The following is a 72089-nucleotide window of genomic DNA, read 5'->3' as shown; positions in this document are numbered from 1 at the left end:
TGTTATATCAATATATTTATGAGACATTGTTCTCATTTGATAGACAATACCATCGATCGGATAACAAATGATTAAGTTTGATATAATGTGGTCTCGGGAAAAATTGTCCGGGAATTGCCGGAAATTTCATGAATTTTTTTATAATTTTTTTTTTAAAGTCAAACATAAAATTCAGTAAATTGTTTTGATACTATCAACAAAAAATCTGTTGACATAGAAGAATTACGATTTTGTCTCACTCCAACTATTTTCTCTATGTGGACAAGATATGTATAAGCAGTAGGGTGGGTTGATTTTTTTCATAAAAAATCGTATAGCAGAAACGCATTCTACTAAATCTTATCTTGCCCATAAAAGTCGAATTATCCAATAAAAAAACTATTAAAAAAATACATATGTATATATACTGAAATATCATTGGATAAAAGTTGAAATGCGCAAGATAGGATTTCATTTTAGACCAATGGTTTCTTGAGGAAACTTTCTTAGAATTTTCCGTAGATTGCGTTTCTGCTATACAATTTTTCACTTTTTTATCGTCCATACAATTCGACCGGCCTAATAAGCAGTGTTTTTGGTTCTATTTTGGTTCTAAATCGGATTTTCGGTAGTAGTCCACATGTATGAGCTATGGAAAATTGTGAACCTATACTCAGAAAATGTTATAAAATTTCTATTCATATTTTTGTTATATGTTATATGCTGTATTTTATTAGAGACTAGTTGACCGCCCGGCTTCGCTCGGTAGCTATTTACTAATGTTAGTTCTTAAAAAAAAAAATTATCATATTAAGAAAAATGAGAATTAAAAAGGAGGCAATATAATAAGAACTTAAAATTTCCGAATTTTTATTTTTGTTTTTCTTTACAAACCATCTCCAGAAAATTTCGAATCGAATAAAAAAATCATACAACTCGCACCAGATGTTCTTACGTGATGCCATTACAAACATGGACCATTTCACTTTTATATATATATGGGGAATTTCATGTCAAGTGAACCAACTTTTGAAATCGATGTCTTCCGATCGGGATGAAATTTGCACCAAGGTTAGCTCTATTGGATAGTAACTCAGACACAATTTTTCAACAACATCGGTCGAGAACTCTCTGAGTTATAGGGGGTAAAATTTTGACAATTTGGTCAAACAGCGGTTTTTTCTTATCCATGTAACTTATTACCTATTGTTCTTAGCAAAATGTGTCCCAAATAGTATAGATAGCTATTTCTTCGATCTTTCGAAAAAAAATATTTAAAAAAAAAAAAAAAAAATTTTTAATATTTTTTTTCCGAAATCAAAAACTTTTTTGACTTTTTTTTAAAATTTTTTCTCTTTTTTTTTTTTTTTTTTTTTCTTAAAATAAAGTTTAGATATTTTCCTTGAACACGTACTTGGTCGCTTAGTGGGATGCGAGTGGGATATCTATCAAAATAAATATTTTGTAACTCAAAACATAAAATTTTTGACTTTTTTTGCAAAATCAAAAACTTTGTTGACTTTTTTTTTTCAAAATGGACCCTTTTTTAATCTTTTTTTTTAGGTCAAACAAAAGCTTAGATATTATCCTTGAAGACCCTTTTAGTCGCTTAGTGGGATGCGAGTGGGATATCTATCAAAATAAATATTTTTTAACTCAAGACATTTATTTTGATAGATATCCCACTCGCATCCCACTAAGGGACTAAAAATATCTTAAAGGAATGGACCTAGGCTTTCTTTTGAGCAAAAAAAAAATTAAAAAAGGGCCCATATTGGAAAAAAATTTTGATTTTGCAAAAAAAAATTAAAAAATTGTATGTCTTGCGTTACAAAATATTTATTTTGATAGATATCCCACTCGCATCCCACTAAGGGACTAAAAATATCTTAAAGGAATGGACCTAAGCTTTCTTTTGACTACAAAAAAATTTTTAAAAAAAGGGCCCATTTGGAAAAAAAATCGTATTTGCAAAAAAAAAAGTCAAAAATTGTAAGTCTTGAGTTAAAAAATATTTATTTTGATAGATATCCCACTCGCATCCCACTAAGCGACCAAAAGGGTCTTCAAGGATAATATCTAAGCTTTTGTTTGACCTAAAAAAAAAGATTAAAAAAGGGTCCATTTTGAAAAAAAAAGTCAACAAAGTTTTTGATTTTGCAAAAAAAGTCAAAAATTTTATGTTTTGAGTTACAAAATATTTATTTTGATAGATATCCCACTCGCATCCCACTAAGCGACCAAGTACGTGTTCAAGGAAAATATCTAAACTTTATTTTAAGAAAAAAAAAAAAAAAAAAGAGAAAAAATTTAAAAAAAAAAAAAAAAAGTTTTTGATTTCGGAAAAAAAATATTAAAAATTTTTTATTTTTTTTTTTTTAAATATTTTTTTTCGAAAGATCGAAGAAATAGCTATCTATACTATTTGGGACACATTTTGCTAAGAACAATAGGTAATAAGTTACATGGATAAGAAAAAACCCCTGTTTGACCAAATTGTCAAAATTTTACCCCCAATAACTCAGAGAGTTCTCGACCGATGTTGTTGAAAAATTGTGTCTGAGTTACTATCCAATAGAGCTAACCTTGGTTAGCTCATCGGAAGACATCGATTTCAAAAGTTGGTTCACTTGACATGAAATCCCCCATATATGTAATTGAAATAGAAATTGATTTGTAATTCTGTTAAATTTACTTGTTGCACCTTAAATTAATTTTACTCTTTACAAAAATACTTTTACCTATAAAACATTCAAAGTATTCATTCCATTTATAATTCAGAATCGTAGATCGAACAACCATTTTAAAAAAAGGGCCCATTTGGAAAAAAAATCGTATTTGCAAAAAAAAAAGTCAAAAATTGTAAGTCTTGAGTTAAAAAATATTTATTTTGATAGATATCCCACTCGCATCCCACTAAGCGACCAAAAGGGTCTTCAAGGATAATATCTAAGCTTTTGTTTGACCTAAAAAAAAAGATTAAAAAAGGGTCCATTTTGAAAAAAAAAAGTCAACAAAGTTTTTGATTTTGCAAAAAAAGTCAAAAATTTTTTGTTTTGAGTTACAAAATATTTATTTTGATAGATATCCCACTCGCATCCCACTAAGCGACCAAGTAGGTGTTCAAGGAAAATATCTAAACTTTATTTTAAGAAAAAAAAAAAAAAATAGCGTATTTTAAAAAAAAGTCAAAAAAGTTTTTGATTTCGGAAAAAAAATATTAAAAATTTTTTATTTTTTTTTTTAAATATTTTTTTTCGAAAGATCGAAGAAATAGCTATCTATACTATTTGGAACACATTTTGCTAAGAACAATAGGTAATAAGTTACATGGATAAGAAAAAACCCCTGTTTGACCAAATTGTCAAAATTTTACCCCCTATAACTCAGAGAGTTCTCGACCGATGTTGTTGAAAAATTGTGTCTGAGTTACTATCCAATAGAGCTAACCTTGGTGCAAATTTCATCCCGATCGGAAGACATCGATTTCAAAAGTTGGTTCACTTGACATGAAATGAACCATATATATGTCCGTTAAAAAGATTATCGTTAAGTGGCCTTTTATGGGTACTTTGTGCAAATTTCATCCATCTATGTCTTTTGTTCTAGGCCATATGGTGCTATTAACAAACAGACGACGGTCATAGCTAAATTGTCTTATAATTTAATACGACCGGTGTATAACAAACGAAAATACATTATACATACCCCCTCATATTTTTGTTAGCGGGTACAAAAATGAATAGTGATAAGATGAAAATCTATTAAGTATTGAATGTTTAGCTAATATACTCAACAAATGTTTTTAATAAAAAAATTATATTAAGATGATAAGATTATTTTAAAAAACTGTTACTATAATTGCGTACATGATTTTATATTTTCCAGAAAACGTTTTCCATACTATGACATCATTGGCGATCCCGAACGTAACACAGTTATTTTCAAAAAGAGTGAAACTGAACAGTTCACCGTTGAAGAATTGATTGCACAAATTCTGGTCAAGGCCAAGGAATTTGCCCAGGAGGCAACCAATCAGGTCATTACAGAAGCTGTGCTTACTGTACCTGGTTACTTTGGACAAGCGGAACGTGAAGCTTTACTCACTGCAGCCCAATTGGCCAACTTGAAAGTATTGCAATTGATTAACGATTATGCTGCCGTGGCTCTCAATTATGGTGTTTTCCATCCTTCTGGTATTAATGAGACTAGCCAGTATTATGTCTTCTATGATATGGGTGCCAGTCATACTTCCAGCGCTGTGGTCAGCTATCAAATGGTTAAGGATAAACATACCAAGGAAACAAACCCCGTTGTACAAGTGTTGGGTGTTGGCTACGATCGCACCTTGGGTGGTTTGGAGATTCAATTGAGATTGAGAGATTATTTGGCTGCCGAATTTAATGCCATGAAAAAGACCACCACCGATGTTACAAAGTCGCCTAAAGCTTTGGCCAAGCTTTTTAAGGAAGCAGGTCGCTTGAAGAATGTTTTGTCGGCCAACAATGATCATTATGCACAAATTGAAAACCTTTTGGAGGATCATGATTTCAAATTGCAAGTGACTCGTGAGAAATTGGAAGAAATCTGCTCGGATTTGTGGCCTCGTGTGATTAAACCTTTGGAACAAGCTTTGGCCAATTCTGGCTTAACATTAGATGTTATTTCCCAGGTGATTATGTTTGGAGGCGGCACTCGCGTTCCCAAAGTGCAGGAGACTATTAAACAATATATTAAACAAGACTTGGCTAAGAATATTAATGCCGATGAAGCTGCTGCCATTGGTGCTGTATACAAAGCAGCCGATTTGGCCACCGGTTTTAAGGTTAAGAAATTCATTATTAAAGACGCCGTTGTATTGCCCATTCAGGTGACCTTTAACCGTGACCCAGGTGAGGGTGCTGAAGTCAGACAAGTCAAACGTGTATTATTCGGCCTAATGAATGCATATCCTCAAAAGAAAGTGATTACATTTAATAAACATACCGAAGACTTTGATTTCTATGTCCACTACGGAGATTTAAATCATTTGACTGCCGAGGAACAGTCCTACATTGGTGGCTTGAACATTTCCCGTGTGGAATTGCAAAATATTAAGGAGCTTTTGGAGACCACTAAAAATGAATCTGTCGATTCAAAGGGTATCAAAGCTTTCTTTGCCCTCGACGATTCTGGCGTTTTCCGTTGTACTTCCGTTGAGTATGTGTTTGACAAGCAAAAGATTGAAACTGAGGAAGAGGATGAAGGCACCTTAGCTAAGTTGGGTAGTACCATTAGCAAACTTTTCTCCAAGGAGAAAGAAGATAAGAAGGATGATGAACAAGAAGGCAGTGGTTCCACCCATGAAGGAGAAGAAGCCAATGGCGAGGAAAAATCCAAAGAAACAGCTAAGGACTCTGAAAAGAAAGAAAGCGATAGTGCTAAAACCGAAGAACAGAAAGAATCCGCCAAGAAGAATGAAACCATTAAAATTGTTGCCGTAAAGGAACCCGTAGATCATACAATTACTTTGCAATTCTCACCCCCCATATCGGGCAAATCGTATGAAAAGTCTATGAAGAAATTAGATGCCATCAACAAGGCCGAACAGAAAAGAAACCGCTTGGAATCATCCTTCAATGCCCTAGAAACTCATATAATTGATATGCAACAAAAGTTGCAAGAAGACGAATACGCCAACTGCTTGACTGAGGTTGAAAAGGAAAAGATTTTGGCTCAATGCTCGGAAATTTCCGAATGGCTGTACGAAGACATTGAAAATCCAACCGCCGATATTTACGAAAAGAAATTGGACGATTTGAAGAAATTGACAAATGTATTAATGTCGCGTCATTGGGAGCACGAGGAGAGACCAGATGCCTTGAAAGCTTTGGATGGCATGATTGATGGCGCCCAAAAGTTCTTTGAAACTGCCAAAAATCTAACTAAAGACACAAATCCTGAGAGGGACGTTTTCACCCAGGTGGAAATTGATAGTCTTTCAAAGGTGATCTCAGAAACCGTGGAATGGAAAAAAGTAGAGTCTCAAGCCCAAAATAAACTCAAACGCTACGAAGAGGTGAGATTGACCGTCAAGCATATTACCGACAAAATGGGTCTACTCGATCGCGAAGTGAAATATTTGGTTAACAAGATTAAAATGTGGAAGCCAAAAACAAAACCAGCCAAAAAAGGCAAAAAGAAGGAAAAAGTAGAAGGAGCCGAAGAGGAGGCAAAGAACAAAGAAGAAGAGACACAGGAATCCGGTTCAGGAAGTGAAAATGCCAACAACGAAGAGGAACAAGTCGAAATTCCTTCAACCGAAAAAACAGCCGAAGACGAGCAAGTGTCGGAAGAAACCCCAACTCCCACAGAAGAACATACACCACGTACAGATCTTTAAATAGAATTTAAAACAAGCAAAACCAACAATTATAATTATTCAAGACTGTGGTATTTAAAACTTAAACAAAATTAACTGTGGAGCATGTCAAATGCATATAAAAGCACATACAGCCAACAAAAACAACTCACAAACATCGATCAGTGAATTGCAAAACAAAAAAGTTTTATAAACCATCAACTCACTAAATGCCAATTTAACTACAAGCTTGTTTTGTAATACGTGGTTCTTTTGAAAGTGTTATAGCCTTCAATTAGTTGTTTTAAAATTTGCTTAAAAATCGCATACTACTCATTATTACTTACTACATATTAGCTAACTAATATATGTATTGTATGTATTTGTTTGGTGTCTCTAATTTAATTGATTTAGGTTTTTTATTATATTTAAATTGTAATTTCTTCGTTTAACCAAAAGACACTAACTAAAGAAGTCTTTAAAAGTTTGTGAAACAGCCAACAACAAAACCATTCCGTCGTTTCCTTTAATTTTTTCAAACATTTGAAGGCCTTTACTTAATTATTTAATTTATTTTTCTATAACTAGCTAGAAGTTCACTTCTCTTGTACATTTTAGTGTTTTTCTTTTTTTTCTGTTTCTCTAAAAATGTATTTTGAATTTAAAGGCCTTATAAAAAAATGTTTCATAATTTTTCATGAAAAAGATTATTTTAATTTAGCAAGATTTCTTCTATTTATAATAAGCTTACAAATTAGTAAAACAAATAAAGAAAAGAAAAAACACAAATATCAAATTAACAAAAATAAAATTCATTTAATAAAAATACATTTAAAATTAAATAGTATCTATGTATGTCGTGTTTAATTTATTTTACAGTGAAGCGTTTTCAGGCAGACTTTTCAAAAGGTTTGGCATCGCTTAAAAATACTGTCAGACATTCTAATGAATGAGTTCATTGTATTCAAGTTTACCAGCCTTACTATGATGAATTAGGGAATAGTTATGTCTCTCTGGACAGCTGCTTTTACATCTCTATGTATTTAATGAACTCATATACATCTCTAACTCATTAAAATCTAAAATATCTTCTAAAAAAACGAGTTTATGATGTGAAACATAATAAATCCACGACGTAGAACTTTGGAAATCTTTATTACGTAAATACTAAAAAGTGCCCTCACGGCACTCCGAATGATGTTGCAAAATCCTTGATAATTCAGTTCAAATCCGGCACAATTAGCCGATCGGAAAAAAGGTAATAAATCTGTTATGTTGTTGTAAAAGCTTAAACTACAATTTTCTAATCTCCAGGTTCTGCATCTAGGTCAAGAAAATTGTGCTAATTGATTCAGAAATCCATTGGACTAAGTAAAGCAGTATTGGCTGGGTAGTTGAACATTTGAGGGTATAATGGGGACCCTGACCGCATGCCGGGTATTCATTTGGGATGGCACGGTCTATGCGGGAACTAGTAGCCTGTTCATCCATGTCATTCAAGCCACCCTTATACGAATTGCGATCCAATCCTACACATGCCTATGCATGTTTTCCTCGTATACACGAAGATCCTTCCTGACATGCCTCGGGCGAGGCTTCAGCTGTGTGATGTTAAATTTAGGATGACTTCTCCGATGACATCCCAGGAGAAACTATTTCGACAACATGATGTTGTGTTTTGGCAGCTTTGAATATTTCTCCACTGGGTACCATTCCCCATGTGCTGCCGGCTAGCTCTTTGAGAGCCTTTTTTCTACTTCACAATTTGTTGTTGTTGTAACAGTTCGACTGTATCCGATTGTTCTTTCCTGTAATTATAAGAGTGAATATTTTAATTATTTGTGTTGATGTCAGTAGGTGGAAGTGGGAGCTGGAGAAACTGCGCCACCTCAGTTGGTCTTAACCACAGGTCTATGGGGCGCAAATTTGTAGACCTGGTGGGACAATTAAATAAATGTATTGTATCGTGAGGACTTTGATGACAGGCGGGGCAACGGTTTAAAGTGCCAGGAACGATACGTTCTCGGTAGCAGTTGAGGAAACTGCACCAACCGGCTCTTAATTGTGCTAATATAGTTCTTGTATGCCTTGGTAATTGTCTCTCACAATCCGATATCGCAGGGGGGTGTTCATTTAGGACTCTGTTGCATGTGTAGCCATTAATGGCTTCAGTAACCGCCGTTTGATGCAACAATTTCCGAGCACTTGCAATAGACAATCTGTCGACGTCCGATGGTATGACGTCTTGGATGTCGCTGCGAAAGTGTCGAAAGTCCATCCGGATGTGTCGGGGAAGAGGATCCTGCATCAGAATCTGATGGTTGGGGTGACTCGGCAGATGGCATGCCAACAGGAACTGTCTAGTCAACAACACATTATGTTGTCTGACCGACAGTAACCTGGTCTCCTCATGTAGATGATCCACATTCGTCATCTTGACACAACCGGTTGCGATCCGGAGAGCATTATTTTGGGCCGTTTGTAAACCTCGCCATTGGGTGTCACTGAGGAAAGAGGTCCATACTGGGGCAGCATAGTTGAGAAGAGAGCGACCAATTGCCTTGTATGTCGCTACAATCGTCTCTTTGTTCATGCCCCAAGAGGTGCCAGCTAGAGCTTTAAGGACCTTGTTCCTATTTTTAACCTTTTGGTTGATGTAGGTTGCGTGCCTTGAAAAGTGAAGGAGGCTGTCGAAGACTACCCCTAAAATTTTCGGGTTTTGAACCGTGGGGATAGTTCGACCTTCGACTGAGATGTTGAGCGCCGTCCTTACTTCTTTAGTCCAAGAGGTGAAAAGGGACACCGAGGATTTCGGAGCAGATAACCTGAGTTTGCGTTCCTGAAAAAAGTCTGTTATGGTGGCCAGGTATCGGGTAATTTTGGCACTTATGTCGTCGATGTTGACACCTGATGAAATTATAGTGCAATCATCTGCATACGACACCATAGAGACATTTGGGGGGGGTTCAGGTAGCTTGGCAAGATATATGTTGAAGAGCATCGGTGATAGTACTCCTCCTTGTGGCACGCCCATCTTTATCTTGCGGTATTTTGATTTCTGGCCTCTGAACTCGACAAACGCATGTCTTCCACATAGATAGTTGGCTATCCAGCGTTTGACATCATTTGGGAGTGTGGAGTTCACGATGTCATTAATCAGTATCGAGTGATCGACCGTATCGAATGCCTTGGATAAATCCAGTGCGGCGACGATGGTACGTTGACACGGTCGTTGCTGATTGAGGCCATTGGCGATCTGGGAGGTTATCTGAGTTAGAGCCGTTGTTGTGCTATGCGCTTCCCTGAATCCATGTTGATGTGTGGCGAGCGGGAAATGCTCTTTCAGGGTGGGTAATAGTAGGGATTCTAAAATCTTTGCTATTGGTGACAATAAGGAGATGGGGCGGTATGATTCTCCTAGGGTAGCTGATTTTTCCGGTTTTAGAATTGGGATAACTCGAGCCACTTTCCAGATATCTGGAATCACCAAATGGTGAATCGAGAGATTCAGAAGGTGGGTGAGATATTCCAGACCTACTTTACCGAGCTTCTTTAGCATTATCATTGAGATACCATCCGGACCTAGAGCTTTAGAAGGTTTCGATTTGGAGATAATGAACTCGACTTCACGGGAGGTGAAGGAGCGTGGCTGAGGATCTCGAGTAAGATTCTTAGTTCTCCGAACTATAGTCCTTTTGGTCCGGCTCTGCGTGGCGGGGTGTTCTATAAATTGCCTGCAGAATTGTGTTGCGCATTTCTTGGCATCTGTATGTTGCAAGTTATTAAACGCAATAGCAGCGAGGTTTTGATTTCTATTATTGTTTCCAGATAGACTTTTGATAGTAGACCATAGCGATTTAGAGTCTGTTGAGCAATGATTCAGGTGGTCCAACCATTTGTTGCGGCGATGTTCGTCGACGATAAAGTCAATTTCAGCCGTCAACTGCTCAATTTGCTCATTAGCTGGATTGCTAGCACGCAGGAGATCGCGTTCCTGAGCCAATCGTGCTGCCTGTGATGGAAAATTTGGTCTAATATTCGGTATTCTTCCTGCGGGGATAAAGCGCCTTACCGCCTGAAGGACTATCTTTCTAAAGATTGCTTCACCCCTTCTGGCACATGTGGGGGGCGGCAAGTGACGTAGTGTATCGTCTATGTAGTTCGTGAAGCTGTGCCAGTCAGGTTTGTTGTAGTTAACGAACGTGCGCTTATCTGGCTCCACAAAGTCGCTAGACTTCTCTACTGTGATCAAGATAGGGATGTGATCGGAGTTTAATGCCGTTTGGGCTTGCCAGGTGGTATGGGCAAGAAGCGACATGCAGACGATGGAAATGTCTGGGGAGCTTGAACATCGAGCAGTTATTCTCGTAGAGAGGTCTTCGTTAATTGCAGCGAAGTCCGAGTCGTCTATCTGGTCTGATAATGAAATACCGCGTGGATCGTTTGGTAGCTGGGAGTACCAACTCTCGTGGTGAGCATTGAAATCACCAAGTATTATTCTGTTATCTCCTTGCAAAAGGTTGGCTATGCTGGGATGATAACTAGTCCCAATGCTGTTTATGGGTGGAATATATACATTGACAATTTCTAACTCAATATCTCCAGTTTTTATTGAGATGCTCATTACTTCCAGGTAGGGGTCAGGAGAGGGGGAGGGGGGTGGTACTGTCAACGTATAATTGACGCTTCGCTTTATGATAAAAGCAAGGCCACCACCATGATCACGTTCCCTGTCTTTCCGAATGATGTTGTAATCACTGGAAGCCGAGAGTCTACAATCCCTGGTTAGCTTCGTTTCTTGAATGGCGGCAATGAGGATGTTATTAACATGCATAAAATTGGTGATTTCCACGACCTTATTTCTAAGACCATTACAGTTTAACTGCATGATCTTAAACGATACTTGGGAATCCCCGATATGCAAAGGCCGCCGGGTATGGTGCTGATGGGGTGGTATATTTAATATACTTGGCAGTTGAGGTGGAGTTCTCGCCGGGGTTTGTTGTTGTAGTAGAGGCAGATGTTGGGGTGTCTGCACAACACTGTGCGGGGTGAATTGCACAGGTGTGGCTGGGGTGGCAACTGTCGCCGGGGGTATGTTTATGCAACAGGGGGCTAAAAAGCTATTACTCCAGTCCTTGTGCGAGCGTAATCCAGAGCATCTTCTCATATGGCACCAATTTTTACAGCCATTGCACTGAATTGATGTTATATTCCTTCTAATTACGTCCTGACAGACAGAACATGTCCATTGATTTGAACAGGGTCTGCTGTGTCCGGGGGTTGGGGATTGGACAAAATTTTGTCCGGGGGGTGGAGTTTGGACACGGGATTGTGGGATCGTAATTATGGGGGTAGTGCTGGGGTTTTGAGGCTGCGTACTACAACAAGATCCTACGAAGCTGGGGTTCCAGTCGCGGTGACTGGTGAGTCCTGAGCACCTTTTCAGGTGACACCAGTTATTACAAACGGTGCATTGTACTGAGGTGGTGTTACGCATTATGCGTTGTTGACATATTGAACAGAGCCAAATACTGGGACCTGGATTCTGTTCAACGCCGGCTATAATTAAAAGGATTTTGAGCAAAATTGCCGACATGTTTTGCTCACCTGGGGAAAAAACTTTCGGTTTGTACAGCTGTCGCTGAGTTGACAATCTTTGGCCGAATATGATTCGGGTCGTTCCGGAACGGAGATCCAATTGTCGTGGGAACGTTCACAATTTGTGCGTTATTGCAGTGGCATTAGTTGAGGTTCGTAGAGTCCCAAAATTTAGGGTTCATTTACTACATAACCCATCAGTAAAAACTGCATCACCTTCAAACAGATGTCCAGATCCAATACGCTGTACCCCTGATAACTTGTCTCCTAATCCTATCATCCCCTGCTACCAAGCATTGAAACTATCTAACTTACCAGGAAGTCCTGAACCCCGAGTGCAAGTAACGAATTTCTTAATGCCTCTTTTTTAATGTTATTAAAGGCTCCCACTATATCCAAAAACGCAGGTAAAGTATATTCCCTACACTGAGGGAAAAACGACGTTGCAAAATCGACAACGGTTGATGTCATTTTGACACCATACGGTGTCACTTTTTTTTTTTTACACCGTACGTTTTATTTCATTTAAAACCAGGAGCAATCATAAGGATTGGTGTGGGCCAGAAAATATAAAAAAGTGGGAAAATGTGTTGTGGACGGACGAAACGACCATTAATTTAATTGGTAGTGATGATAAGACATGAGTTAGAAGTCCAAAAAATGGCAAAAACCAAAAAAACGTTTAAACATGGTTGGGGAAATATTATTATATGGGGATGCTTTTCTTGGTATTGCGTTGGTCCAATTTATTGGAATAAAGAAAATATGGATAAGCACTTGTATGTAAATATTTTGGAGAATGTTATAAAGCCACATGCATAATGGAATATGCCCTTAAAATGGCTCTTCCAAGATAATGACCCAAAGCACACGTCAGGTCTTGCCAAAAAATGGTTTTTATATAACAAAATTCATGTTATGGAATGGCCGCCTCAATAACCAGACTTAAATCCTATGGAAAATAGTAAAAGACAAACTCGGACCTGAAAAATTTAAAAACAAGGAAGAACTTTGGCAGAAAATTCAGGAAATATGGTATGCAATTTCCCGATCTACATGCGAAAGTTTGTTAAATTCAATCCCCAAAAGATTTGATGCTGTTATTAGAAATAATTGATATGCAACAAAATATTAAGAAAACAACGAATTCTTGTGATGATTTTTTATTTTTAATCATTTTAACGGCCATTTTCACAATGTACGATTATTTCATTTTAACCGGAAAATTAACTAACTGTCGGTTTGTTTAACGGGGACCATTTAACCAACGGTTACCGATTTACGTTTCACCATCATTTGATTACTTAACCAAATCATTCAGTAGAAACTATGGCAATAATGCATACATTTGTTTACGAAAAATAGTGTAATGAAAGATTGAAGTATAAAAAATTATCTAAAAGACGGCATAAAAATTAATAGTTTGTGTTTTCTTAGTGGTATAATAAAAAAAACGTATAGAACTCAAAAATATTAAGGTACTTAACTGTAACATTTACAGAACAAACTGAACAACAATTACTGAAAACCAACAAGCCAAAGTGCAAATTTGTTGTTTGGTTTGTAAGTGCAATATCCGGGTGGTATATGGATCACCCCGTGCAAAATTTACTTTTCTTCGCTTTACACTTTTAAAAATTATAAATATTACAAAAATATAAATGTTTTTCCATGTTCTTTTATTATATTTCTTACAATTAAGATGCTAACCGGCGAAATTTGTTCGGTTATATTTAACAGCAACTTTGTTGTTAAATAGTGTCAATTAAGAATTAATCGTACATTGTGAAATTCAAATTAGCCTAACTTGCGGTTAAAGTTCACGTTAACTTTTAATCGTACATTGTGAGAATGGCCGTAAGACTGATTCTATTTGAATGTCGCATATTTTATTTAGTCTTTTAGATTTGACATCGTTTTTAACATAAGAATGTTTTATTTTTTTATTTTATTTTTTTCTATTTATTGTTTACGTTATGAGCATTAATACATAATGAACAAATTTTAAATTTTGAAATCAAATTTTGTAGTTTTACCGCTTTAATCGAATTCATATGTAGTGATTCTATTGTATTGTCCGTCACTGTATAAGTTTGTCATTCCGTGCGTAACATTGAGAAATATTCATCTGAGACCCAACAAAGTATATATATTATTGATCCTTATGAAATTCTAAGTCGATTGAGCCATGCCCGTCTGTCTGTGTAAAACACGCTCACGTCCAAAATACGCAAACAAACTTAGTAGAGTTGCAAGAAAAATGTTTATTATTGTCCTAAGCAGTTTGGTATTGAAAATCAGCGAAATCGGTACAGTGGAACCAAAGTTATGAATTAAAATGTGGGACAACCTCAAAAAAAATTGATAATTTTCACATATTTTTCGACATTTTTTGTAAATATATTGCAGCTAATATCATAAAATTTTGCACTCGTTACTTTTATGATAAAAGGAGTAACTCTGGTGAAAATTATAAGAATCGGTCCATGATTTTTCCTAGCCCCCATACAAATTTCTTCCCGAAATATATTTCTATGGTCTATAAATGCCTACAGAATAGGAATATCCATATAAAATTCAGAAAAAATAAGTTTCATGGTAAAAAAACTTATATTACAAAATTTTTCGTGGATCGGCCCATATTTGACCATAGCCCCATATGAAGTACACTTCCGAAAATCTCTTAAATAAGCATAAATGTCTTATAAATGTCGCTATCAAGTTGAAATTCGACATAAATAATCCCCATCTATGCCAAAATCGCTGTACCTAATTCTATGAAGATCGGCCGATAATTGGTTATAGCTCCCATATAAGGACCACTTCCGAAAAACACAATAACCTACATAAATATCTAAAAAATATCAATATCAAAACAAAATTTCACACACATCCGTAGTTTATATTGTTACGTTTTAACCTTTTTAAAACGCTGGATTATTTCCTTTAAATAAACCGGATACTTTTGATTGCAAATAAAAGCCGTTTAGTAGTTTGAAAATTATAACAACTCTTTATTTATTTAAAATGTACAACAACAGAATTAAATAGTCAATGTTTTTTTTATACACGTTTATAAATTCTCAGAAATACAGACACTTTATAATGTATACGAATTCACTTGAATAATACAGCACACTGAGTGCCTTAACTCAGCTGATGTTTATTCACATAGCGTCTCTGATAAACTCAATAACGACTGCAACCTCTGCCACTATTTATAACACTGCCATCTGCACTCTAGATTGCTCTTTAACTGTCAAAGTTCGAATATTCTAGATCATACGCCATCTGTGGTGTACTTTCCACAATGTTCTTTAACTGAATATTCGAATTCAAACAGCGTTGCCAACTTACGATCAATGGTCAACTGAAAGCTTTTATTTAATAATGCCCACAGATATATTACAGTTTGCTATTACAGCAATGTTATTTGAAAGCATTATGCTACTTTTAAATCAGCCCTTAAAATCGTTATATTTGAATTCAAGTACAATTTCGTAACAATAATATTGGTAATTAAAGCAGAACTCCTTGTAAATTAGCGAACGGATCGCAAACTTCGTTTGGAATTCGCCCAAAAGCACTTTGAAAAGGACATGGAATTCTGGAAGCGAGTTTTGTTCACTGATGAGTTGAAGAATAATATTTGGAAGTGATGGGAGAGATAAAGTATGGCGCAAAATAAATACAGCAATGGATCCGAAAAACTTACTCGCTACAGTTAAGCATGGTGTTGGCAGTGTGATGGTTTGGGGTACTGTCGCTGCTTCTGGAGTGGGAAAGTTAGTGTTTATTGAGGATAATATGGATCGTTATCAGTACAAATCCATTTTGGAACAAAATTTGAGAGCATCCGTTGATATTTTAACTCTTGGTTAAAATTGGATTTTTCAGCAAGATAACGATCCGAAACATTGGTCTCAAATTGTCAAGGATTTCTGCTCTACAATGCCTCATGACAATTCTACACACCACATCAAAGCCCGGACTTAAATGTTATTGAGCACGCGTGGGAAATTCTACAACGGAAGATCCGAAAACATCTTATTACTTGTGCACCAATGTTAAAGGAGAACCTTCCAGAAGAATGGCAAAATATAACGTCCGCAGAACTGGAAAATTTAGTTGCTTCGATGCCCAGATGCTTGTGGTGGCCCAATGAAATATTGAATTTAATAAAAATTTGTATTCGCTGAAAAATTTTTATTTAGTGTACAGATTGTATGTAGACTTTAATCAACATGTTTTTTTAATTTTTTGTGAATAAAAGTTAAATTAATTATAAACTTAGCGATATTTTTTTGTTATATTACTAAAAATGCATTTGAAATAAAACTGCATCATTACTTTTACTTATTATGGTTTAGAAATCCGCGAGTTACGAAAAAAATGTGTGACACTAGACCTAAAAGTTAAGTGCTGAAAATTTGAGTCAAAGTTCAGATATACACATCTGCTCAAAATAATAGATACACCAAAATTTATAAAATAATGGTATATTGTAAAATTATAAAAAAAATTCAGTCGATTTTTATTTATAGTTAAAAGGATAGTAAAAAACAAAAACAAAATATTTCATAATTAATAATAAATATTATAAAGTAAATTAAATTTCTTAAATTTCGAAAAATTTGGTGCTCATAATAATAGATACATTTTTAAAAATTCTTATTAAACAAAAGCTAATAAATTTTATCTTAAAAAAATTAGTTTATTATTAAAGTAAAGCTAGTATCCAGTATATCCACCTTTGTTTTGTAAAACTTTCTCCACTCTTCTAGGCATACTGGATATCAAGTTCTGACACTTCTCCAATGGAATCTCGTACCATATTTTTTGCGTTTTCTCCCATAAATCGTCTTTATTTTTGAAAACTTCCTTCGAAAGCCTTATCTTTAATTTACTCCACAAGTTTTCTATTGGGTTTAAATCAGGGGATTGGCTGGGCCAGCTTAAAACAGGTACGTTATTCTCCAAGAACCAGTTTTTAACTAATCTTGAACTATGTTTTGGGTCGTTGTCCTGCTGAATGTCCATATTAATGGCATATTTTCCGATGCATATGGAAGCATTACGTTTTCCAATATGTCTCTATACCCACTAGCATTCATGGTATCTTCTATTCGGAATATCGGACCAACACCATTCCATGAAAAGCAACCCCAAACCATTATGTTTCCCCCGTCATGTTTTACCGTCTTTTTTGTAAATTTAACGTGGAATTCTTTTCCTTTTGGTCGGCGTACATTTCTTTGGCAGTCGTTTCCAAACAAATTTATTTTTGTTTCGTCGCTCCATAAAACATTTCTCCATTTTTTTTCGCCTTCACACCCGGACCATTGTAAGTGCTCTTTAGCAAATTCTAATCTTGTCTTGATATTTTTTTGGCGCATTAGTGGCACTTTTCTGGCAATTCTTCCCGGCAATTTAGCTTGTAAAAGACGACGACGAACTGTTTGTGGACTGATTTCGTTACATAGCTCCGCAGAAATAGCTTTCGATGATATGAAAGGGTCTTTTTTAACCATAAGGACGATCCGCCTACTGGACTGGTTTTCTTTGGTCTACCGCGAGTTTCTCTTTTTTGTTTTTTAGATAAAGCATTTTGGACAAAATGTAAAGATCTTCCTATGCTCTTTGCTATTTCCCGTAATGATTTTCCTTGATTTCTCATCGTTTGAACAATTTTTTTCTCATCTTCGGTACAATGATGATTTCGTCCCATTTTCTTCAAAAGATTCCTATTTTTTATAAAATTGTTGCTAAAATTTAAATTATACTTACTGTTTCACGTAAATAGGAACAAAAAATTGCACAAAAAAAAAATTGTATATAAACAAATTACAAATTACTGATGTGTATCTATTTTTATGAGCAAATAATTTTTTGTAATTCAAATAAATTCGTTTTTAAAAATCAACATGAAAGCAAATAGTTGCCAGATTTTTGACTGACATGACATTGCCAGATAAAAATTTTAATAATATGATGTATTCTTAACGCTTGCGAGGAAATTTTCAATGTTACCGCCATTTAAATTTTTTCCAATTAGGTGTATCTATTATTTTGAGCAGATGTGTATGCTAAATTTTACTATTTATATGGAATAAAAACTCGTTAATTTTCTGCACTGTTTTCTATAAATACATATGTAGATTTATTTATATTAATGAATATTACATTAAAAAAAAATTTTGGAAATTAACTCTGTATCTCCTTTGGGTCAAAATGACCCAAAAACTGTATTATCGCCAAAATTCGGGAAAATGCAAATTTTTCAGTTTTTGTAAAAATTTTGCTACAAAATAAAAACGTTTGCAATTCAATGCAAAAGAATCGAAATGTGTACGTAATTATCGTTGTAATGAGATATAAATGACAAAATTTGGTTAAAAAATGTTAAAGTTATTACAAATTCGCCAGACCATTAACGTGTCTCAGGCCACTTGGACAAGAAATTTAGGAACAAAAATTAACATATTTCGAGTAAAATTAAAATAAAAGCTAATTTTTATTTAAAATATATCCGTATTTACTTGTGTATGAGTTTTTGTCTTCGTCGGATACCGTTAACCTATTCGCAGGTATGGCCTAAAAAACCATAAACACTGGAGATCAGAACCTCAAAATGCACTTAAGCCCTCTCATCTCGACAAGATTGTTACCCAAGCGATAGTAAATAATACATTTAAATCAAACATTTTTTGTTGTTATGAAATAATCAAATGTTTTTTTACAATTATACAAATATACAAACCTGTAAATATTTTCTTACTGGCCTACCCAGGACACACTTAGAAAGGTGACTGCATCACTACAACAATACAAAAACAACAGATACTTTGTTTTTGTTAAAAAGTAGGTGAACTGTCAAAGTTGCCTGTTGTTGTTTTTGTATTTGGGTTTGTTGTATTTTTCGCCACAACAACCACAAGTGAATTGACAATTCAAACTGAATAAAAAAAATAATCAGCTGTTTTATCGCAGTCACCTTTTTAAGTGTGCCCTGGGCCTACCTAAACAAAAGCGTAAGGCGGAACGTTTTTTTCCGCTTAGCTTTAACGCTGAAATGTCATACCTAAATAAAAGCGTCAACGCTATGTCAAACAACAAATACAAAATTATCAAAAAAATAAATATAACAACACGGATTATTTAAACAATAAAATAAATTACGATAAAAGTGTTTCTGATTTTTGTTTTGTGATTTGTAAACAAAAATTTTATAAAAAAAACTAAATATTAAAGTTTAAAAAATGAGTTTCTTGCTTATTTGTTTCTCCTTCTTTATTTATTTGTTTACATTTGTTGTGCTTTGCAACTAACTTCACTATTAAACGCGCTGTCAAAATTGGATTTTCCAATTGCAAAGCGTTGCCGCCGCGTTATTTCGGTTTGCTACATACAAATTGTATGGGCATGAGAATTTTTGACAACTAAAAAACGCTTGCCGCCCGTGTTTATGTATGCCAGTTAATAATCTTCAACATCATTTTCGTAATTGCTATTGTCATCACAACTTTTAATTCATTTGGCTAAAAATGCTGGACCCTGGAGCCAGTTTCAGAACAAACAGACAAATCTCACAAAAACTTGTATAATTATACGATATTAAAAGGGTTTGAAATTCCAATTTAACCCATATATGCCGACGGCTTGAGCTTGATCATTTTAAAAGTACTTTTATATTATTTTGGAAGCAAATGAGAAATAAAAAACAGTGCAATTAAAGTTTTTTAAAAATTGATTGAAAAAAGTGGTTTTTTAAGTCGTCCTATATATAGGACTTTGGGGTCACAACAAAAAAACTAAAACGCAATAATGAAACATTCATGCATATAACAATCAAGCTATTCTTCATAAATATAATTTCAAAAAAAATATTCACTTGTAAATGTACAAAATTTTACTTTCAGTACAAACGAGATATGTCCATAATGACTAAATATGGGCATTTTGAAAATATCACAAACTAAAAATTCAATAACTCAAAAATAGTAGCAAAAAATAATGCGATCAGTGGTGAGTACTAAGTATGTGAACAACAAAAAATGGTATCTTGATAAAGGTGACGTATCCTGTAACTTGGGGGTTACACGATCAAGTTTTGCCTTTCAAGTTTTAATACACTCACACTTTTTTACTAATACACTCACACTTTTAAGAATTGAAACGAACTTGCATTCAATTTCACATTCAAGTTGGTGTTCAATTTTTCATTCAAGAAAACAGCTGATTACATTTTTATGTCCAATTTGAACTAAAATTGTTTTCAAGTTGCGTGCTGCCTACGTCACCGCTTTCAATTTTTAAAAATTTTGACAAACAGTATATGTAAAAGACTATCAAGAAAAACTTGATCGTGTGGCTGCAGTGTAAACAAGAACTACATGTAGTACAGTCGGCATATCTGTGTTAAATGTTACACTCGAATTTTTTTTTCTGTGTAAATTATATTATATTGACCTTTTTTATAAACCCGGTTTTTTTCGGATAACCGCATTTGAAAATACAGGTTGAATTGAATTATTTTAGAAATTATAATAATACATGTACTAAAGGAGATTTTGTAAAGTCACTGACGATTTTTCCCAAAATATTTCGATTTTGTACTCAAATAATCTGATAATTTTGCTTGCAGCATAGAAAAAAGCGTAAAAATGTATTAAGCTCTTTGACTGACTCCACCTTGTATAAATGCATATATTTTGTTTTGCAGTATTTGTTCTTCTAAATTAAATTGGATATTAGAAAATAACTATTTACTTTTATTGCACGTGGAGACACTATACTCCATAATAATTTTTCATGGTGCATGCATTCATTCGAAAGTGCAACATTACATTAAAAATTGTATTAAATTTTCCTTGACATTTATACAAAAATAAATCTGGCAACAGTGTGTCTAAGAGTTGTATTTTGTATTTGCTTTTACGAATTTTCCATGATTGGAAATTTTTGGAACGGCAGCGCAAAAAATTATTGCTTGACAAGCAAGCTGTCAAGCAGCCAATGTAAATTCCCATAAGTGCTTGAAGTTTACTGTAGGACCTAGGAGAAGCGCTTGAATCATGCACATAAGGATCACATGTGTTTGTGTGAAGTAACATCTTGAAGTTGTTTTCTGTCGCAGAGTTATTTTTTGTGGAAAACAAACACAGCAGAATTACATTTGTTTTGACATAAAAATACGACGCACAACAAAATGAAATTTGTGTTATTACAAACTGTGTTTTGCAAGTGTTTGTTTTTTTAAATTATTTTAGCTGTGCAATGAATTGAAAATAAATTTAAACATGATTTTCTGATAAATGAATAAATCTCTCAACTTTCTTAAACATTCTGAAGTAAAAAGGTGAATATGCTAAAATAAATTGAAATTAAAACAAATGTTTTTCTAAGAAAAATGGAAAAAAATAAAACGAAGTTGTTGGGGCTGTCGTTTCTTGTTTTATTTATTTTCGTTGTTTTTGGGTACTAATAAGGGGAAACAAGTGATACCAGACTTATTAACTTGTGTACTGTAATGCACGTAATGTAAACACGCCCTCATAAATCACTGTAAAGTGGCATCACTTGTCTATTATTTAGTACTTTTTGTATTCGACGTCTGGCGAAAGTGATTTTCTGTTTGATTTCACAGCATCGTATTTATTTAATTAGAAATAATAAAATAATTTGGGTAAAATTAAACGAGACCATTAAAATTATAAGCTCAAGGACTCTTAAAAGCGTATTAACTAAAAGCAAAGTGTTGAAATTAAAAAAGAAATCGAGAAAATAACAATAATTGTTGTAGGAAAAAATAGATAATTTGCAAAACTCGTTCGCCATCCAGACTGCAGATTTCTTTTTTCGGTTGGTCGATTGGTAGGTTTTTTTCTGTTGTTGTTGGTGGAGTGTCGTTGTGTTTAGTGTATAAGTGTACATGTAGTTATTCGTTGAATCCATAAAGTAATCGTTCGTTGATATTTTTTTCTTTTGTGTTTTTACAAAGTACGTGTGTTTTTTTATTATGTTTTTTCATACTTTGTGTCTGAAAATGTTTTTTAACAACTAAATACATATATGTATCGAATTATATAGTTTTAGAAAAATCCATGCAAATTTAAAATAATATATCGAATGTAATAAGTCGACAAATACACACATTTTTGTAAAAAATACAACTATTACAACATAAAAAAAGAATTTTGTAAAATAAAAATAAAATTAACAAAGGAACATATTTTTTATATTGTTCTTTCAATAAAACACAGGTAGAACAACGTGACGCAAGTAAAGTTTTCAAAGGAAAATAAAAGATCAATTGCAAAGTCAGCAGTGTCTGTTGTTAATGTGACAAGAAAAAGGAAGGCACACAAAGCCCCCAACACCGCAACCCCCTCCTTTTCAAAAAACCAAAGGTGTGTGTGTGAGGTTTGGCCAAAGTTCTACTAACTTTTTGTGGAGACCTTAAAAACACGAAATAAAACAACGGAACTCGTTGCCAGAATGTGTGAGTGTGTATGACAAATATTGGAAACAACAACAACGACAACAATTGTACGAAGAAGGAATCACGTCAACAACAATAGCAGCAGCATCCATTACCACCGTGCACGTTCTCAATTTAACAGTAAATTTTTATAATTACAAGAAAACCCAACAATAAAATAACTATTGCAAAACAACAACTACACAAAATAATATAAAAAAAGTGAAAAATGTCAACCCAATAAAAAATAACAAAAACAAAGAACAATAAATAGAGACTAAATCGTCATTGCAGCCATCATCTCGTATTATCGACGACAACAACGTAAAATTTAGCGTTGTCATTGTGTTTTGATCTCTGCCAATAATAAAAAACAAATGACCAACATATAAAATATATATATATATTTATATTATATTTGGTGCAAAATAATAAAAAAAAAGTACAAGAAAAATCAAACAAATTGCTTCCTCGTTTAAAATTGTGCGTGTGTTTACATTTTTTCAAAACTTCGCAAAACTTATTTTAAAAAATTACAACAACAAACAAAGTTAAACATATTAACAACAAACAGCAGCATCAGTATCATCAAATCAATTCCTAAAACAAATTTCATTGTGACAACAATTTGATAACTGCTTTGAACGAACAGCATCCCCACGAACTCCCTGTAATTTGATTGTCGTACACAATCGTTTTTGGACACGATGGCGTGTCTCAATACTTTAAAATTAGAAATAAAAACTTTGGAGAAGATCTTTACAAAAAATCACGAACGTTTTCAAATTCTCAATTCAAGTGTGGACGAACTCACTTGCCGTTTCATTGGAAAGAATGGCAAACGTTATGATATTCATGCTAATATCACGGTAAGTAGAATAATAATCTTTAACATTTTATTTTCGTAGTTATTTATTTAATTAATTAGTAATTATATTTTAAGAAATCAGGTGTGTATGTATTTAAAGTTATTTTTGAGATACCTGTAAAGCGCATCTGTGTGGTAAGGACAGATGGTAACTAAAATCAGACCAGAATAGCTGGGATACTTCATTCGTTGATATTTTATCAATTCGTAAAAAAACGTCTACCTACCAACTTCTTGGTATACATTTTAGAATTTACCATGATAAGAAAAAGGCCAATTTGAATATTAGCTAAAATTGAACAAACAAAACCTTAGCATAAGCTATGGTTAAGTTTTGGGGATTCCCGGTAAACGGGAATGAAAAATTTAATTTCCCGGGAAATAAGGAAAAACGAGAATCTAATATACAAAAATCTCGTGTCACAAGTTTTGTGATTGAGCTCCTCCGAAACGACAAAAAAATGTTTGTATTTCTCTTCATTTGGCATTAAAAATACCTATAATGCCAAATTCACTTATTTTCGCAAAACTAAATTTTTTGTTTTGAATCATACTAAGTAAAATAAGTTTTTAAAATAAATAAATAAATAAATAAATAAATAAATAAATAAATAAATAAATGAATTCAAATGTATTTTATTTAGTGGTTACGTCTTTTTCGTCAAATATTTGTCATGTGTGACCTACCTTTAGAATACATTCGTTATTTTTTATTTAACAACAAAACACTAGAAATAATTTATATTTTATAAAATTTAGTCAATTCATTAAAAAAGAAAGAAAAGCAATACATTACAATTCAATTGTTCTAACATAAAAAAATCCAAAAAGTTGTTATAATATTTGGAGATCTTTTGTCACCATAAAATTAAGTATTATTTCATAGAAATAATGTTATATGTTCGCCATAGAAACAAATTTGTTTTAAAAATTAGTTTTCAAAATACCTAACTAATGTATTAAATAAGTAATTTTTTCTTATTTTAGTGGCAAAGTTTAGCTATCCACTGATGTTGGCTTTAAAGCATTATAAAAACAATCTAATTTTTTTTGTCCGATTGCTACTTGCTTCAAATAAAGCTAATTCCCAATTAAAACGATTTTCAGCATGTGATTTCAAATGTTTACATTCCCGTATACACGGGTATTCTCCGGGTATATAAAAATCAAATGTCGTTCGTTGGTAATTGCATCAGTTGAGAACGGCTGAACCGATTTGGACCATTTTTTTTTAAATGTTCGGCTTAGGTTTTTACGGAAAAAAATGAAAAAACTAATTTTTAATCGGCACTGCCGATTATAGCTTTCTTCCTTGTTTTTTTTAAATTTAAATTTAATTGATCGAATTATTCGAACAAGTTAAAATCTCTTATTCGAATTATTCGTTTTATTCGAACAAGAGAAAAATCGAATAATTTGAATACCCTAGTATATGTATATTAGAGTGACAGCCAATTTTTTTTTAGATTTCAAAGAGCGCCGGGTGGAATATTGTGACACTAGGCCTAAAAGATAAGTGCTGAAAATTTAAGCCAAATCGGACAAAGATTTCTGGACGCGCATCGAGGTCAAAGTTCAGATATATGCAAAATTTTACTATTTATATGAAATAAATTCAATATTTGGAATTTCCAATGAAAAGATAGCAAAATGTTATATATTTTTGGGCTGATTTTAATGAAAATTGAGGAAAATATAAATTGGGGTCTAACATTTACAATAACAGTGCAAAAATGGATTGTAACCTTTAAGAGCACTTTTGGTCAAAATGGCTGTGTTTTTCGTGATTTTAAAAGTTGAGGGTCATTTGGACCCCAAGTGGTGCAAAGTGTTAATTTCCAGTTTTGTGCTGTTATTTAAAATTCTGGACTTTATGTTATATTTTCCTCAAGTTTCATTAAAATCGGCCCAAAATATATAACATTTCGCTATCTTTTCATTAGAAATTCCAAATATTGAAAAATTTAACCTTTGACCTTAACGATTTAAAGGTTAACGTTTTCCGATTTTAGTAAAACTTTCAGACCATATTTAAAATTACCAGGACTATAATATTATGAATAGGTTTTACTTAAAATTTATAACAGTAATGAAATTGGTCTTATTCGCCAAAATATGGCCAAAAAATTAGTTTTTCTTGAAAATTGCAAAATTTAAATCGCAGGTACGGAAAAACTGTAAGGTATCGACATAATTTTTTCATATTTGTATTCCCTATTATGATCTCAATAAATCCCAATGTGATGATCAAAAAATTCTAAAATTTGTTTAACAAAATTTTTAAAAATTTGAAAATATAGATTCGAAATAGCCGTTAAAAAATATTTTTTTTTGGCCACACCTGCGAATAGGTTAACGGTATCCTACGAAGACAAAAACTCATACACAAATAAATACGGATAGCCTGAGACCCTTTAATGGTCTGGCGAATTTGTAATAACTTTAACATTTTTTATCCAAATTTTCTCATTTATATCTCATTACAACGATAATTTCGTGCACATTTCGATTCTTTTGCAAAAACTGAAAAATTCGTATTTTTTCCGAATTTTGGCGATAATACAGTTTTTGGGTCATTTTGACCCAAAGGAGATACAGGGTTAATTTCCAAAAAAAAAGTTTAATGTAATATTCATTAATATAAATAAATCTACATATTTCTAGAAAACAATGCAGAAAGTTAACGTGTTTCACCTATTTATTTCATATAAATAGTAAAATTTTGCATATATCTGAACTTTGACCTCGATGCGCGTCCAGAAATCGTTGTCCGATTTGGCTCAAATTTTCAGCACCTAACTTTTAGGCCTAGCGTCACAATATTCCACCCACCACTCTTCAAAATTTTAACAATAGCTGATCGAACGAATTGTCATTTGGTATTATGGCGCACATTCATTGCTTACAACCTTAGACCTGCATAAAATTAACGAAAATATTTCAGTTAGTGGTATTTGGTCCACCAAAAATAAATAATATTCGAAAGCAAAATTGTGTTCGTTGAAAAATTCGATGCACAATGAAATTTTCGACAGCGATGCCAACTTATAATACGAATTTTACATTCGATAGCCGATATTCAATAGCCAACGAATATCGTTTGTCGAATGCAACTAATAATAGGGGCCTAATTTTCTTTCTATGTTGTAACTTTTATGAACTTCGTTATACTTGTAAAGTGAGCGCTGCATGGTACATAGAAAATGAGCTAAACCATTTGTAATGAAAATTGAAAAATACCTTGTAAAACTCGGAAATTTTAACTTTTTAATATACAGTGAGGCCTCGATTATCCGTGATTCGATTATCCGGCAACATTAATTATCCGTGAAAGAAATAGAAACAAAATTTGGATCGATTTCAACTTTTTTACATCGATTAACCGTAATTACCTCAATTATTCGGATTATAAGCAACATTTTTTTCGATTATTTTTGGACAACAAACACAATGTGAATAAAACGAAAAAGAGGAATTCCCCATTCGAAACTGAAAATATTTAAAGACTGCTGAAGAACCAAAAGTAGATTTCTCAGTTTATGAATGGTTCTGGAATGATCGAACTTCAATTTCGGAATTAAGAGTGAATGAAAAGACTAAAATATTCCACTCAAAATTAAACAAAAAAGCGACATGGAATTCACAAACTTAGTAGAAAAATCTTTAGCTGATTATATAGCTGCCACAATTTATATCAATAGAATAAAAAAACTCAGCAATGAACGATTTATACAATTTTCCAAACCAAACGTCTTTGATCCAACCGATGGATCAAGGTGCAATATGGAGCTTTAAATGTCATTATAGAAAAACTAGATACAAATTTAATAATGTCAATTAATAATGCTTGGAACGCTGTTACTTCTGCAGTTTTGAAAAATGCGTGGAATAACTTACTCTACCCAGAAAATGAAATGCTGTTGGCATATGTCCGAAATTTAATAAAATCCTTATATTATTTAAACATGTACATAAAATCCTTTAAAAAACTACTAAAAATTGGTACTCAATTAACCGGGAAAATTGATTATCCAGAATGCTTCCGATCCCGACCAATACGGATAATCGAGGTCCCACTGTATTGCCTCCTTTTCACTTGTAATTTTTCTTAATAAAAGCTATTTTTTGGAGAAACTTGAAGAACTAACAATACTGCTTCCTCTTCACTTCTCATTTTTTAAGTTTGAGAACTAAATTTTACTGCCTCCTTTTCACTTCTCATATTACTAAATAGCTACCGAAGCTAATTGTTTTAAGTATCTCCCGAAATGCATATATGTAAAACAGAATGATAATTTTAGTCTATTCACAGAACTTGCATTGGTTTGGATAAACACATGATCTCCAATGACACGCTAATGTATTTTTTGTATTCATGCAAATCGATCCACCCTTATTGAAATTAGGCACATAATCATTCTCTCGACAACCGGTTTTACGCACCGGAATGACCCGACTTTACTCGTTTAATGGCTGTCTACTCAGCAACCCATCCTATTGTATATATGTATTAGATTTAATTGTTTGCTTTAATTTTGGGAATTTCCCTATGAATCATGTGGTAATGCATGTTTAAGTTAGCAATGTAGTATACTTTCCTAATCATAAACTAATATGTAGAAAAATCCATCAAAATTTATTGTGAGTCATTGGTTGTTTTATAGAAAATAATTAAGTAAATGCCTTACATGTTACATTCAAATGAAATCGTTCACCTGTTGTAAAATGCAAAATGCAAAATTTTCAGATTATTCCATGTAACGAAAAAATAAAACATGTAGCTTAAAATTTTCTCGATTAATTGAACATTAATACTAAAATTAATAGTAAAAATTCAGTTCATACACGCCCATTTTCATAATAAATAACATAGGGTAGAACTAGAGGCGCAACAGAGAGTAAGCCGGTAGTAAAAATAATTACTCTACCAAATTTTATGGCTGACACAACAACAAAATACATTGGTTTACATGTATGCATCTTGTTGTTGCAAGACTTGGGATTTTGACAACATACTTAGGTTTTTTGTCTCTGTAATGCTTCTATGTATATTTTATTATATGATAAATACAATCATCATAATACAAAAGTGCCAATATTGCGATAAAAGCTAATAAATAATGTTTATAATAAATTATAAAATTGGTTTGTTAAACAATACATCACTATTAGCACAACAGCCAGTTCTACGCACCGGAATGCACTCGGTCATCCTGGAATGTCATCGGAGGAGTGATCCTAGTATCAACATCACAAAGCTGGAGCCTCCCCCGAGGTATTCCAGGAAGGATCTACGTGTATACGAGGAAAACATACAAAGGTATGTACGTATACGATAGCTTTGAACAACATTCAGAGAGACGAGATTCATGGATTTGTGGACCACGTCCTTGAAGTAGCACAATTTTTTGGCCTTGGCCTCAATGCAGAACCCACAGAAGCTGTTATAACAACAACAACGAGCACACCAATACATTGTGTACATTGGTATAAGTTGAAGTACAAATGCTTTACATCAAATATATGTATTGTACACACAGTCTAAACCAATGGTCGGCATAAGAGAACGTGGCTTATATCAACATGTTGTTAATTCTCTTTCTGTGTTGTAACTTTTAGGAACTTTGTTTTTGAAAAAAGCTTGATAAGATCTGTGACCATTTTGGAAAATGGGTGAATGATTCGCATACTAAAATATATGTATAGAAGTGTTCTTGTTAATAGATAGGATATAATGTATGTCAGTGTAATGTTCTTAACATTGATTTTCGAATAATATGCTCATTTGCTGTTTGCCATCAATATTTTAACTTCTGAAACACTTGTTGGTAAAAAGTGTCTTGTTGTATTCTTTCACTTGTAAATAAATAAATAATGAATCATACAACACATTTATTAAGTACCTTTACTCAGTTCACCTTAAAAAGTTCATTTTTTTTTTTTTTTTGCAAAATATGTCGTTTTGTTCCGTCATTTCGTTTGTTATATGTGTATGTGAATATGTGTGTAGTTGAAAAACAAATGTAGCAGACGTAATAATGTGCATATGGTGCGTTATTGGTTCATTGCTCTAATTAAAGGTTAAATTACAATTTTCACTTTTTCATTGTGTGTGTTCTTGTATTAGTATCTGTGTGTGCATTGCTGCTCTCCTTTACTTTTTTTTACCCTTAAACATGAGTTCACAACAAAAGCTACATCATATTTTCTTGCCAATGACACTTTTTAACAGATTTTTTTGCTGTTCTTGTCATCATTCAAGTGTTTAATGAAATCTTAAACTTCTTAATATTCTGCTGGAAAGATAGAAGAAGAAAACTTAAATTAAAACATTTAAACAAATTATATTTTTTGCAGTTTATGTTTAGTGGTAATACAACCTCAACATGAGTGAAACAAACTTTTTCTTTCAAATTGTTTGAAACCATATGACGCTACTTTTGAAGTTAATTTATGAAAAAAGAGTTCATTTACATGAATACAGATTGTTGCCACTTAATGGACAATATTGTGTTTGGAAAAAAGTAAATTTCGCTAAATCGAAAGATTGATTTGTTAAGAAAATTAAATCTTTTTAAATTTAAAAGAAAATTTCGTAGCCTTTTGTTCCTGTAAGAACTCGTACAATTTCTTTTGTATTGTATATGAGTCTTCTGCGATAACTTTAATATGACCCAGCAATTGGCTTTCTGGCTCATTAAGAACCACAATACGAGATTCTTATATAATTCTCGGATGGTATTTTTCACATACATACATATCGCACTTGATCAACAAGAGGGTATTAACTCAAAATTTTAAAATTTTCAGTAGCGGCTAAAAACTGTTTGTGGTTACATTTTAAGAGAATTTGAAAATCTGAATACATCATAGTATGTAAATTCCATTTAAAAATATAATTACATTGGTTTTCTTTTAAATTTTTCAAATTATTGCAAAAAAAAAAAATCAGTTAATACCAGTTTTCTGAAAAAATGTGAACAATTTTATTATAAAAAGAGTCACATTTCGAAATAAAACCAATTTTATCAACAAAACAGTAGGTCTGTTCATTTACTTTCCCAGTAAATACTTGCAACGAGAGAATAAAATCAAAATTTGCAAAATTACTCTCTTAAAGTCTCAAAAATAGTAAAAAGTAAATGAACGCTTTTTCAGTAACAATTGTTTTATACACACAATTTTCATATTTTATTCCTTTTAAAATGTATAAATACTCACATTTTCTTCAATTTTATTGAAAATTCGTATTTTCATATTTTTTCACCACAAAAATAAAATTGAAAATAAATAAACAATAACACAAAACATGAAATATAAGCTGCTAACTATTACGAGTTCAAAATAGAACTTGTAATAGTTTGCAACGAGAGAGCACTCTCTAAAATTTATACGCTCTTGAATTTTTCTCTACTTGCAAGTTTTTTGAGTTAATGAACGCTTTTCCAGTAACAATTGTTACTAACTAGTAACAACTTTTAGTTATTGAACATAGCTATGGTCAACTCAAAATACAACCAAATATAAATAAAACAATTTGATTATTTTTAACTAGAATAAAGGCTCAACTCAAAATAATACCTTTTTTATGAAAATATACGATGCATGTCTATTTCAACTTTTGTATTAACTTAAAATAATACCTTTTTGTTGTATAAAAGTAGTCACTACATTATCACGAAAATGGTCTCAAATGTTGTTTTCGAGACGAAAGAGTAATGGGAATACATTGAAATTTTTACAGTAGATAGATATTGATGTTGTTATTTGATTTCTTGAAAAAAGTGAAATTCTGATCTTGTTGATCAAGTGCGATACGTATTTCATTCCTTGTGAGTGCTTAATTTTTTCTACCATCAAAAGATAATGGTAACAAATCCCAATCATACTGCATTCTACGAAAGGTTTTTCTGTTTTTCATATTTTCTCGAGCTACTTTTGATTTATCCATAACGATTGGTTCTCCATTTTCATATTTTTTTTGTCTTTAAATAAAGCCGTAGCCAAACACGAACCAATTCTATCAGAAATTCCGAATCTATCGCAGACCATAGCTAAATTTAAAGCATCATATTTTTTAGTATAAGCTCCTCTTTTCTGTAAAGTTGACTTCAACTTCCATATGCTATGAACCAGGCAATTACAAAGAATCTAAGGTAACTGGCGGTGGAGTGTTGGTCAACGCTGTACGAATTCGGGAATCGTATATTTTTTGTGGTGTGCTGGTCAATCATGAACTCTTGTAGGTAATAAGGAATCAATCCACAGCAGCATGGTGCTGTTTTTGTGCATTAACACTTACCGATGTAAAATATTACAGTAAAGCGTTGTTATTAAATTTCATTGCTTTGGCTGGTAACAACATTACCAAATTTTAAATGTGATACAATAACCGATTTACGGCCATTATTACAACTTGCCTTTAAGTTCCTAATAGTAAAATTTAACTTTAAGCAATAGAAAAAGGTACCCTTAAATTTAACTTTTACTTTTACAAACTTAAAGGCAAGTTATAATAATGGCGCTTCGTAAAATAAATTGAAAACTTTTTCAATGGAAAATCTTGTATATTTAGTAATAAACGGTTTTTTTTTGGACATACGATATTATTGCCCACACAATTTTTTAAGTGTGTTCGTTAAGTTAGGTACTTACGATAGCTTAATAACAGCTAAAATGGCACGTTTAATTGAATACAAATTTATGTATGATGCAATTTGAAAGAGTAAAATTTTTTATTTTAAATATCTTTATTTAGTTTTTTGTTTTAAATCAATTCTTATCAATTTGATAAGTAATGTAATAAGTAATTTATTCATCGTCGTCTGTTTTTATTAATGAGTCCTTAATTTTTAAGGAATGCTTTAAATCATTGTTAACCAAACTCTCACAACAATAGATTTGCTTCGTATTCTAGTGTTACGATTTGTGTACACTGAACCCAATTTCTTATGGAAATATCCTTCACTGGCAACACTTGTAAAATAACTCATGTTCGTTTTTTAATTTCGGTTTCACATGTATAAGAAACTCACACATAGCCGGTGCCCGCGGGCGTACTGCTGGAGACCAATGCTTTAAATTCAAATATGCATTATGATATTTTGGAGGCATACTTTTTTAAACAAAGATTTTGTAAATCATTAAATTTTTTTGTCGAAATACATAAACTTTGAATTCTCAAAATGAATGGCAAGGTACGTAACCAACAAGTCTGGGTATCCCACTCGATTTAAGTACGTCCCTAGTCGACCTATATCTTCATATAGGAAGCTGGAACGCTTAAAACAATTCATGATATGAGTTATAAATTACTCCACCACTATCTCAGAGACTTAATAGTCTTCACAATGGTTTGTCCAAATTAAAAGACACGCGGTTGGTGTAAACGACATAGAACAGGAACCCTTATACGAGGGCTTACATTTTACGCGAGTGAGACGCAAAATTGTCGAAGGCAAAAAAGGGCCTGATTGTACTTAAAAAATAATTACAATGACGTCCGATAATTACAGTGACAGTAGATCAATTGAACCTAAACTTTTTTGAAAGTTGGCGATGCGAAGCTGGTTTAATTTTGTTGGGTAGTAACGAATCTGCAAATGACTTCCAGTTTTAAAAGTCGGTATGATCCATTTCGGTTATGCAGTCATAACCTGATGAATTAGTTCGTGCACTTCGAATAAGTATGGGCCACTCACTAGGTGCCCACAAAAGATTTCGAACAAAAAATTCAATCGAACTATGGTCCGTAAGTAAGTAGGTAACTTTAATTCTATTGACAAAATTTGTAGAATTTAAGAAATATGCGAACATGGTAATTACAGCCTTGTTGCGGTTTTGGCCAAAGCAACTGTCGCAATACAGACTTAGTTCATTAGCGGTTTTTTTATGATCTATGATGAGCAAATATTTTTAAACAGCTGATCATATGTCATTGGAGGCACGCTTCACCCCACAAAAAACAATAGCCATTTCTTTACACCTGGTACCGATAGATAGGTACCGAAAATTTTGCCGCGTAAAACAAGAGTCGTTTTGGAACAATTAAGTTCAGGATGGAGCAACATGCTCAATGCCTTCTGGTCCCGCATAGACCGTGCCGTCCTCAACTTATGCCCAGCATGTGGTCAGGGTCCTACTTCACTACGTCCAGTTTATGGACCCATCCAGCAGAAGTAAACAATTTCTTGGACTTGATCTTGCAGAACCCCCAGATTAAATATTGTAAAATTGTTACAACAACACCTGGCACCTTACTAGTTGATGTCCTACTGCCATACATAGCTCTTACCAAAGCTCACATAAGCGGCTTGTGGATGGAGTCGCTCTGCCTACATTTTTAAGCGTGTTTGATAAGGAATTAATTCTATAAAAAATTAATTCAATTTCTCAAAGTTAAAATGTCAGCCATTTGAACATAGTTTTCAGATTTACATAACTAAAGTAATTCGTTGCTTTTAATTTGTTCCCTTCTACATTACCAATTTTAAATGATTTTGTTATTTCCATTAATATTTCTTGCTTTCATTCTGAAGTTTTAATTATAGTCTTAGTCTAGTCTTAGTCTAGTCTAGTCTTAGTCTAGTCTTAGTCTAGTCTTAGTCTAGTCTTAGTCTAGTCTTAGTCTAGTCTTAGTCTTAGTCTTAGTCTAGTCTTAGTCTAGTCTTAGTCTAGTCTTAGTCTAGTCTTAGTCTAGTCTTAGTCTAGTCTTAGTCTAGTCTTAGTCTAGTCTTAGTCTAGTCTTAGTCTAGTCTTAGTCTAGTCTAGTCTTAGTCTAGTCTTAGTCTAGTCTTAGTCTAGTCTTAGTCTAGTCTTAGTCTAGTCTTAGTCTAGTCTTAGTCTAGTCTTAGTCTAGTCTTAGTCTAGTCTTAGTCTAGTCTTAGTCTAGTCTTAGTCTAGTCTTAGTCTAGTCTTAGTCTAGTCTAGTCTTAGTCTAGTCTAGTCTTAGTCTAGTCTTAGTCTAGTCTTAGTCTAGTCTTAGTCTAGTCTAGTCTAGTCTAGTCTAGTCTAGTCTTAGTCTAGTCTTAGTCTAGTCTTAGTCTAGTCTTAGTCTAGTCTTAGTCTTAGTCTAGTCTTAGTCTAGTCTTAGTCTAGTCTTAGTCTAGTCTTAGTCTAGTCTTAGTCTAGTCTTAGTCTAGTCTTAGTCTAGTCTTAGTCTAGTCTTAGTCTAGTCTTAGTCTAGTCTTAGTCTAGTCTTAGTCTAGTCTTAGTCTAGTCTTAGTCTAGTCTTAGTCTAGTCTTAGTCTAGTCTTAGTCTAGTCTTAGTCTAGTCTTAGTCTAGTCTTAGTCTAGTCTTAGTCTAGTCTTAGTCTAGTCTTAGTCTAGTCTTAGTCTAGTCTTAGTCTAGTCTTAGTCTAGTCTTAGTCTAGTCTTAGTCTAGTCTTAGTCTAGTCTTAGTCTAGTCTTAGTCTAGTCTTAGTCTAGTCTTAGTCTAGTCTTAGTCTAGTCTTAGTCTAGTCTTAGTCTAGTCTTAGTCTAGTCTTAGTCTAGTCTTAGTCTAGTCTTAGTCTAGTCTTAGTCTAGTCTTAGTCTAGTCTTAGTCTAGTCTTAGTCTAGTCTTAGTCTAGTCTTAGTCTAGTCTTAGTCTAGTCTTAGTCTAGTCTTAGTCTAGTCTTAGTCTAGTCTTAGTCTAGTCTTAGTCTAGTCTTAGTCTAGTCTTAGTCTAGTCTTAGTCTAGTCTTAGTCTAGTCTAGTCTTAGTCTAGTCTTAGTCTAGGGTTTATGTATGATTCATATTTAAATTTTAACGAATTAATTATTTTTATTACTGTAAAAATTGGCAATATTTTAACATTTTATTAAATTAATTTCTACACTCTGTTTATTTTAGGAAACTTACCCATCTTCACCCCCAGTATGGTTTGCTGAGAGCGAAGAAACAAGCGTAACAAATGCTGTTCAAATACTAAGCAATACAAATGGACGTGATAATCATGTTATAAATCAGGTCAGTTGCTTTACTGTGACTTCATGTATTTTGTTGTTTTTGTTTTAACTCTTTACTTTTATTCTTTTTTTTTTTGTTTGACCCAATTTTATGATGAGATATGACATGTGTGATTGTTGTGTTGAGTTTATTTTCTATAACGTTTATTTGAATTTGTTTCTCTTGTTTATGTTTATGCTTTAGGTGGGCATACTATTACGTGAACTGTGCCGCCTACACAATGTTCCACTGCCGCCCGATATTGATAACCTGACAATACCGTTTCAATTGCCACCACCCAATAGTGCATCATCATTAAATCATCAGCCTGCAGCTCAGCATCAAATCGATGACATTGAATCAGATCAAGATGACATCGAAGATCCAATTGGCGATAGTGAACAAGAGAGTGAAGCCGACGAGGATCTACCATTGGAAATGGATGATGGACGCAGTACGAATAAGGTGATGATGTAAAAAAAATAATAAAATTATTTATGTTAAATTGTTTTGTTGGTTTCCATTCTAGAAAGACGAAATGGAAGTGGAACATTTAGCAACACTAGAAAGACTGCGACAAAGTCAAAGACAAGACTACTTAAAGGTAATAAATGCTTTATTAAGAATTTAAAAGAAGTATTATTCATTCTACTGGATTGCTAGTTTAATGCGAGGGTTGCTACTTCTGTTTTGAGTTGTGCTTTGCAAAATGTCATGTTTCTAATGTCATGTGTGGTTAAGCTAGTAATATTTTAATATTAATTCTCTGGAAATTCTATTTGAAGAGCAATTTATGATTTTATTGAAGTTACAGTCTATATCAGATAATAATGAATAATGTTTTAATTCTCGACCTTAATGCAATTAAAATTTGAAGTTATTCGATGAATTATTCTATGGATTTTCGTATTCAATGAAATAAGTATACTAAAGATCAGTGTGGTTTTCAGATGACAGACTAAGAACAATTTTTTATTGAAAACAGGAATGAACTTTCTCAATGATCTCCAGAAGTCCTCAGACAATGTCAAGAGGACGAATTCCAATTGTGTGACCCCACTTTCCAGCCGGGGTAAAATTTTTAGCAGATCAACGTGACAACATCCACATTACCGACATAGCAACACACGGATTGCTCAGCTGAACGTGGAAATCAGCACATTGATCAAAAAGTATAAATGGAAACGTTGGAAGTATCATTTGAAGAACTGCAACTTGAGCACAGGAGTTGGAAAGTTGAAGTCCACAATTCGATCTCTCTCTAACCCCACGAACGAGGAGGATATGTTCGCGTAAATGAACACAACCTTCTTGTCACTGATTAACCACAACTTTTCTTACCTAGGAAAGTTGCAGAGGTCAACAAAAATACCAAGCCTTCCAAGGCCATATTGACGCTGAATTTATACACTAAGTCTGAAAAATGCTGAAACCTGGGAGAACAAGAGCCCGTGTGTATCATACGTACTGATCTTCTTTTTATCTCTAGTCGCGATCTTTTTATCTCACTCGATGATCTTCTCCTTCCCATACGGACACAACACCTTACAATAGCTTATCACCAGCATGGTTTCCGAAAAGTGAACCACTACAGCATTAACCGTCATAGCCACTCAAGTCTCACAAGGTATAAATTAGCAAAACGCGTGTCGAAGAACGGTCCCGATGGCGATGGATTTATTGACAGCTATCGAAACTGTCAGCCATGATACCCTATTCGTGTATATTTAAAAACAGCGGATTGCGGTTTATCGTTGTTACAACAACAATAGCATATACATATGGAAACCGAATAATGTCGTACTCTTATTTAGTAACCCTCGTATTTCCAAGTATAAGCAATTTTAAAGTATTTTTTATTCCATTAAACACTATTTAACAACTGTAAATTTCTCATTTTACTAAAATGTTTACTTTAAAATCGTTTTTTAGGGTTCAGTTTCCGGTTCCGTTCAAGCAACCGATCGTCTAATGAAAGAACTGCGTGATATCTATCGTTCTGATTCATTCAAGAGCAATATGTACTCCATAGAATTAGTAAATGATTCCATATACGAATGGAATATACGCCTTAAATCCGTTGATCCCGACAGTCCCCTACACAACGACTTGATTATGCTCAAGGAGAAAGAAGGCAAAGATAGTATTCTCTTAAATATAATCTTTAAAGAAACGTATCCCTTTGAGCCACCATTTGTCCGTGTTGTCCATCCAATAATATCCGGTAAATTCGATAAATTAGTAACTTAAATATTTAATTTTTTAATTATGTTCCAAAATTTGATTCTTTAGGCGGATATGTTTTAGTTGGTGGTGCAATATGCATGGAATTGTTAACCAAACAGGGTTGGAGTTCGGCATATACAGTTGAAGCTGTCATTATGCAAATAGCAGCCACATTAGTTAAGGGCAAAGCCAGAATACAATTCGGTGCCACCAAGGTAAGTGCAAAACTTATTGGGTATAAAGCTTTTTAAAGTATTCTTTTAATACTATTATTGTTGTCCTATTTCTTTGAATATCTAAATCACATAACTCAGGTCTTATCACAGGCTCAATACAGTTTGGCGAGAGCGCAACAAAGTTTTAAATCCTTGGTGCAAATACACGAAAAGAATGGTTAGTGTTTGTAAATATTTTAGAGTTGGGCATAATCATTCATTCTACTGTTTGGTCATTTTTGTTCACAACAAAAAAAAAATGAACAAGTTTGTTCAGTTGTTCCTTTTTATTTTGAGGTGTTTGTTTGGACGATTTCTCTGTAAATGTTTTTACAAACATTGAACAAAATGAACAGGGTACTATTGATTTTTAATAATGATGAACAAATTTCAAGCAAATAAATGTCATTTAAAAGCATTTTCAAAAGGTACCCAATAAGCATTTTTACTGGAATTCAAGTTGAAAGTAAGTGTAATTCAAGCCTTGATTTACAGTTGTATTACACTTTATTTCAATAGCATACTTCAGTAAAAATGAAACATAAATTTTTTGTTTGAAAAATATTTAATTTTTTTTAAATATTTTTCAAGTTTAAAACGTAACTACATCTGCATTCAAGTCAAATTCCAACAAAATGTTTAAGAGCTTGAATTTTTGGGGCTTTGGAGCTTATTGGGCAAGTTTTAAACATATTCAGTAAGGTCAAAGGGACAAACAGAATAAAGTGAATTAAAAGAACAAGAAGACTGAACAACTTCTCACTGTTCATTTGAACTTGTTCGTTCATGAACAACCCAACTCTAAAATATTTATTATATTTTCTTCTTATTAATAATGTTAAATTTGTTTACATCAGGTTGGTTCACCCCTCCCAAAGAAGATGGCTAAGATGACATGTACAAATGGGCGTCAATCCAACAATAATATTTTTGCTGCTTAGTTTTTACTTTATCATTTTGTATGTGTGTGCTTTTTCCCCCCATCTAAAGTTTTTCTGAACAACCATCTCTAACTATATGACTGACTGACTGATTGGTCTGTCTGACTGGCTGGCTGGCATCATCTCCATTGTAATTGTTGTTGTGATGTGCATTTGCATTTGTAAAATTGTAAACATGTATTTATTTTCTTCTTTTTTTTCCATTATATTTTTGTTTTAATTTGTACTACATATTTCATCATTCATACATAATATTTACAATTTATATGATCAAATCAAATCTCCTCTACTACTCAAAAACTAACCGCTACTACTATTAATTACTATGTATGTCATCGTTGTACTCGTCGCTGTCATCCTCTTCATCTCTGTTAAACTCTACTTGTATCAACTTATGCAGTAGCCGCAGCCATAGCCGCTGTTATACAGATGCCGCTAGTGCAGCAGCATAATTTAATTAATAAATAGCATCAAGAAATTAATCTCTTTTTTATACATGCAAATACAAAAACAAAGAAAATTTTGAAAATTGGTAATGAATGGAAAACCCTGATCATGAAACACACACACAAACAAACACTATATTATATTGCAAAGTAGTTTTGTAGTCTGTAATTTTGTCGTAAATATTTTTATCATAAACACATACATACATACTTATATATAATATTCGTTTATAATTCGTAAATCCTAATTAATTACTATATTACATATTACTATTATTATTATAATTTTATTAATATTTTTAACTTGCTTAAAAATTTCCTACGCGATCTGTCTCTCTCTGTCACCCTTATTCTATCAATCTATAGATTATATGTCCCTAAATATGTAATATTTTCTGCTTATTTTTTTTTATTTGAACAAAAGAAAACAAAATAAGAAAAAACTTATAAATATACATAAATAAATAATGAAAAAAGAAAAAAAAATACTTAAATTATAGCGATTAATAATGAATATAAATACAAACAAATTAAATTGAAAAATAAACACATGGATTTATAATCTGTAATTATTAATTTTATTATAATTGTTTAGTTATTATATTTTTCCAAACGAAACAAACACAATATAATGATGATTTTCTTAACTTGTTTTGGGAAACAATACCTAATACATACTTAAATAAACAAAATACACTGAAAATATCTTTAATTTTTAAGTTTTACATAATAAAATGCATATATAAATTTAAAACAATGCATACATTTTAAGTTAATATATAAATAAACATCGCAAATAATAAATAAATAAAAAATTATACAACAAACAAAAAATGGCCACTTATGTTGGCAAATAATGGGTCTATTATAGATGGCAACCGAACTAATGTTCTCAATTTTCAAAATGGTATTACCGTTGGCAACTGGCAGCTATCACTTTCTGTTGCCAATTTGGTAACCAAAAATTTTGTGGTTGCCCTCTGACAATGCAAATGAAGTTCGGCTGCCTTCCATAATCTACCCATAAGACAACTTTACACAGATAACATCCATGATTCAAACACGCTACATACATACATACATGTCATTTATACATCATCTATACATATAATGTAAGATGTTTAATACATTTTTAAAAGTTTAACATGCAACATCTCACCGTTTTGTGTATAAATTTGTACATTAGAGCTTAAAAAAAAATCATGATTTCATTCTATGTCTGAAAGTAATTCCTTCGAGTATTGTTAATGAGCTGAAACAATAACTAATTAATACCTTTTGTATGTAATGTAATCTTTCAAATCTGTTTTCGTAATTAGATTCGAAAGCAAACATGTTCGAAGTAGGGTAATATTTAAAAATAATTGTTCATACCCTGGAATTTTATACCCCGGAATAACATTTTTAAAATAATCGGTCAAAATTCAATAATGTACACATTTATGTATATCGTTAGCTTAGTTTCCAAATTACGTTCTAAAATCCTTACTTATTGAAGTGTTTTTTTTTTGGGACTTAGTACATTTTCCGTTACTTATTTTGTTTTTTTAAGCACATTTTCTTATAACGTTTTTTCTCTATTTTTTCTTTTAACTCTGTTCTTGGATTTAAAGCTTCTATTGTCGCTAAAGTTGACAACAAAAGGCAATGGAGCAACGTCTTTGATATCAGTAGACGAAATGATTAAAAATTTCACTCAAAGTACTCACTTGTATTATAAAAACAGCACATTAATGCTGGGTATACACGTTACGAAAAGTCGTACGATAAATCGTATAAGTATGAAATTAGTAACGTGTATCATGTTGTCGTACTAACGAAGTATGAAAATCAAAAATTTTTTATTTTTGTGATATTTTTTTTTTTTTATTTTTTTTTTCAAAGGAAATAATACGATTTGTAGTAACGTCTATCACAAAATCGTACTTCTACTCATACTACGATTAGTACGAAAATTAGTATTGTGTATACCCAGCATAATGTTTAATAACTTAGTTATAACTCAATTTTATTTGACCGAAATAATAAATTATGATTTTGACAAAATAAAAAAATTGTCCGGAAATTTTCCCAATTAGGAAGGAATCCTTTTTCGAAGTAAATTATCCATTCCCCTTCAAAAACAAAATTAATTCCGATTACATCGTTCAGAATAAAATTCTTTAATTCCACTTTTTTGGCAAAATAAAACTTCCGAACATTTTTTTAAATAAAAAAAAATAACATTATTTCATTCTAATGCTATGTAAGAAACACAACGTTATATCTATCTCTGTTATTTTTTAAATCTCTTCACACTTTCGGAAATTTAACACTGTTAGTTATAAAGCTCTTGGTCGTAATGAAATGTTTAGTTTACTAAGGGACTTGAATAAACTAAAAATTTCATTATGAATAAATCTTAGGTTTTCAATTTTGTGTGATAAAAAACTCATAAATCAGACCGCTGGAATTTTTCATGAAAAATCTAATGTATTCTCATATTATTTCACACACAGTAAAATAAATTACACACGTAATCAAACATCATTAGAATTATTGTATGTTTGTAGAGAGTTTTAAAATGCAACAAATCGATGTGTTTTTGTAACATCAACATTATTTTCATCAGAAAACATCAAACTTATAAATAACTAAAAAAAAAAACAAAATACTTTGAAACAAGAAATAAAAAACAATTAAGTTCAATCAAATACCTATATCTGAATAGTTTTATTTAACATCAATTGTATGTTCGGTTGTACCGAATAAAAATGGTTTTTGTGGTGGATTTTTTTGTAAAGATAATTCTGTTATTACAAGCAATTTATTTATTTAAATTCAAGTAATATAAAAAAGCCTCAATAGGCCTATAAATATACATATATTACAATTATTTAACATCAATTGTATGTTCGGTTGTACCGAATAAAAATGGTTTTTGTGGTGGATTTTTTTGTAAAGATAATTCTGTTATTACAAGCAATTTATTTATTTAAATTCAAGTAATATAAAAAAGCCTCAATAGGCCAATAAATATACATATATTACAAAAGAAAAATTACTGAATTAGCTGAAATTCAAAGCGAAAATAGGCTACGAAACTGTTTTTGCCGAACACATTCGGTTAGCTGCCCATATACGATTTATTTGTTCGTGGTCGACGTCCCGTTACTTGATAATGGGGCTGAGCCACCTCTTCTGCCTACCTGGAAAAGTTATATCGTTAAAAAAGACCTGGGGCCAAATCACCGCATTCGAAATCGAGTACTTTTCATCGAAGTTGTACTAGATTGGTAATCTCTTATCGAAAAGAAACAAACACTGCCGTTTTGTGGTAAAACTAAACAAATCAACCAAAACAATGCATTCCCACGACAGCCGGTTCTACGCACCGGAATGACCTGAGTTCACTCGGCCAAGGGCTGTCAACTCAGCAACAACTGCTGCTACAACAACAACAACAACCAAAACAATGAAGTAAAATAATAAATAAATAAAAATATACGTATTTTTCTGATATTTTCTCAAAATAAGTGTAAAAAATATACATATTTTATTTTAAAATTGTAAAATTTTGGGCCACAAATTGCAAAACTTTACAGTAATCCAATAACAAAATACACACAAAAACCTATACAATTTTGCATTTGCAATGTTGCAAGACCATTCGCCCTTAATAGTGAACTCCACTAATAAATTGCAATGCATATTTAGAATAAAAGGTTTTGCATACTTTTAGGCTTTTACTTTTTATATGGGGGATAGGAGCGATTATGCTCCTATCCTTATGAAACTTAACAGATACTTTCATCACGATAGTATTATTTTTATGTGAGTTTTGAACGATAAAACTATTTTTAGAAAGGGATCTATATGTGGACTAGGTTCAAATATGGAATTTTTTTCATAATTGGGCTGATAATAAGCCCCCAGGTCTAGGAATCGAGATATATCGATTTGAAGTTAGTATCATATAGGGAAAATTTAAATTCTTTGTGCCTTTTTATGCATTTTGACCATATAAATATCCGAATATTGCAAAGTTATGTTCAGTAAAGTTGTTAAACATAGTCAATTAAGAAAAGTTATATTTTAGGTTTTCATTGAGTGGGACTCTGGAAGATCAGTAATTCAATTCCGAAAAATTTAAGAAAACGCGAGAAATTGTTTCTTTAGTAATGTCAGATGTCCAGAAAAAAGCAATTCTTTGGTTTCTTTCTGTTGATCGAGGCATTTTGTCATCAGCATGGCTACCAAAACTATGCTCTAAAAAGAGAGTTTTATGCGCATAAAATATGCACTTAAAAACGAAAAATAAGCTGTTAAAATAAAAATATATGCACTTAAAAATATTTAGTGTTGGTTTGAGTTTTATTAAAACAAGTAATAGAGCTATATTCGGCTGTGCCGAATTTTATATACCCTTCACCAAATTATACTTCAAAATAAAAATTTGAAATATTTTTCAGTTGTTTTTTTAATTTTTTGGACAAATTTTTTTTCGGTTTTTTTAATTTTTTTTTGTTAATATTTGCGAAAAAAAACTTTTGGTGAAAAAAAAATTCGAGTTAAAAAATATTTTTTCCGATTTTAACCCATTGTAGGTCCAACTTACTATGGTCTTATATACGTCGTTGCAAAGGTCTTTGAAATATCTATCATTAGATATCCATATTGTCTATATTAATGACTTAGTAATCCAGATATAGGTCAAAAATCGAGGCTGTCCTGGTTTTTTCCTTATATCTCAGCCATTTGTGGACCGATTTAAGCCGTTGATAAATGCTGTTAATAGAAGACGAAGAATCGAGTTTTGTCGACAACATTTGAACAAAGATATTTCATTCAGGAAGACCGTTATTTTTGCAGATGAAAGCAAAAATAACGGACAAAAAAGATCTCCATCTATATTCTTATAGCTCTTTCCACAAATTCAAATACCTCACATTTTTTATAACCCCCCTTCTAACACACCAACAATTCTCAAAAAAATTCAATTTATATTCTCATAACAATATCTACAAATAGCATTTCTTCGTTTGTTTGGCGTTTTCTTGGGGCTCTGCTATAAGTAAATTTTGGGTAAGCAATTGTATATGTCTTTGACATTCGCTATCGTTATAAAACTTGCTACATTAAGCTCTCATGCTTCGGTAAAAGTAGTTACAAAAAATTTGAGTACGGAATGAAGCCGGACCTTCCCAAAAATAACCACATATGTATACTATACTACAGAAGACAAACAACTTTTTCGTAACTTCACAAAAAACATTACTAATAAAAACACGAAGTTTTACACAAATATAAACATTTAGTTAAATATTTTAAGTTGTTTTTTAAGTACACACCTCCGGTATTGTAATCCATTTTGGTAAAATCTTAGTTATAACCAATTTTTTTAAAAAAATGTAATTTGTTTTACTTTTTTCAGCTTGAAAACTTAGGTTAGGAATTGAACCGTAGAATTTTTTTTCAAAAAGCGAAAGTTGAACATTTGAATTTTTGCCGCAAAAATTGGAAATGTGCACATAATGCAATGGTGACGCAAATTTGAATTTGATCAATGGTGACGACGGACTCACGATAATATTATAATTTTTTTTGTTTTATGCTCTTTGACAATAAAACAAAGATATTTAATCAATTTAAGCTCTTTTACTTCAATATTAAGTCACAAAATTGTTTAAAAACAATAACACACACTTTCTCTCAGACCAATAGGTCACCATTGGCGGGTTAATAACACACAATGCAACATATCAATCGAAAAACTCTGGACAGAATCCACAATTATAGGAGGATTTTTTTCTTTAGGAGCAACTGCTTCTTCGTCTTCAGATAGTATTTTAAACCTGTCTAGCTAAAATTAACACGAAGTTCGAAACGAATTACAAGGTAACCCCCAAGAATCAAAATTAAACAAAATTCTAACGAATTTTATTTTCGAAACGAGTTACAAGATAACCCCCAAGAATTAACTGTGAATTGACCATTGCAAAGCAATCGAGCGATAAGTTATTTCTCGTCAAAGTTGAACAAAATTCATTTCGAAAAAAGGAAATTAACAGCGAAGTTTTCTTTGTCCAAAAATTGTTTAAATTATACCGCTGTTGGGAAGCAATGGTACATGGTATTTGAACGTTAGAGAATAAACATGTACATATTTGCATTACAGTGCTCCAAGATTGTATGGCCGAAAAAAATATCATCCTGCAAGCCATCACTCGTTAGAATTATTCTATGGATTGTAAAAACACGTTGTAGAAACTATTAGGATGATGTTAACTGGTGGCGTTAAGTTTTGACATAAAAGATGCCCCTGATTTAAATTGTTAGTTTTCACTGGATTGGACTGGTTTAAACATGATTTTATTGGATATCATTCGAAGACATAACAAATCCTTTTAATTGACAACAGATTTGTTAATGTTACTATTCAACGGAAAAAGTTATTAAATTTTGTTAGACTAAAGCTAATAGAATATTCACTCTAAATGTTTCTTATTTATTTTAACAAGACTTAAAACTAAAACATATAATTTGTTAAAATACAGTTTATAAAATTTAATTATCAAATGTCTGCTACCTTTCTTTCTTAACGCTACACAGTAACTATGGATGATTCTTTCGCCATAATGGATTGTATAAGAGTTGATGCGGTATTGTCGTCTTTAATAAAGTGCACCATATCATCTTGTTTGTTGGCAACATCTGAAGCAGCTATTAACATATCTAAAGAGCCTTCCAACTCCAATAGATCATAAGTTAGTGCAACCTGTCTCCGTAAAGCTACTGACAGATTTACAAATTTTTGAGCGACTTTGCCGGGTAGCTCGTGAACTTTGTCTTCGTAAACATCCAATAGCGCCATGCCGACATCGATAAGAACTCGCATAAAACGATGCTCTCCAATATGTCGACATATAAAAGAAATGATAAGGCAAAGCGATTTGCCACTTCTTCCTGCCAAAGCACGATGAAGGCCTTTACGATGAATAAGTTCCTGCATTATACTCACCGTCACTTCAGGCGTTTTACTCGTCACATTCAAAGTCATCACACTCTTTAAACAGCTGCCATATTCATAACGTCTCAAATGTCTATCGTATTTTTGCAAACTATGTCTCGTTTCGTAGGTAATTTGATGGTCTACTTCAACTTTCGCTTTACCGGCCAAAACGTGAGTTCTCCTGGGTTTTTGAACTTTTTCCTTTTGACGTGATACTTCCATATTTTGTATAGAAACTAAACCATCTACCATACCAGCCACGACGGTTTGATCGTTGGGAGCCACTCCCAAACTGAGGACAGCATTAGGGAAATTAAGTGTATGCACAGTTTGATAAGTGGCCACATCATAGATTTTAACATGACGATCTAAACCTCCTGATAGAATACGTTTACCATCTGAACCCAGACGTAGACAAGTGACCGTCTTGTGATGCTGTGAAAGTTTGGTAAGCAAACGACATCCGGCAAAAGCATCCCAAACTCGTATTTCAGTTCCTCCAGCACTAATAAAGATTCCACCAGTTGGTAAAAAGAGCAAAGACTCCACTGGGCTACCATGATCTACAGTTGATGTGACTTCATTTGATCGTGTATCGTACAAATTAATTTTACCATCGTAACCTCCCGAAACAATGACATCAGCTGAAACTGGATTTACTGTGCCTGCTCGTACATAATCCTGGTGATGAGCAAATGTATGTATGGCCTTTTCATTGGCAACATCCCACAACTTTACAGTTTTATCATCTGAAAAACTAGCGATATGCAACAAGTCCGATGTGAAATTCACTCGATGCACGGGAGCTTTGTGACCTTTGAACAATCTCAAAACATTTTTGCTGGAGGTATCGAACAATTTTACCAGACCTTGTTCATCACCAGCTACCAATAAACGTCCATCCTGACGAAATGTGCCACCGTAAGCCGTCTCTTGGAAACGCGACAAATTCTTCACGACCAACTTTGTAATAGGATTGTAAATCTGCACTCTTACGGAGCAGGTAACTGCAAAGTAATGCGGTTCTATGGGACTAAAATCGACATAGTCAATGGCTCCAAACTCCTTTACCAGCGTGGGTACCTATTGTGTTCATTACAATACAAATAGTTAACAAATTATTTGTTTTTGTATTTTCACTCATTCAGACTTACGCTTAGCTTTTTCCAATATTCTGTATCAGGTGTCACAACTTGATGAGTTTTGGGATATTTTTTTATATTTAAAGGTTTAAAATTATACATTTTTAATGCAAGATTACAATTTCTAAACAGGAATTTTTATTTATTTTTCTAGTTCTGCAAAAATGCGTTTGTGAACGTACTGCTATCGCCGTTGTTTTGACTTTTCTTCTTCTTGAATTTCTACACGTGCTGTCAAGTAGTTAGTGCTGTTAAAAATGTAGAACATTACAAGTAATCGATTCACTAAAATTAATTACATACATACATATTAATTTAATAAGAAAAAAATTGTTATATTATAAAAATTAAATAAATAGAAATTAAAATTAAATCGTAACCAAGGTAATTCAATTAGGTATTTATACAAGTACATGCAAGTGATCAGCTGTTCATTTTTTGTTCCTTTGTAAATACTTGTGAGATTTTCAAAATTGTTTACTTTTTTGTTTTTCTTTTTGTTTTTTTTTTGTATTTGAATATATTAATCAAAAAAAAAATAATTTTGAAAAATATTCTATTAATTGGGCAACCTGAGTGAAAGTTGTGGAAAAATTGTCAACAGTTTTTGACAATCTCACAAGTTTTTACACAAACAAATTGAATGTTGTTTTTTTTATTGTTGATTTGTTGTAGAGTTGCATGTACTTGTATAAATATGCTTAGGGAAGTTCATATATGAATACGCCTGATGTTTCACATTTTTTGTATTTAGCGCATGTTTTATTTTAATTTAACACAAGTTGAAATTTTTGAAAGAATTTGTCTGTAAACATAATCTAATACATACATGTTATTGAAAACATATTCTGGAACATTTTCAAAAAACCGATATCTTTTTAAAAGAGACATAAATTATTTTAATATTATGGCAACACAACTTTTTAGCTTATGTCAAAATCTATTGTGAATTATTTAAAATAATTTTTGACAACAAAACGACTTGGGCACGTCATCCCCAAAGTATTTTATAATTTTTTTTTAATTCGGCCATTAAAAATAAACAGAAAATGGTAAATATTATTGTTTTAATTATTATGCGATAATACTGATATTTATATACAACTTTCAGAGTGCTATTTTCAATTTCCAAAGTTTGTTGTCAGTGATTCTATTAATGATTTGCACTTGTGCCTACTTGCGTTCGCTGTTTCCCAGTATAATGGACCGCAATAAGACCGGGTTTGTGTTGAATGAAATATTAAGTTTTCTCAGCTATTTATAAACCTATGTTTTATTACTGAATATTGTAGATTGCTTGGTGTTTTTTGGAAATTGGCTAGAATTGGCGAACGTAAATCTCCATATGTGGCGGTTGCATGTTTAGTAATGGCTGTTTCTATACTATTCTGGACGTGATTGGTTTTGTGTAACGATAACATGAGGGGCTTTAGTTTAAGAATAATCTACTCATTTTGTTGGCTTAAAAGATTATAAAGCATTTTGTATCAATTTGTGTATGTAAACAAATTTATTTTAAGATAAATAATGACTGCATTTCCTTTAATTTTTATGTTTTGTTTTCAGAGTTACCAAGTCATATTTTTAAATAATTTCTGGTCATACAAATAATATTGGTTGAGGGTCACAGTTTCAATTTTAATAATTATGCAGTTAAAAAGCAATTTTTTCCTGATTTTTCTAAAACGAAATGAAATTTTTACTGAATCTATAGATTACAAACGAGTACGTAACACATTTACTTTTAATCCTATTTGTCAAAGAATATCATTACAATCACATATTAATTCCGAATAATTCTTTCGAAACTGATAGTAAAATTAATAAATTAAATTTTACATAAATTATTTTTTGATCCTTAAAAAATACTTTTCAGTTCAAGATGAAGATTCAGTATGAAATTGAGAGAAAGTCCGCTATATATTGAGGGTGCTGCAGAATAATTAAAAATGAGTTGTACATGGTATAAAATTAAGATAATTCTATTATCAAGATTAGAGTGCTCCAGAAAAATAAAATTGCGAATTTTGACCGTCCCCCCCTCTAGAATTGTTCTATGTATTGTAGAAACACATTATGTAAAATATTAGGATGATAGGATAACGTTAACTGGTGGCGCAACGACGCTGAAGTTTTGAGGTGCATTTACAAGTGGAAAATATGGAATTTTTTCAGTTTTTGTAAAAATTTTGCCATTAAATAATGACTTTTACAATTTAATTTAAAAGAATCGAAATGTGTACGTAATTGTCATTATAATAAGATATAAAAGACAAAAATTGGTCAAAAAATGTTAAAGTTATTAAAAAATCGCCAGGCCATTAACGTGTCTCAGGCCACTAGAACAAGAAATTTATGAACAAAATTAACATATTTTGAGAAATATTAAAATAAAAGCTTATTTTTACTTAAAATATATCCATATTTACTTGTATATGAGTTTTTGTCCTCGTAGGATACCGTTAACCTATTCGCAGGTATGACAAAAAAAATTAAATTTTTTTAACGGCAGTTTCAAAACTCCAATTTAAAATTTTTAAAACTTTTGTTAAACAAATTTCAGAATTTTTTGATCATCACATGGGGATTTATTGACAACATAATAGGGAATAAAAATGTGAAAAAAGTATGTCAATACCTCCTATAGTTTTTCCGTACCTGCGATAGACATTTTGCGATTTTCGAGAAAAACTAATTTTTTGGCCATATTTTGGGGAATGACCAGAATTTCCTTACTGTAATGATTTTTAAGTAAAAGCTATTCAGAATAATATAGTCCAGGTAATTTTAAATATAGTCTGAAAGTTTTACTAAAATCGGAAAACTTTAACCCTTAAATCGTGAAGATCAAAGGTCAATTTTTTCAATATTTGGAATTTCTCATGGGAAGATAGCGAAATATTATATATTTTTGGGCCGATTTTGATGAAACTTAAGAAAAATATAAAATGAAGTCTAGTATTCACAATAACAGTACAAAAATGGAAATTAACCCTTAATAGCACTTGGGGTCCAAATGACCCTCAACTTTTAAAATCACAAAAAACACATTCATTTTGACCCCAAGTACTCTTAAGGGTTAATTTACATTTGTGTACTGTTATTGTGAATACTAGACTTCATTTTATATTTGTCTTAAGTTTCATCAAAATCGGCCCAAAAATATATAATATTTCGCTATCTTTCCATGAGAAATTCCAAATATTGAAAAAATTGACCTTTGACCTTCACGATTTAAGGGTTAAAGTTTTCCGATTTTAGTAAAACTTTCAGACTATATTTAAAATTATCTGGACTATATTATTCTGAATAGCTTTTACTTAAAAATCATTACAGTAAGGAAATTCTGGTCATTCCCCAAAATATGGCCAAAAAATTAGTTTTTCTCGAAAATCGCAAAATGTATATCGCAGGTACGGAAAAACTATAGGAGGTATTGACATACTTTTTTCACATTTTTATTCCCTATTATGTTGTCAATAAATCCCCATGTGATGATCAAAAAATTCTGAAATTTGTTTAACAAAATTTTTAAAAATTTTAATTTGGAGTTTTGAAACTGCCGTTAAAAAAATTTTATTTTTTTGGTCATAGCTGCGAATAGGTTAACGGTATCCTACGAGGACAAAAACTCATATACAAGTAAATATGGATATATTTTAAGTAAAAATTAGCTTTTATTTTAATATTTCTCAAAATATGTTAATTTTGTTCATAAATTTCTTGTTCTAGTCGCCTGAGACACGTTAATGGCCTGGCGATTTTTTAATAACTTTAACATTTTTTGACCAATTTTTGTCTTTTATATCTTATTATAATGACAATTACGTACACATTTCGATTCTTTTAAATTAAATTGTAAAAGTCATTATTTAATGGCAAAATTTTTACAAAAACTGAAAAAATTCCATATTTTCCCCTTGTAAATGCACCTCAAAACTTCAGCGTCGTTGCGACACCAGTTAACGTTATCCTATCATCCTAATATTTTACATAATGTGTTTCTACAATACATAGAACAATTCTAGAGGGGGGGACGGCCTGTACCTAGAAAGTTTTTTTCCTCCATACAATCTTGGAGCACTCTAATCAAGATACATAATTCAATTACATATATCGACACTTTACAACACGGTATACAAAATAGGATGAACTAGTAAAAAGTTTTTGATTAAATTATATTAACAAAATTTGGGGATTTACATGCATTTTTGGGGATTTTACATTTTTAGACATGCTTTATTTAAATTTTATAGTGCTTGTATCGGTAATTAAAAATGTTAATTACATTTCTTCAGAATTTGACGAAAATGACAAAAATTTTAGATATGCATTTCGAGACTTTTTTTGCTCCCAGGCCACAATTTACTTTGATAATCTAAAAATTAAAAGAAGGTTTCAAAAAATGTTCACAGATGTTAAATTGTTTTAAATTCTTGCTAAAAATACAAAGCTGAATCATTCTCTAAGAGCTATTTTTTGAATTCGTATTTAAATATTAATTATCTTTATGTTCTATTTCAATGAGTTTTTCAGTGCTCTTTTAAATGGTACTTAAATGGCCAACGTTAGTTATTTAAAATTTATTTAAGTTTCATAAACTCCAAAGCAAAAACTCCACTTCCGATGCGGTGTCTTCTTTGTCCATTTTCTTACCAATAATTTTATTTTTTAATAAACTTTAATTTTTTTATTGGGTAAAACGTACAAATTTTTGTTTTGGTTGAACACTTAGTTTGACATTTAGTATTGCTACCATAATTCTATCATCATTTAAATAAGAAAAATTATATAGCACTGAAAAACTCGGCTGTGCCGAATCTTATATACCCTTCAACAAATTATACTTCAAAATAAAAATTTTAAATATTTTTAAGTAAACAAAATTAATTTTTATTTTTAAAAGTAGTTTTTTTAATTTTTTTTAAGGGTTTTTTCTTTATTCATTACAAAAAATTCAAATTATAAATTATGCCTCAGCGCCTTAAAGGCTTTTTAGAGGCAACATTTTTTAAATTTTTTTTTTTCAAATTGTTTTTTAAATTTAAATTTTTTTTTAAAATTTTTTTTTAATATTTAGTAAAAAAAAATTTGGTGAAAAAAAATCGGGTTAAAAAATATTTTTTCCGTTTTTGACCCTACAATGGGTCCAACATACTATGGTCATAGTAATCTAGATATAGGTCAAAAATAGAGGTTGTCCTGGTTTTTTCCTTATATCTGGACCGATTTTCTAGATTTTAAACAGCAACCGAGCCGGAAGAATTCCGGAGATATTGATGTATGAATCGGGTATGTAAGTTATTTGGGGGCTTCGGAAAGTTGATTTCTACAGATAGACAGTCAGACGGACATGGCTATAATCGAATATAGTATCCATCTTATATATCAATTGTATTGCAAATTAAGTTAAAGTTCTAAATTCGAATCTTAATTATGTACTAAAAGGTGAACTGAATTTACATTTTTTAAAAAAACATAATTTTTTGGGATAAAAAATTCAAACCCCTACATTTTAAAAATCGAATATTAAAAACTCTTGATTTCTCAAGGAGTCCTAAAAAATAATATCTTCTAAACAAGTTGTTCCAAAATCGATGAATCAACTTTTTGTAAAACGGACAATAGTAAAATTTTGTATTAACAATATAATATAAGTTTTTTTTTTTAATTTTGTTTTTTAAAAATACATATAAACTTACGGGTACAAACTTGGGGATTTAAATTTTGAAATGGGGATTTTTTGGGGACATCGACTTTCAAATTGGGGACATGAGGTAAACTTTGTCTGGCAACACTGAAAGCAAAGTATACCAAGTAGTCCAACTCTCAATTTTTTGAAATTACTCTCTCACATATACGGGTACCGTGTGAGTTCAGAGAAATGTAAACAAATGAAATGTCTTGAAATTTTAACTTTTAATTTTTGATATATCTGGTCAATTCACAAGGTCTCTTATCAGTCATATTGTCATAATGTCCTAATATATCACGACTCGGCAGCTCGGCTTAACCAACTCTTAGGAATTCGGCGCATGTCTCTGCTTGTTGGTTAAGATAACACAGTAAACATAGCATACAGAGTAGTATTATTTTTGGACATTTTTTGCTTTAAAAACAATAAAAACCATTGTGAAATATTAGGACATTATGACAATATGACATGATAAGAGACCTTGTGAATTGACCAATCGTTTTTTTTACACATTATTACTTTAACACATATTATTTTATATTTGTTTAAAACACTTTTAGCACACCTTCATTGTTAAAAAGTTTCTATTTTGCACAAATCAAGAAAAAAATATATTTGGAAGTTTTGACATGCAATTTTTTGTTATTGTAGAATTTAAACTATAGGACAGAGTTAAAATTTTTGGTATTGACAATTCATACAAATTAAAATTTAAAACAGTTTTATAGAACTCTGTTGCCTGGCGAGAATTTAAAAGTTACCAACACATGTGTAATTTTGTTACTCACACATGTTTAGAGTTAGGTACTTTTTTACTAACACATGTACAGAGTTAGGTACTGCTGTCAAAGAGTTGGACTACTTGTTATACTTTGGTTATAAATGTAAGCTAATTTAAAAAGTCAGTGAATAAAAAAGAAATGACAATTACCGAATAAAGGAATTGTGTATGAAAAAATTCTCGAAAAAAGGGGTTAAGATGTCTAAATATTAATTGCTCCCACTTTGCTGAAAATATTCGACAAGAAATTTTCAAGTCAAGTGGAAGTTTTTGAAAAAACACGAAATCGTAAAATATTTTCACGGCGGTTGATATCTAAACGTTATTATTTCAAAGCTAACACATGTCCAAGTTTGCCAGAAAATGTTTATGTCAACTGTTGGAATAATTGAAAAAATGGTAAGAAATTGGGTAGATGAAAAAATTTAGAATAACACACAATCTGATATAGTACTGGCGTAAATAAAAACTTCGATAAATTATAAAAAATACGAGAAGCGAAAAAAATTGAATCTCATTGCCGAAGACAATACACCAATAAACTTTATTTTCAAAAAGAATGATATATGTGATACTTGTGTATCATACGAAGCAAAAAACACAACCCAGGATCAATATTACAGTCATAGGTTAGAAAGAAGAAAAGGAAAAAAACGATGTTGAAAATGCCAAGTTTGGGTTGTGATAATTATTGTGCATGGATATGCAAGCAGCAAATTGATTCACCAAACAAACGCAATTGCCTCCTATTATAAAATTACCTATAACCATTTTTTTAATGCGACTTACGCCTTTTTCGGTTTCAGAAAACTAATCTTCAAAGGCGTAAGTTTCATATCTCTACAAATAATAGAAAAATTGGAAGTTTTTCTTTAAATATAAATTTTATAATAAAAACCAACCATAACCTAAAACAAATTTTGAAAAAGTTTTGTTTAGTTTTCATTTTAAGAAGTTTTTTGCTACTCCTGTAAATTTTTTAAAATGTAACTTACGGTTTTTTTGATTTTATATGACGATATATACTTTTTGGTTCTACACCAATACTTCGATATGTTACAAACGGAATGACAAAATTAATATACCACCACTCTTTTGTGATAGAGTTTTCTATACATTTTTTTCGATAACGAATAAGAGAATCCCAAAAATAAAAAAAAAATCGCACGTTCTTATAAGAATTCGATCGTGTTTGACTGCCGTAATTAGCCCCAGCATTAAATCGTTTATATTTTGGTTTTTAAATTGTGCGACAAAAGGATATCAAAATAAAATAAATATTGAAATAACTGTAAAACATGATACTTTTTACATCGTTGTCTTAAATTTTATTTTTTCTTGAAGAAGTTTAAAAGTTTTAATTGTTTCGCAGATACTATGAATTCATAGTATCTGCGAAACAATTTATGTATGTATTTATAGAATGTGTTATACTTAAGTATAACACATTCTATAAATACATTTTACATACTTGGTAAAAAGACTTTGATTTTTTTTCATATTTCCTTTTGTTTGACGTTACAAGAATTTTATAATTAAATATTTATTTTCTGAGTCGTGTCATGATTTGTTGTATTTTTGCTTGACAAATCGGAGTGTCTCGTCTCTATGTATAATTCTCTATGGTTTCCATAATATTGTCACTCACTGTATGTATTGCGCATATTTCGTACAACATTGTGTCAATATTTGACACTAGTGTTCATTCACAATAGTAAAAATTACCGTTACTGTGGCAACCGTTTTGTATACATGTCAAAATATAAATAAATAATATCCGAATGTAAAACATAGAATTACAACCTAATTATAACATTAAAACTAAAGACATGTTACATTCTTTGCCAAAACATTCTGGCATTTATTTTATTAAGGACAATATCAATAACTTGCAATTCAAAATACATTTTCGTTCCATAAATACACTACTCACGCTACCAAAGTACAATGTGCCAGAACACATCAATAACGAATTGTTCATCTCAAGAACTACAAATGAAAATTCTGTACCAGATGATAGTAAAACTGTGCTCCTCAAATGGCAACAAAAACTATTCAGTGCAAGCGAATGCGAATTGTACAGTGATCTGAAAAACTGTACCAGTGAACAACAGAAAAAGTACCATGAAATGTTAAAAGAAAAGGATCGAAATAAAAAACAAACAAAAAAGAAACGTCACCGTAAACAGGCCAAAACGGAGAGTGAAGATGCAAATATCAAGGGAAATTTTATATTCACGTATGTGCACGAAGATAATTTCTTGCCAACCAACGAGCTAGATAAGAACATGAGCGGAAAAATGAAACAACATGTGGATGAACCTTTTGAACAGATGTTTGTTTATGCAGCTCTTAAATCGGATACTCAATTGGTTGTCCTAAGATGGTTCAATAGGGATAAACTTCTTTACATATATCCAGATTTTACGGATTTGCAAAATAAGCCTTATTTTATAGAGATTAATAGTGATTACCGACACCTGTATTCGTATGGCATTGAAGATGCTTCGTCTAAAGCACTTTCACTACCAACCGAGCAAGAACAGTTTCTATATCTACCTGTACTTTCAACACATTGGCGTATAGAAGATGAACTTGGGAATAAATTTGCCATGCCTCCGAAAAGAACTCAAAGATGTGCCATACTCTTTACCATTAATGATGTTACCGGTTTTGAGTATGACAATGTCCATGTTCGTTATCATGTACAACTTCCCGAAAACACAATTCTGGAAGAGGGTCTAATAGATGCCACGTCACATACTGCAGCAAATTGTGCAGCTAACTCTTCCGTACACATTGGTTTAACTTGGCAAATTACTTTACTGTGTGAAGAGCAATTTGATCCTTCTCAACATTTGCGTATATTTTTCGAAGTCATATCGATTGATTCATGGGAACGAGAACGTGTCGAAGGCTTTGCTCACTACTACCTTAACGTTTTGGAACCCTGTCATGGTACCATCAAACTAAATTGTATTCGTCCCGTTGAAACGCTTTTAGAATCCATTAATCGTTACTTTATTGGAGGCCGCCGAAAATTTAACTATGAGCGCTTTGTTTGTGAACTTTCCGAGGATAAAGAGGCAGAGGCTGCGCCTAATTTTCATTGTCGGTATGGTGGACGCATGCAAAATTCCGGTCAACTGAGTTTATCCTGTCAAATGTTGACACAACGCAACTGTGAACTGTTAAATCCTTGTTTGAGTCGCACAAGTGGTATGACTTTGGATGACATTATGCTGGCGTATAAGGAGGCAAGAAGAAGATTAGAAGCGGTTGCATTAAATTAAACTGATACATATGAATGTAAATTAAGGTGTTATATAAGTATTAATAAATTGTGTATACCACTCAATCATTATTCATTTCGAGTTATTTTAATATTTGCGTTGGTTTCATATAATAGATTTGGCATTATTCAAAATTCTATATGGACATATTCCATGTACATATGTATACACAAGATGTGTTTAATCTCTTGTAACTTTTTCACTCTAAAATAAACAGTTTCTCTATTAACAAAGCAATTTGTCTGAATTTTTAAGAATAAATGCTGCGGCTTTAGAACAAAAGTACTAAATTTTAGTTTGTCAATCATAAATTGTTAATAATAAATGGCTAATTGCCACTGAACTTTAACTAATTCCAAGTACGGATTTATTAAAATGTTCCAAATTTCAATCAAATCTGTTCAGCCGTTTAGTTTGATTGTTTAAGAACTAAAGGTACCAATTTTACCAAAATTGGACCCTTTCTGGTCCAATATAGCCTATTGACGTTTTCAGCCATTTAGGCATGATTGCGGAACAAACAAACAAAGTTACAAAGCATTTATAATATACTAGCTTAACCCGTTGCGCTTCGCTACACCTATCGTAGTAAAATAATTAAAATGTGAAAGGATTTTATAAAAAATTAAATTAATATTTTTTGAATAATGAAGAAATAACTACTTTCTTTGTATGGTAAGTAACTCACCCCTGTTCCGTTCCCTCCAATTTTTGGTTAATCCTCATTTAGTGATAAGACATTAAATTGGGTAAAGTTTGAAGACTTTCTCAATTATAGTACTCTAGATATTAGAAAATAACTATTTACTTTGTACGATAGGTGCAACACACACTTATCGAATTTCCCATTTCCAGCCAAACTATGTAAAATGATAAGCTATTCGGACAAAGTTTGAAGAATCTCGCAATTATAGTTCTCATGATATTTAAATAGATATTTACTTTGTATGAGAGGTGACTCACCCCCTATTCCGATCCTTCCCATTTTTGGCTAAACTTCATGCCGTGATATAGTACTCCAGATATTCGAAAATAACTATTTACCTTGTATGATAGGTACCATGTCCACTAATACAATCCCGCCCATTTTCAGCCAAACTGCGTACAGTGATATGAAATTGATTCAAACAAAGTTTAAATAATTTTACGGTTATAGTTCTTTAGATATTCTAAATTAACAATTTACATTGTTTGGGAGGTGCCACGTCCACTAATATAATACCACCCATTTTTAACCAAACTATGTAGAATAATAAGCATGATAATCGGGCAAAATTTTAAGACAAAATTATAGTTCACCAGATATTCGAAAATAACTATTTATTTTGTATGAGAGGTGCCACAGCCCCTATTGCGTCCCATTTTTGTTAAGACTTCGTGCACTCATAAGAAATTGGTTCGTATAAAGTTTCATGGCTGTCACAATTATAGTTCTGTAAATATTCGAAAATAACAATTTACTTTGTATGGGTGGTGCCACACCCATTTATCCAATCATGCCCATTTGCAGCTAAGCTGCTCACAATCGTATCGAAGTAAATCCCTCATAGTTTTGCGGTTTTCACAATTATACTTCACCAGATATTCCATAATAGAAAGCTCTAGAATTCGAATATAGTAGTTGTCCGTTAGATCATTGTAGAAGGTTCACAAAAGATGGCGTGTGTATAAATAGTGGCAGAGGTTGCAGTCGTCAGTGAGTCCATGATAGACGCTGTGTAAATAAACATCAACTGTGTGCTTTAAAGTGTGCTGTATTTTCCAGTGAATTCGTGTACATTATAAACGTGTGTGTATTAGAAAACATACCCAGCAGTTAAGCAAGTAGTCAATGTATCCCCAGCAGTTCTAGGAAACAGCCCCGAACTAGTGATTTTACCAATCACTTAGGGTGGGAACTAGTTACTTCAATAGCTACGTGGCTAGTTTTTTTAACACGTGCATGCCCTAAGCAGGGGGTGACCTTTGATTACAATGAGACTGTATAATTGCTGATCGAAAGTATACAACGCATTGGATTCACATACTATTTACATATCGTCAGTTACCTTGCTAGCTACCTAACCAGTTAATTCAATATGTACCATATCATAGACCGTCCAATAAACTTGTAAACAAACCTTACTCCGACAACTCTCCAATATATTGTTTCTGGTGGGTAAAATAAAGTGCAGTACAAAAAAAGTTTGAAGTGACTTCACCATAGGTTACTAAGAGACACTAAAGTGACTATTGACTTCATGCTATGTTACATGGGATATCATGGGATACTTAAACATAAACTGTATGAGAATTATACAATTTGTATAAAACCAGTTTGTACGAATTACTCACAAAACGTTTAAAGTGACTACACTCTACTTAGAGACACTTAAGTGGCAATTGTCTTCACGCTGGATTACTTGGGATCTATAAAGTAACCAATTGTCTTCTCTCCGCACTACAGAGAGCACATGCGTGTCAAATGACCAAAATATTGTTACCATTTGCAGCTAAGCTGCTCACAATCGTATCGAAGTAAATCCCTCATAGTTTTGCGGTTTTCACAATTATACTTCACCAGATATTCCATAATAGAAAGCTCTAGAATTCGAATATAGTAGTTGTCCGTTAGATCATTGTAGAAGGTTCACAAAAGATGGCGTGTGTATAAATAGTGGCAGAGGTTGCAGTCGTCAGTGAGTCCATGATAGACGCTGTGTAAATAAACATCAACTGTGTGCTTTAAAGTGTGCTGTATTTTCCAGTGAATTCGTGTACATTATAAACGTGTGTGTATTAGAAAACATACCCAGCAGTTAAGCAAGTAGTCAATGTATCCCCAGCAGTTCTAGGAAACAGCCCCGAACTAGTGATTTTACCAATCACTTAGGGTGGGAACTAGTTACTTCAATAGCTACGTGGCTAGTTTTTTTAACACGTGCATGCCCTAAGCAGGGGGTGACCTTTGATTACAATGAGACTGTATAATTGCTGATCGAAAGTATACAACGCATTGGATTCACATACTATTTACATATCGTCAGTTACCTTGCTAGCTACCTAACCAGTTAATTCAATATGTACCATATCATAGACCGTCCAATAAACTTGTAAACAAACCTTACTCCGACAACTCTCCAATATATTGTTTCTGGTGGGTAAAATAAAGTGCAGTACAAAAAAAGTTTGAAGTGACTTCACCATAGGTTACTAAGAGACACTAAAGTGACTATTGACTTCATGCTATGTTACATGGGATATCATGGGATACTTAAACATAAACTGTATGAGAATTATACAATTTGTATAAAACCAGTTTGTACGAATTACTCACAAAACGTTTAAAGTGACTACACTCTACTTAGAGACACTTAAGTGGCAATTGTCTTCACGCTGGATTACTTGGGATCTATAAAGTAACCAATTGTCTTCTCTCCGCACTACAGAGAGCACATGCGTGTCAAATGACCAAAATATTGTTACGTTTTAACCTTTTCAAAGCGTTTGTTTATTTCGTTTAAATATACCGGATACTTTTGATTGCAAATAAAAGCCGTTTAGTAGTTTTAAAATGTATTATTTATTTAAAATGTACAAGAACAGAATTAAATAGTCACTCAATGTTTTTTATACACGTTTATAAATTCGCAGAAATACAGACATACTTTATAATGTACACGAATTTACTTGAAAAACACAGCACACTTTAAGGCACTCAGTTGATGTTTATACGAAAAGCGTCTCTGATAAACTCACTAACGACTGCAACCTCTGCCACTATTTATAACACTGCCATCTGCACTCTAGATTGCTCTTTAACTGTCAAAGCTCGTATATTCTACAGCTTTCTAATACATACGCCATCTGTGGTGTACTTTCTACAATGTTCTTTAACTGAATATTCGAATTCGAATATACGGTCGCAGCAAACAGCGTTGCCATACTTACGATCAATGGACAACTGAAAGCTTTTATATATATTATACGTTCCCATCGTTCCTATAAGGAGCATGGGGCCTCAACAAACACGTTCCAACGTGATTTATCATGGGCAAGTAGCTTAATTTTTCCCCAACTTTTGTACATGGCAGCAACTTCGATGTCAATTTGTCGCCTCCATGTGTGTGCTGGTCTTCCAATTCTACGGTTGCCCTAAGGATTCAAGTCCATGGCGTTTCTGGTGATGTCGTTAGCTGGTCTACGTAGAATGTGGCCGATCCAGTTCCACTTGCATTTCCTCATTTCCGTTGCAAGTGGCAGTTGATTAGTTTGGGTTCACAAACTGACATTCGTGATAACATTTGGCCAGAAGATTCGAATGATTCTGCGGAGGCATTGGTTCACAAACACTTGCAGCTTATGGATATATCGAGGTGCAGCATTCCATGTTTCATAACCATAGAGAAAGATTGACTCCACGTTGGTGTTGAATATTTAAGCTTCAATCGGCGAGAAAGAATTCGAGAACTCCAGACGGATTTCAGCATACCAAATGATTGTTTGGCTTTTGTGACGCGGTTCTCAATGTCCTACTTAGAGCCACCAGTCTTTGTTATTATGCTACCCAAGTAGCTGAAGGAGTCAACATCGTCCAGTTGATGGTTTTTAATGAAGAATTTTTCATGCCACAATTCATTAACACGTAATGTATTTGTTTTGCTAACATTTATCGCAGACCAGCTTCTTCCGTAATATGTGTTAGTTTCTGCAGCTTGGCTGTCATATCGTTGAAGCTGTGTGTCATAATCTAGGTCGCTTAAGCTTCCATTCAGACCCCATCTTATACAATTGCCATTCTGCATTGTCCTAGCCTTGATGGAATCAAGAACAATGTTGAAGAGAAGTGGCGATAATACACAACCTTGGCGCACTCCAATACCTACTGAAATTTGTTTGCCTAATTTCCTTTCAAGCAGGATACGGCAAGTTGCATCATCATACAGGCACTTTATAAGAGAAATGAGTTTCGCTGGAACACCTTTACATATTAGCGCACTCCATATGACATTGTGATCCAGTGTGTTAAATGCTTTCTCAAAATAGACAAAACAAAGATATAGTGGCGATCGCCATTCAACAGATTGCTCCGTTATAACCCTCAGGCTATTGATATGATCAATACAAGATTTATGAGGCCTAAAGCCAGCCTGTTCATTTCTAAGTGTCGGTGTTACTACGTCAGAGATTCATTTGGTGATAATATGAGCTATTATCTTATTGATCATGCTAAGTAGTGTTATTCCTCGCCAATTGTTTCGATCCTTGAGGTCGCCTTTTTTCGGTATTTTGAAAATAACTACTTCTTTAAGTTCACTGGGTAGTGACTCAGTTTCCCAGAAGTCTGCGATGAGGGGAAAGATGATTTGTGCACTACTCTGTGGATCCGCTTTCAAGAGTTTGGGCGATATACCATCTAATCCAGGTGATTTCCTGTTCTTAAGAGAACTTATTGCACTAACGACCTCGGATAAAATAGGGCATGTTGTTTCGATGTTGAAGTTTTCGTTGTGTGATATACAATTGCATATTAATTGCGCATTGACACTACGAGGTGCAAGCATATCAGAGTAAAACTCTTCCCATAAAACCACAGAGGTAATCAGATCGCCATTGTTATTCTTGAGTGGTTTTATTGTTGCAGTATAGCTACGGGATAATTTCTTAACTGCTCTGTAAGAAATTATTGTATTCATTCATTTATTTTAATTATACTAAAACATTTAGTAATTGCTTAAATCTAATTCATTTTGTAAATTTATATCAAAAAGGTCCTCTTCACTTTCATTAATTTCATCGTCTTGGTGGCTAAGGTGAAATTCTTCCATGGGTTCACTGCAACATAATAATTCAATTACTTCAGGTGGAAGTTTGGAACGTTTCCGCTTTTGTAAGCGCCAATTTAAAATTGATGGATCTGAAATATCAAGAGTTTTATATTAAGTCGGAAAATTCGTCTTCACCGCTTCCATTGCATTTCAACAATTCATTCAGCAATATGCAGTAAAATAGATTGCAACGAAACTTTGGCAAGGGTCTCATTTGCCTTTATCATTTTTCTAGGTGGAATAATGGATGGATAGGTGGAATAATGGAGGGATGTCAGCCAGTTTCAATAGGCTTCGTCCTTGGGCCGAAAAAAATATATGTACCAAATTATGGTGGGTGTTAGACTAATATTTGTGGACGTTACAAACATCTGCACAAACCCATTGTACACTACCCCATATGGTGGTGTAGGGTATACAAAATTTATTGTTTGCATTATATGCTTCTCTACTTCATCTGAAAATATGTTAACTTCAATTAAAAATGGCATAAATTTTTTCTTTTGTTGTGCATTCTTTTCTTCATATTTCAAATATATAGTTTTTTTATACATAGGTTACCTGAATTAAAGAGGGATTACTCCTAAAACGCAAAAAATCGCAGTTTGAAATAAATTGCTAATAACTCATTAATTATTCTTTAATCTATTAGTAAAATTTGAAAGAGGTCAAATGGGGTCAAAATTTGTTATGGCTTACGAAAAGTCAAAGTTTTGGATAAATTTTACCGCTTTGATGTTATGTAGGAAAATGAGTTATTTTGAGGTATAGCGAAATATATATAAAGCAGCTTTAATTAAATACATTTATACTTACTTGTCTCTTTATTTTCCATTGTATACAAATGAATTATTACGAACACAATTCGAGAAACACGCACTTAAAGTTGAGCAAGCACTACTGAAATTGCAAGCACATTTTTAAAAAAATTACATCTATTGACTTTGACGCATAGCTGTGTAACGGTGCTTGACAATTAAGTCAAACAAAAAACAGGAGTCTTTTATTTGAATTGTTTCCAATTAAAACAACAACAAAAACAGCACTTCGATTTTAACACTTTTGCACAGAAAAAGGTGTCATTTGACCTAATGTGTATTGTGTAGAAACAGCAGAATTTTTCATTCGGCGTACGTCAATCCTTCGTTGGATTTGGGAGTTGCGTTCATTTATGGCTGCAAGCTTAATCCGCATAGTTGCAACTAGTAAATGGTGATCGCTGGCCATATTTGCCCCTCTGCGGTTGCGCACATCGAGCAAAGAACCTCTCCATTTTCTGGAGATTGTGATGTGGTCGATTTGGTTACCTTGTGTATTCGTTTGGGGGAATAATGAACCTCCAACCACAAGATTGTTTGCAGCGCACATTCCCAGAAATAGTTCTCCATTCCCGGTTTTTCGCCCCAGTGCATTAGTACCCATTATACCCTCGAAATTTGTGTTATCTGGTCCAATTTGAGCATTGAAATCTCACATCACCACTAATATATCACCACGATTAGTTGTCGTTATCGCTTTGCCAAGAATTTTATAAAACTCATCTTTAATGCCAGGATCGGCTGCTTCCCTGGGGGCATAGCATTGAATGCATGTAAAGTTGCGAGCTCGAGTACGAAGTCTGATAGAGATGAATATGGTTTCCAGCTTATTAGGGCATCACGCGCACTATTGGACAGTAAGAAGCCCACGCCACTTGATCTTGGCAAATTATCGGGTTTACCGGAGTAGATAATTGTACAGCCATCAGAAGTGGCAACCTCTCCAGTATCAGGCCATCTGGTCTCACAAAGTCCAAGGAATAACATGTTATAACTTTTAAATTCCTTACATAATTGCGATAATCTCGACGTTTCCAGTAGCGTTCTGACGTTCTAATTTCCAAATCGTGTCCTTGTTTTCATTCCAAAAGTCGTAATCGGATTGGTTTTCGTTATTTGTAGAGGTTTCGGTAATCATTTAATTTTAAGATGGTCAACTGATTGGGCTAACGCATCCGATCCTGGAGCTGGGGCTGCCAGTATGCCTCCAGGCCGACAATAAAGGTTATACCACCTTGGGACAGACCCTTGTTAGCAAGTTAACAGAGGACACCAAGTCCAGGGTTGACAGTGGGTAAGGTTGTCAATTGGAAAGGATAGACTATGAGGCCAAATGATTGTGGCATTTTATTCGCTTCACTTTCCCTTGCCCCCAAAGCTTTTATTCAATGTTAATAATGCAATAAAATGTTAATAAAACAATATATAAGTTGGAGTCAGCCAAGTGATAAGACATTTGTGACAATTACTGTCTTTAAGGGATACATTGACTAATTGCTTATCTGCTGGGTCCCTTAAAGATAGTAATTGTCACAAATGTCTTATCACTTGGCTGACACCAAATCATATATTTTGGTCATTTGATGTGCTCTTTGTAGTGCAGCGAGAAGACAATTGGTTACTATAAACATCCCAAGTAATCTAGCGTGAAGACAATTGTCATTTAAGTGACTCTAAGTAATCTGGAGTGTAGTTAAAACGGAACACTATTTACACATGAAATTTCAAAATAAAAAGTAGCCTATTGTTCCATCCAGATATATAGGAACATACAGAACATATTTCAAAATGATCGGTCCAGTGGAATACATATGGGGGATTTCATGTCAAGTGAAGCAACTTTTGAAATTGATTCCTTCCGATCGGGATGCACCAAGGTTAGTCCAAGGCATATTGAGTAGATCATTTTTGTAGATTAAACTCATAGTCCAGCTGTTCTGAATTTTTTTTACAGTGGGTCAAAGTTTTAATTTTTTGATCGAAGGGAGCATTATACTAACTGAAAAAAATGTAAGTTATTATCTGAAAGAATTCTTATGGTCAGAGTTATATTATAGAATTTGATGGGGATAATTTTTGTGGAAGATCTTAACCCTCTATCTTCTCTCGTTAGGGGTCAATTTGACCCTTTTTTAGAGAAAATCAAAAAAGTGCTTTCAAAAAGGTCATTTAAGGATTTGAATTCTACGAAAATTTTTGCCGCAAAAATTTCAGTGGGCGTCAAAGATACCAAAGTTGTAAATAAAGCTCTTTACGCTTAATTAGCTTGGGTCTCACATTTTTTTTAAAAAAATCACAAAAAATATATTTATGATCCGAATGACCTGATATTTAAAATATAAATAGTTCTAGAGAAGATCTACAAAAAATATATATGCATATGTTGATTATCACTGTAAGGTCAAGAGTTATTTAAGATTATTTATTTTTTTTTAAATTTTGTTCGATTTTTTTTTAGTTTTTTAGATATGTCGGGCCTACCTATATTTGCGATAAAATTTCGAATACTATAAAAACAACTTACTAACACTCATATAGCAAAATTTCGAAATTTTTGGTTTATAAAACGGCATGAAAAGTGAAGCCATACTGTTAATTTTTTCCAAGAAAATAAATTTCCAAACAAAACAAGCCATAAACGATTAAAATCTATCCACCAACTTCTGATTTTATAAACAAAAGATTAAGCAAATATCTCCTAATAACATTTTAACATTTTTTAACATTCTGGATCCTTATAGATAGCGGAGTCGATTACGCCATGTCCGTCTGTCTGTCTCTCTGTTGAAATCAACTTTCCGAAGCCCCCAAATAACTTACATACACAATTCATACATCAATATCTCCGGAATTCTTCCGGCTTGGTTCGAGAAAATTGAGAAAATCGGTCCACAAATGGCTGAGATGTGTATAAGGAAAAAAACAGGACAACCTTTTTACCTACACATATCTGATTACTAAGTCATTAATATTGACAATATGGATATCTAATGATCGATATTTCAAAGACTAAGTTGGAGCTACAATGGGTCATAATCGGGAAAAATATTTTTTAATCCGATTTTTTCCCCAAAACGTTTTTTTCGCTAAATAATAAAAAAAAAATTAAAAAACAAAAAAATAAATTTTTAAAATTAAAAAATTCGAAAAAAAAAAATTTCCAAAAAATTAAAAAACAACTATGGAAAAAAATAAATTTTGTTTACCTATTTATTTTGAAGTATAATTTGGTGAAGGGTATAAATGATTCGGCACAGCCGAATATAGCTCTCTTACTTGTTTTTAATTGAAAATATTTTTCAATAAATTTGAGTATTTAAAATCAACTTTAAGGCTTTTGTGGTTAGGCTAAATAATTTTAGTTATGTATACTGAATAACTTTTTGATTAAAATTAAGGTTAGTAGTACATATTTTTCAATAGAAAATATTTTTTATGCATACTAGTATATTTTTTTGTACTTTGATGTCTTTAAAATAATCTAATTATTGGTAATAGCGTAATTTTTTTATAACACTGAATTCTTCTTTCTCCTGTTTGCTTTTATACAAAAGATCTACAGCTTCAGTTTTTTTTTTTTAATTTAACTAACCAGTTAAAGTATCTTTTAAATTATATGTAATAATAATTGTTTCTCTTACTGAAAAAGTATAATAAAATTAAGAGAATTCAAGGAAAACAAGGAAACCAAAGAGAATATTTATTTTTCGAATATGTTGGCTGGTACGAATGAGACCGAAGTTGGCGTCAAACTGTCTAGAAGCATAAAATACGAAGCATTAAGTGCGTGTGATTGTGTGATAATTCGACAGTGATGAAAACATCTTATACAACAAACTCGTTGGTCTAAGAGAATTTTCGAATACCATGGGAGGAAACTTCGAATGTGTGTCAGAATTGACTACATTAACATATTTATTCCTGAATGTGGTTTTTGCGCTTTAGTATGCTTTTCCATTTTATACAGGTAAGGGAAAATAACGCAATTTAAAATCTCAAACGAATTGCGGACTACATACGAGTATTTAAATATGAACGATATTTCAAATACATATTTTCTTTATATATTTTTTTGCAGTTTTTGTAGGTTTTTGCATAAGGATAAACAGATTTTCTTACTGCCATTTTTCCTATTTGCGTTTTTGTTTTTTATTTTTAAAGCTTAACCGTAAAATGAAGAAGATTGATTTTAACGACTTATTTAAGGAAATTAATTACTGTTCATTAGTTTTAAAAAAAAGTAAATGTGGTATATATCCAGCAAGTCCTTTCAATTTAAATTATATTCAGCCAATCTATCTTTAGCATTTTCCTTCAACATTCCAGTGTGTTTGGTTTAGTAGGACGTTGTTAATACATACATGTTGAATTGTACATTCATATAGGCTGCTGGATTAAGAAAATTTATGTGATTCCGCTGTGCAACCTAAAGCCAATACCGCACAGCAAGTCACTTGGTTATTCAGTAAATGGAGATGGTCAATGTTTCTGTCAATGAAACAAGCATTCTGCCAAACAACGAGCCAGTCATATGGTTCAACGTGACCATAAATTTTAATAAATACTTACTTACGTCTTGATGTAAGATGAGTCCAGTATGAGAGAGTAACAACCTTGTTGACTGTTTACGGGTTTTTGTTAGTTGTTTATGTATTTTATTTATTTATTTATTTATTTTTGTTTTTGCTCAAAATGTCGTAGACCATTTTGAAATGTCCACCGTATAAAATTGTTCATTATTATCTTGTGGCAAGTAGACCGGTCGACAGACCGACCGACCGACAGACATACAGACAATGTATATTATAATAAATAATTCAAAATGTCTCCATCTGCTGTACAAATAACTGCAGTAAATGAATGTCAGTCCAGGACTATCTTAGTATGTATGTATTTGGGTGTGTGTATTTCAGTTTATATTTCAAACTTACTTATCTTTATCTTTAATCCATAAATTGTTCCAAACAGAAGAAGTTCTATGAGCAAAGCTAAGTCAAGGCAAATTTATTTTTAAGGTGATTGATAAATGACCACAATAACAGTGATGACCTTTGTTGCATTCTTGGAACTCTCTTCAAATTACAACATAAATTTAGAAAATTCAATGTAAATGGGAAAGTGGCTAAATTGGACACTACGATGGACGATGTTGGATATTAACTACGTTTTGATTTACTGCAAAAAACCAGCCAACATTGTAATTAATAGGAGTACGTATGAAATAAGTAAAACACTTTAAGGGATTAGTTTGTTTGATTATCAGGGACTATTTGTATTGTGATTTTGACTTAGAGTTCATAGATCTTTATGAAATGTATTATGGGAGCTTTATGTGGAGGATAGGATAAAATTTAGATTGTCAAGCATGTTTGGTTTTTAGGGATAGAATGAAAATACCCACTAGAATCTTATATACCCATCATCAATATGTGACAATAGGATATATTATGGACCGATCCTCACAAAAGTTATCTTTCCACCAACATTTGTGAGGATGTTATGTTCATATAGAACTTGTTTATATCCAATTTCATCACGATATTAATTACACTGTCCAAAATTGAGACTTTTTGATTGGAACAGAATAGTTCTTTTCTTTTGTGTTTTGTTTCTTTTGGCGTTGTTGTTGTTTTTTATACAATTAAACGTATGTTTGGATGTGTGTTGGTTTCATTGCCTTGCGTATTTTGTTTTTGTTTTTCTCTTGGTGTTTTGTTTCGTTTGGCGTTGTTGTTGTTTTTTGTGTTCTTGATAAATTTAGGATGCTGTACGCTGAAGTGGGTAATGTACATACATACATATATACTAATTATAAAAAATAATAATGAAGGATATATAAAATTCGGCATAGCCGAATATAGCACTCTTACATGTTTTTTTTAATTTTGTTCGATCTTTTTTTAAAAACGGCACTGCATTGCCGACTATTGCAGTACTAAACATAGAAGAACACTGCAAAATGTAGCTAATTACTACGACTTATGTATCTTATCTTTTGTGAATAAAACTAAAAGTTGTGGTCAGATTTTAATCATTGAACTTATGTGTGAAAAAAATTAAGAGCGTATATACATTTTGTAATTTTTAAATCCGTTTTAAATACCAAAAATTTCGAAATTTATCTAAAAAATTATTTTTTGTTTGCCAAAAAAAATATATTTCTAAACGACTGCGAAGATTAAAAACATGTTAAGCCTTACTTAAAGGTAATTTTATTGCGGAATTTCGGTTTTATCAGTTTATTCGAGAAACTAAACCGTTTTTGAATTACGCGAATATATGTATGTTGTGCAACCTCCTTCATTTTCGAAATAACGGTATATCTCGAAAATACGAGCTAACCTAAAAAAACGGTTAGCACCTCTGAATTCAGCGTACCGGAATTAGTTTAATCCAACTTCTTGACAGAAAAAAAGTGTCAATTTCCTGCACAGTGTAATTAATACTAATTCAGGATAAAATGTCTCTAGTTTCATGTTTATTGATTCATTGTAATGTGGATTCTAGCTCATTCGAAACGTATTATTAGAATAAAAAAATACCATAAAGACACACATTTTGTATTCCTAATCAGCATCATGATTCTGGCACTATTATTATAGAAAATGCTAAAGAAGGGTACTACTAAAGTCTCCTTTTGTGAATTCTAATTCATTCAGAATCATGTGTAACATTTTGAAGAACGGAAAAGTACTACTTAGTTTGGTTTAGTTCTCCTTTTTTGGTATCATAATACCATTGAGTCCCCTATTTTTGATTATTTCTAATTTGTATAGCATTTCCTATATATCAACTGATTTTGTTTCTATAACTCTTAATATTTAACAGTTTTTTAAAACCACGGTTTTGAAATTCTTCGGTTTTTTGGAAACTCTGGTATATAAAACATGTATACCACTAAACTCAAATCAAATTTAGTATTTTCGCCGATTTAACATACATCGTAAAGTGATTTTAATTAATCCATTTATCATTTAATCGTGATTATCTGCAACAATGCAGAAATGCAATTATTTAGTAAATAAAATAAACACTAAAGGCAAGTGTTTATATTACTTAATTGTTAAATTACCTTTTTATCAAAACAGTCTCACTTGTCATTAATTTCATTTACTTAGTATATTTATTTAATAACAATAAATACCTGTTGAACAGACCACTTACATTCCCCCCCCCCATTCGTCGCGTCGCGTCACGTCATATGCTCGATTATAAATGTTAAACAACCATGTGAAAATGAAAACTGCATAAAAGAAGAACAAAAAACAGAATCAACCTCTTTAAAACAAAGTTTCTGAAGAACGACATTTATTTAACACTTACATCACTAGAAAAACCACCATCACTTCTTCTTTTTTTGCATCTTCTCAGTGTGTCTCAGCACACCCTCCAGCCCACCTCCTACATTTTCACCCTTTCGTCCTAATGGATTTTCATGCTCATGTCATAGTTCAACTTGCTATGGCCACTTAATATTGCTGTTGTTGTTGTTGCTGCTGCTGCTATTGGTGTGGTTGTTCTTGTTGTACTACTACTCGAATACATACAATGTATGAATGTATGTATGTATATCATGCGATGATTTAAAGTTCTTGTCATTACATTGATTTAATAAGTTTATACTCGTACGAGGAGTATTGTATAAGTACAAGTGAATGTGTTTGAGAAAGCAAAAAAAAAAAAAGAAAATCAATCTATCTATCAGTTGCATAAAGTAAACGAAACGTAGAAAATGAACAAAACAAAAAAAAAAAAAAAAAAAAAAGAAAAAGATGAAATACTTCTCATCAACACCGAACACAAGCAAAACGAAATGAATCTTGCCACCCAGGGTACGAATAGAGCCCCAGCACACACTGCTCGTTCTTTGCAAAGGGATACACTTTATAGTGTAAATATGTATGTATGTTTATTAGGATGGCCCCGTTTTTATGGAGGAGAAATAAAGTGTCAATGCTCCCAACTAAAATGAAATTTTATAAAAAAGGTAAATTTTCAATAATATCACAAGTTTACAGAAAAAATATTTTTTTGTTCATTGAATTAAAGATATATTTTTAAGAAAGGCTGGTTACTTAAGTATTTTTTCCCAAATACATAGTTATATGTAACAATTTTAAGAAAAATAGTTTTTTTTTGTTTTCATCTATACTTAAATTTAAAAAAAATGTTTTTATGAATAATAGAAAAAAAATATAATTTTAAATAGGCAACGAGTGTGATTTGTCCCTCTTTCCAAATCAAACCCATTTTGACGTTTTCTTTTGTTTGTTTTCTATTGTCATATTACTGGAACCATCTGCTTCATATCTGTCTAATCTGTGCACAGTTTACACAGATATGAATTAAGTTTTTTATACCCTACACCACCATAGTGGGGAGGGTATTATGCGTTTATGCAGATGTTTGTAACGCCCAAAAATATTAGTCCAACACCCACCTTAAAGTATACCGATCCACTTAGAATCACTTTCTGAGTCGATTAAGCGATGTCCGTCCGTCCGTCTGGTCGGCTGGCTGGCTGGCTGTCCATGTAAA

At 32.4% G+C, this 72089-nt stretch overlaps 5 protein-coding genes across 7 annotated transcripts in view; 4 read left to right on the top strand and 1 right to left on the bottom strand.

Annotated features, from left to right (window-relative positions):
- The window catches only part of Grp170 (Grp170 co-chaperone), an 11102-nt gene extending 3941 nt beyond the window's left edge, over window positions 1-7161 (top strand). Inside the window, exon 3 of the mRNA XM_065508820.1 lies at window positions 3868-7161. Coding sequence (XP_065364892.1) covers window positions 3868-6361 — 2494 coding nt within the window. The 3' untranslated portion in view covers window positions 6362-7161. The remainder of the gene's footprint in view (window positions 1-3867) is intronic.
- A 14367-nt stretch (window positions 7162-21528) lies between these two features.
- LOC135956202 (ubiquitin-conjugating enzyme E2 Q2) lies at window positions 21529-39858 on the top strand. 3 transcript variants are annotated; one of them, XM_065506606.1, is made up of 9 exons: window positions 21529-21797; window positions 22187-23269; window positions 35101-35217; window positions 35401-35661; window positions 35726-35800; window positions 37129-37420; window positions 37489-37637; window positions 37749-37815; window positions 38495-39858. In XM_065506606.1, exons 2-9 carry the CDS (start codon window positions 23108-23110, stop codon window positions 38524-38526), a joined length of 1155 nt encoding a protein of 384 aa, XP_065362678.1. In that variant the 5' UTR covers window positions 21529-21797; window positions 22187-23107; the 3' UTR covers window positions 38527-39858. The 3 variants fall into 3 exon arrangements, with proteins under 3 accessions (XP_065362678.1, XP_065362676.1, XP_065362677.1); XM_065506604.1 differs by having other exon boundaries at window positions 37737-37815; XM_065506605.1 differs by having other exon boundaries at window positions 21539-21605; window positions 22183-23269; window positions 37737-37815.
- Window positions 39859-45490: 5632 nt separating this feature from the next.
- Window positions 45491-47342, bottom strand: LOC135958226 (U3 small nucleolar RNA-associated protein 15 homolog). The gene is made up of 2 exons (XM_065509113.1): window positions 47170-47342; window positions 45491-47098 (listed from the first exon to the last, which is right to left on the bottom strand). The coding sequence occupies exons 1-2, from the start codon at window positions 47257-47259 to the stop codon at window positions 45608-45610; spliced, it is 1581 nt and encodes a 526-aa protein (XP_065365185.1). The 5' UTR covers window positions 47260-47342; the 3' UTR covers window positions 45491-45607.
- A 792-nt stretch (window positions 47343-48134) lies between these two features.
- ksh (transmembrane protein 167A-like protein ksh) lies at window positions 48135-48701 on the top strand. Its single transcript, XM_065508641.1, has 3 exons — window positions 48135-48209; window positions 48269-48378; window positions 48450-48701. Exons 1-3 carry the CDS (start codon window positions 48207-48209, stop codon window positions 48553-48555), a joined length of 219 nt encoding a protein of 72 aa, XP_065364713.1. The 5' UTR covers window positions 48135-48206; the 3' UTR covers window positions 48556-48701.
- Window positions 48702-55442: 6741 nt separating this feature from the next.
- Window positions 55443-56930, top strand: Mks1 (Meckel syndrome, type 1). The gene has a single exon (XM_065508367.1). It carries the CDS (start codon window positions 55463-55465, stop codon window positions 56924-56926), a length of 1464 nt encoding a protein of 487 aa, XP_065364439.1. The 5' UTR covers window positions 55443-55462; the 3' UTR covers window positions 56927-56930.
- The last annotated feature ends 15159 nt before the right edge of the window (window positions 56931-72089 follow it).

The sequence above is a fragment of the Calliphora vicina genome, chromosome 4 (genome assembly GCF_958450345.1).
Source record: "Calliphora vicina chromosome 4, idCalVici1.1, whole genome shotgun sequence".
Classification (NCBI taxonomy): domain Eukaryota; kingdom Metazoa; phylum Arthropoda; class Insecta; order Diptera; family Calliphoridae; genus Calliphora; species Calliphora vicina.
The sequence above is the reverse complement of the archived record's forward strand: the minus strand, read 5'-3'. Positions and strand labels throughout refer to the sequence as shown.

Excerpts from the sequence above, each read along its gene's own strand:
- LOC135956202 (XM_065506604.1), top strand. The coding sequence starts at position 23,108 with ATGGCGTGTCTCAATACTTTAAAATTAGAAATAAAAACTTTGGAGAAG. Across the intron at positions 23,270-35,100 it reads ATATTCATGCTAATATCACG|GAAACTTACCCATCTTCACC; the intron begins GTAAGTAGAATA and ends TGTTTATTTTAG. Across the intron at positions 37,638-37,736 it reads TACAATTCGGTGCCACCAAG|GTCTTATCACAGGCTCAATA; the intron begins GTAAGTGCAAAA and ends CACATAACTCAG.
- LOC135958226 (XM_065509113.1), bottom strand. The coding sequence starts at position 47,259 with ATGTATAATTTTAAACCTTTAAATATAAAAAAATATCCCAAAACTCAT. Across the intron at positions 47,099-47,169 it reads AATATTGGAAAAAGCTAAGC|GTACCCACGCTGGTAAAGGA; the intron begins GTAAGTCTGAAT and ends TGAACACAATAG.
- ksh (XM_065508641.1), top strand. Across the intron at positions 48,379-48,449 it reads ATGGACCGCAATAAGACCGG|ATTGCTTGGTGTTTTTTGGA; the intron begins GTTTGTGTTGAA and ends TGAATATTGTAG.
- Mks1 (XM_065508367.1), top strand. The coding sequence starts at position 55,463 with ATGTTACATTCTTTGCCAAAACATTCTGGCATTTATTTTATTAAGGAC.